The sequence below is a fragment of the Ornithorhynchus anatinus genome, chromosome X5 (genome assembly GCF_004115215.2).
Source record: "Ornithorhynchus anatinus isolate Pmale09 chromosome X5, mOrnAna1.pri.v4, whole genome shotgun sequence".
NCBI lineage: Eukaryota > Metazoa > Chordata > Mammalia > Monotremata > Ornithorhynchidae > Ornithorhynchus > Ornithorhynchus anatinus.
This window is the reverse complement of record NC_041753.1, coordinates 50,462,506-50,534,594: the sequence shown is the minus strand read 5'-3', so window position 1 is coordinate 50,534,594 and position 72,089 is coordinate 50,462,506. Positions and strand designations below refer to the sequence as shown.

At 43.2% G+C, this 72,089-nt stretch overlaps 1 long non-coding RNA gene across 3 annotated transcripts; it reads right to left on the bottom strand.

The window, feature by feature from the left end:
- Nucleotides 1-42,825: 42,825 nt before the first annotated feature.
- Nucleotides 42,826-65,190, bottom strand: LOC114807895. 3 transcript variants are annotated; one of them, XR_003755909.1, is made up of 5 exons: nucleotides 65,121-65,190; nucleotides 55,874-56,005; nucleotides 47,865-47,984; nucleotides 46,965-47,078; nucleotides 42,826-43,420 (listed from the first exon to the last, which is right to left on the bottom strand). It is a non-coding gene; the product is annotated as an uncharacterized LOC114807895 (long non-coding RNA). The 3 variants fall into 3 exon arrangements; XR_003755910.1 differs by lacking the exon at nucleotides 47,865-47,984; XR_005659693.1 differs by lacking the exons at nucleotides 42,826-43,420; nucleotides 46,965-47,078; nucleotides 47,865-47,984 and having other exon boundaries at nucleotides 54,641-56,005.
- Between the last annotated feature and the right edge of the window lie 6,899 nt (nucleotides 65,191-72,089).

Below are 72,089 nucleotides of genomic sequence, written 5' to 3'. Positions count from 1 at the left end.
TTATTATTATTATCTCTGGAACATGATTGCAGTGAGTGATAGGCAACCGGGGGGCAGCACACTGGAAAGTGAAAGACAAGGGTTTTTAGGGTTTTTTTGTTTATTTTTTTTTCATTCGTTCACTTGATCATATTTATTCATTCAATTCATTCATTCAATAGTATTTATTGAGCTCTTACTATGTGCAGAGCACTGTACTAAGCGCTTGGGATGAACAGGTCGGCAACAGATAGAGACAGTCCCTGCCGTTTGACGGGCTCACAGTCTAATCGGGGGAGACGGGCAGACAAGAACAATGGCACTAAACAGCGTCAAGGGGAAGAACATCTCGTAAAAACAATGGCAACTAAATAGAATCAAGGCGATGTACAATTCATTAACAAAATAAATAGGGTAACGAACAAAATAAATAGGGTAACGACCAAAATAAATAGGGCTTACTGTGAGCAGAACACTGTACTAAGCGCTTGGGAAGTACAGTTCAGCAACAAATAGTGGCAATCTCTGCCCACAATGGGCTCACAGTCTAGAAGGCTCCACATACGGTCAGAGTGACCGCGGCATAATGCCCGTGCTGTGCCGCCATCCCATAACTCAGAAGGCAGTTGCCTGGGTAGTGGCCGTGCTCTTCACCACCCGCGTTAGCCAGCTATTTTTGCGGGATTTCGGTTGGGCCTGTCCATTGCATGGAAAGTCCTAGGCTGCTCTCTTTATCGCAGGAGGCCTTCCCCTACGTGCGGAACTGGATCTCCAACCTTGGATTCCCAGAATCGTGCTCTTTCCCCTGGGCCAATGGCAAACCTAAAATCAGTGATAAAGTAAATGAAGAGAGTTTTCTAAAATGAAAAATGGTATCTCAATCATGTGCCCCCAGTTTTATCTTGTCAACCTGCACAGAACAGCTGGCCACAGTGGGGAAGAGTGTCATTCTTCACCATCATCATCATCGTTCATATTTATTGAGCGCTTACTGTGTGCGGAGCACTGTACTAAGCACTTGGGAGAGTACAATACAATAATAAATAGACGCATTCCCTGCCTACAATGAGCTTACAGTCTAGAGCGTATATTTTGCTGCTGCTGTCACAAACTGCTCTCCAAAGTTTTCCTGCTCTGCAAAATGTGCCGGAAACTCCAGAGAGCGAGCTGTCTGCAATAGCAGCGGCAGCAAGCAGTGCGTAGAGCAGGATTCATTCAATTTCATTTTTAAATTTGTTTATGGTATTTGTTAAGCTCTTACTGTGTGCCAGTCACTGTTCTAAGTGGTGGGGTAGATATCAGGTTGGATACAGTCCATGCTCCATATGGGGCTCACAGCCTTAATCCCCATTTTACAGATGAGGGAATTCAGGCACAGAGAAGTGAAGTGACTTGACCGAGGTCACGCAGCAGACAAGTGGCAGAGCGGGGATTAGACCCCAGGTCCTTCTGCATCCCAGGCCCATGCTCTATCCACTAGGCCATGTTAGATTCCCTAAAGACATATCGGAGGAAAGGAAGGTCTAACTGCTCCTTTCTCCTGTTGCTGCAGCCAACAAACTGTCTGAAAGGATCAACTGGATGAATGTGTGTGTGTATTTTTGAAAAGATGTGTAAGTGTGAGATGGTGTATGCTTTTCTTTTTGCCTTTCTTCTTTTTGTCTTTCTTCTCGTTCCTCCTCTTTTCTCTTTGCGTCTTTCCCTTTGTCTCACCCATTTCCCACTCTCCTCTTCCCACAGTCTTAGCCACAGCCATGTCGCTACATAAATTCACTTACACAATAGCCCACTAACACTTTATCTGCAACAAGGTCCTATAATGCAGTCAGTTCACAGGTATAGGTGGAACAGGTGAGGAGAGTGAATCAGGGCAGCATGCCCAAAGAGCTGCAGTATGTGCAGCCCATATACAAATGTATAATGTGTAAGTGGCCCATTCTTAGGAATTGAATTTAGTGGCTGACTTATGGCCTGATATGTACTCACCACTTATTTCTTTGAGGAAGTCATGCTTTGAAAGCCTGTAGGAATGAGTTGAAATGGGCTCCCAAAGTTTCCTGACTCCCAAATTTAAACTCTTTCATTTTGTTTTCTTGGGCAAATCATTTAAACCCCTTTCTGCATAGTTTTCTTTATTTATAAAGTAAGGATCATATTGTTTTCCTTGTAGGGGCATATTCAGGATCAGTTAATTAAGGTTTGTAGAGAACTGTGTAAATTCCAACTCTTCACTGTTTACCAAGGAATTAACAGTTAATTTGCAGTTTTGCATGAGCTTCATTTGATACTCCAAATGTCTAACCTTTACTTCATTCTCTTTCACAATATTTAATATTGTGGTGCCAACATTTCAGACCACAGGATTAAAGCAAGAAATGGGGACAGAAATTATGGACACAGTGAAATAGTGGTAGAACTAGAATTAGATCATGGAGATTCAGGGACTTTTTGCTCATTCTCAGACTTTCCAGTCTCACTTAGCCCACAAGATCAACTCTCTTTATCCACGTGGCTTCATGACTTCCATACAAGAAATAGAAAAATGGGAAGGGGGGTTAGAATACTGATGACTTTAGGGTATAAAGCCCTAGGTGCTTTAGATCCAGTTCATTTTTTTAATTCAAACTTCTCCCAGAGTTCCCTCAACATGGTTAAGATCAATGAGATGCAGCCCTGCTAATATTTTCCTAAAGGAAGAGAGAGAGAGAGATAGGGAGAGATAGAGATAGAAAGAGGGAGAGAGAGAGAAATGCAGCTGTTTTCTAAGAGGAATCCAAAACTTTGAAACACCCTACTGACCATGGCACAGTGAAGAGCTGGCATCTTTGATTTTATGGCAATGACATTTTGAGGCTTTTCAAGTGAAGGGGCAGGAGGATGACTTTATTCACTGCGTCAAAGGGGGGGTAACTGTCCCTCACTCAACTTCCCCAGCAGGGCCCCCCTCCCGGACCATACTGGCATCACCTCTACTTATCTCTGCTGGGGCTCCAGTGGACTAAATACTCTGACCGTGAGAGGACAACTTGCAAACTTCGGAAAATACAAAATAAATTCCTAAAACCAGGTTCAAGCCTGATGGAAAATAAGGACTGTAAGCTCATTGTGTGCAGGGAATGTGTCTACCAACATTGTACTCTCCAGAGTGCTTAGTACAGTGCTCTGCACACAGCGCTCAATAAATACAATTGATTGACATGCCCGTGAATTAGAGAAGTGTTCTTTTTTCTTTGAGACTCTTCATGTACCCTATGCAACTGCTTTTCTTAAATCATTAAGGCGATCATTTTGTTTAGGCTTTCTTGAGGTTTTTTCCCCTTTGCTGGGGAAACCAGGATAGGATTGTGAGATCAAATCAAGCAAAGAGTTCAACCAAATTCTACAGTGTAGTATGCCTTGGTGAAAGAAACGGCATGACAAGTGGTCCTTTTGTTATTGCTTTTGATTCTGCCCTTGGAGCCCAGTGGAAGCTGCTATATCCCAACAGGTGCCAATTTCTACATTTACACTCCTACTCCCCCACTCCCCACCCACCCTACACAAGGAATCCCTATCTAGGTGAATAAGTTGCATGTATTATGGCCTTCAAAACAGGCTCCAAATTGAGTGAACAGTTGGTGAAAATGGGTGGCCAGTGGCTTTCCTATACCAATCAAGATGAGAAGTAGGTGGGTTCTCCTAGCTTTGAGTTAACTGAGTGAAACAAAGAAGCAACTTCCAAGTTTATAGGGTCAATAAAACTTCCTGGGGAGAGGCAGCCTCTGAACAGGAATGGAGAGTCTTATTTATGACAGAAAAAGGAAAACATCAGTAGAGAGATTAAATCTAGCAAGGTAGCATGTAAGTAACCAGAAAATAGCACACCAAATATGATTGAATCCTTCTTCCAGAGGAGATAACATTGTCTCCTCTCCTATTGAACCTTCCATTTCATTTTTTGAAGCAACAAGGGCTGTTTTTCTTCAGCATCGGCAAATACACACACACACACACACACAAAAATTGTTCTGAGTCAGTTGCTTCAATGATTCATCTAGGTGGCTGCTATCTGGAGGTAGAGCCCATTTTTCTCTTTCTTATCAATTACCTTAAATTTCTCTTAGAATTGGAATCAGAAAGTTCACCTGAGTTATTTGCTGGGCTGCTGAAATCCTGTCAGGTTTGTAAAACTAGTGAGAGAAAGCCCCCAGTTCTGCTATCAGCAGAGTCTAGAGCCTTCTCCCAGGCTTTGTTATGATTTCTTGGAGAAGTGAAGGGCAGAACTGGAATGTATCAAATTTTGTTGTCTCGCTGACATCATTTATAGATTCTATGTCATCCCAGAATTTTCTCTATTATAATGAGCAGTGTAATAAGTCTCTAATTAGAAGTTAATCACAAATCTATAAAGACATTCAGAATATTGACAGTGTTGCACTTCTTTGAAGTTTTTGAAATTGGCTCACTGTAAATGTATTCTTCCAACCTATGGGCATTTCTACATCAGAAAGAAATCCTTTTCTGTTCTCATTTTTGAGAGCTGTACATGGACCTGCACCATGCCGTTTAGGAGGAACAAACCACGTGGTCATCGTGTTAACTTTGCTACTAATACACTGCTTCTATGACAGCTTGACCAGTGAATCCCTTCTTCATGTAAAATTGGCCTCAAATGTGGTTGACCCCCTACCTTGAGAATAATTTAACAGATCCATAGAGGAAACCTTCTGAATGTTTGATACAGGGAATCTTTTGACCATAAGCTCCTCCCCTAGACTGTAAGCTGCTTGTGGACAGGGAATTTGTCTACTGTCATATTGTACTCTCCCAAGAGCTTAGTGTAGTGCTCTGCACACAGTAAATGCTCAATAAATACCACTGATTAATTGAGTCATTTCAAAGGGACTGTCAGCACGATAAATGGAAGTATCTAATTCACACCTGTGTATTCTTTCCCAGCATTTAATGATGTGCACACAGTAGGTGCTTAATAAATTCTACTACTACTGAGGAGTTATACACATTATGATGTACACTAATATTAAAAGACATCAGTCATGGTTAATGTTATTACAATTACTGGACCCTGGTAATAACAATAATTAATACTTATGGTACTTGTTAAGTTTTTATGACGTGCCAAGCAGTGGAAGCTTTATGGAAACTTGCTATTGATAGAAAATGAGAAGTAAATAAAAAAAATCCCTACAGCCCAACTAGTTCGTAAAAATAATTTTTCTAGTTTATAAAGTAGTCCTTGGGACCTGAGAGCTTTCCCCATCATATGCTGGTTCTAGGCTCCAAACCACTGGCAAACCTGTTTGTGGACTCATTTAGCAGTTTAAATAGTAAAAAATGAACTTCTGTCTGGTTTCTGGGCCCTTGACTTTAAGGAGAGAGAGAGTTGGGAGAGAGAGAGAAAGAAAGAGAGAGAACTTTCTTTTTCCATTTGCAGAAATTAGCAAAAAATGTCTCCTGAAACCACTGACGAAGGTCAGAGAATTCCATTTTTCTTTGAAAAAATAAATGTTTTTGTCCTTTTGGGAAAGGTGATAGGCCACAGAGGTCATCTATAAATTCAGCCAAATGAGACCTAAGTCAAATAATCAGAAGAAGAATAAAACATTATTTGCTGAGGCTGCATATTGTTCCTCTCGTTGCTGAGAATTTTTAAATCCTGGGACAGCTTTTCTCTTATTCTGACTGTCACGTCTTGATTGGAAACAAGACTATCCTGCCTCCTAGCCACAAATTTAGACTTTGAATTGCAAAGGGCAGTAAACAGAATCCACATTACTTCCAAACTAGGTGTTCTCAAACCTGTCATTTAGGGCCAACATCTTTTCTGCCCTGAGTCAGATCTGCCTCTCAAGAAAGATGTCTTGAAAAATAAGCCTGAATGCCATTCAGCCTCTGACTGATCAGTAGGGCTAACAACCAACGACCCCTCAGAATAGAGGACAAAGGTCATTGGCCAGCAAAGTATCCCTGGAGTCTTTAAATACCATTTGGTTCTAGGCAGATCTGAGCAAAATCAAGGTTTCAGCACAACAGCTAACATCAAGGGAGAAGCATTTGTTATATAAATGACTTTCCATAAAATGTCAGTGGTTGAACCCACTGGTCAGATATACTGATACTGTCCAAACGGAAACTGACTTGAACATTGGTCAGAATAAATTTTGATGTGAATAATTATGTGAAAGAAGTGCTATCTCTAATTCTGTCACACTGTTTTGTGTTTCTGTACTACTAATAATAATGATGGCATTTGTTAAGCACTTAGTATGTGCCGAACACTGTTCTAAGCCCTGGGGTAGACACAAGGTAATCAGGTTGTCCCATGTGGGCCTCACAGTCTTATTCCCCATTTACAGATGAGATAACTGAGGCACAGAGAAGTGAAGTGACTTGCCCAAAGTCGCACAGCTGACAAGTGGTGGAGCCGGGATTAGAACCCATGACCTCTGACTCCCAAGCCCGGGCTCTTGCCACTAAGGTGCTTCTCTGTACCTTTATACACCTTAAATTGAGGTGTCACTGGGAATAGAAAAAAAGGAATTTAGTTGAAAGCCAAGGATTTCCCATAGTATTTCTACTGTGACCCCAGCTATTACAGCCTGTTCTTTTAAAAAAGGATGATGATGATGATTGATGACACCGTTGGACATTAGAAGATTGAGAGCATCTCCTTTGTGGGCTACTCCTCTGCCTCCCGCCCTCCACCTATGGGGGTCCCTCATGGTTCAGTTCTGGGTCCCCTTTTAGTCTCCATCTACACTCACTCCCTTGGAGATTTCATTCCCTCCCTCGACTTCAAATACCATCTTTACGCAGAAGATACCAAATCTACATCTCCTCCCCTGTTCTCTCCCCCTCTTTCCAGGCTCGCATCTCCTTCCACCTTCAAGACATCTCTATTTGGATGTCCTCTCGTCACCTCAAACTAAGCATGTCCAAAACAGAGCTCCTTATCTTCCCACCCAAACCCTGTCCTCTCCCTCACTTTCCCACCACTGTAGACAGCACCACCATCCTTCCTGTCTCATTAGCCTGTAACCTTGGCACTATCCTTGACTCCTCTTCCTCATTCAACCCACATATTCAGTCCGTCACCAGATCCTGTCAGTCCCACCTTCACAACATCGCTAAAACCCGCCCTTTCCTCTCCATCCAAACTGCTAACACTTTCATACAATCACTCAGCCTATCCTGCTTAGATTACTGCATTAGCCTCCTTGCTGACCTCCCAACCTCCTGTCTCTCCCCACTCCAGTCTGTACTTCAGTCCTCTGTCCGGATCTTCCTACAGAAATGTTCAGGACATGTCACCCCCCTCCTAAAAAATCTCCAGTGGTTGCCTATCCATCTCTGTATCAGACAAAAACTCCTCACCATTGGCTTTGAAGCAGTCTATCACTTTGCCCCTTTCTACCTCACTTCCCTTCTCTCCTTCTATAAGCCAGCCCACATTCTTAGCTTCTCTAGTGCTAACCTTCTCAGTCCGCCTCGATCTCGCCTGCCTCGCCGCCGACCCCTAGGCCATGTCCTGCTTCTGGCCTGGAACATCCTGTCTCTCCAAATCTGACAGACAATTACTCTCCCCCTCTTCTTCCCCCTTATTGAAGGCACATCTCCTTCAAGAGGCCTTCCCAGACTAAATTCCACTTTTCCTTATCTCTCACTCCCTTTTGTATCACCCTGACTTCCTCCCTTTGCTCCCTACCCCCCGCATCCCAGCCTCACAGCACTTATGTATATATCTTTAATTTCATTTATTTTTATTGATGTCTGTCTCCACCCCTCCCACCCCGTCCCTAGATTGTGGGCTCGTTGTGGGCACAAAATTTCATTGTTTATTGTTATATTGTACTTTCTCAAGTGCTTAGAACAGTGCTCTGCACACAGTAAGCACTTAATAAATAAGCTTGAATGAATGAGAGTGGAGCTGCTATAATTATGTCAAAATTCATCTCAACTCTCCAATGAGTGTGTTTTTATATGTGTTGATTTTCGGCCTTTGTTTTTCTGCTAAGCAGCCAAGAGCCCAGATGTGATGGTGGCTAAGAGAGTTTCTAGGAATTGATGATATAAACCCACTCTCCATCTAAGAATCCAGGTGGGAGATGGAGGGAGGTTTCTTTTTTCCTCTCCATGTCTCAGGAAGGGTTTCTTTAGGTTAAGCTGAACCCATAGGGGGAGAATTGAGTTGAGGAGATCTTTTCTGGTAAATTGTAGAAGAAATCCCTTTTCATGAAACTGAGTCAAAAAAACCAATGACCCATCAGAATAGAAGACAAAGGTCATTGGCCAGCAAAGTATCCCTGGAGTCTTTAAATAACATTTGGTTCTAGGCAGATCTGAGCAAAATCAAGGTTTCAGCGCAGCAGCTAACATCAATAGAGAAGCATTTGGTATATAAATGACTTCCCACAAAATGTCAGTGGTTGAACCCGCTGGTTGGATATACTGATACTACCAGTATCAGTATATTCTGATGTATACTGGCAACTCTCAAAAGCTCAGAATGGTGACATTTCTGTGGATGATCTATCCCCGATTCATCTATTCTTGAGACCAAATTTGATATTCCTCTAGACCTCTACTTCCTTCCAGGCAAGCATCAGTTTTCCAGCTGAGAGGGTTGGCTCATTGGCTATGACTCTGTCCCTTGTGTCAAGAGTTAGGCTGTCCTGCTCCTTGCCTTGAATTACCCTCTTCCTCAGCACCACCCATGGCCCGGTGGCCCAGAAAATAAAGTACTTGGAGGTTTTTCTTGTTAGTTGTTTTAATCAGCCAGGTAAGAGTTTTGCATCTTGAAGAATTACATAATATATTCAGAATGGATGATGTTATTCATAACCAAAAATGAAGGGTGGTGAACTTGTTTGGATGATCAGTCAAAATGGTAGCAGGGGGTGGGAGTGGGGGCTGACCTTCAGGGGAGGCAAGGTGATTCTTTTTCAGTAAGAGCAACATGCAATCTGGAAAAGAAGGACAGGTTGTATCACAGAGGTTGTCGAGAGCAAAAGATTAAAAAAAAAGTGGCTATAGTAGCTCGACAATCTTCACATGAATGCAGTGTGTCTTATGTAATTATCTTGTATTTACCCCAGCACTTAATTCAGTGATTGGCACATAGTAAGCACTTACCAAATACCACAATATCATTAATGCTATTATTATTATTACCTGTGTTGGCTTTATCATCAACCAGTCCATCCATGGTTAACACATTCATCTTTGACCATGAAGGAGAATGTTACATATTATGAAACATACACATGTACACACACCTACCTATAACTTTGCACTAAGGTGACTGAATTACACAGTTGTGACTTTGCTATTTTATCCTTCTCCTCAGCCCAGGTTAAAGAAATAAAGTTCAACACAAATTAGCAGTAGACCCTGATATAGCAAAAAGTTGCCATTTTCCTTTTCCCTATGCTTCTTTGCATCTTAGTATCTCACCATTTTTTCTTCTTTAAATCATCTCCCTCACTGGTTTTCCCTCTGAACCATGTGGGGTATTTCCATCTCTCACTTTGATAACCTCATTTAAATGTTTATTACCCTTTTGAGGGTCTTTTTTGTTCCCTCTCATTTTTAGATCAGAATCCTAGAGCTATTATAATGATTTTTGCTTCAGAACATTTGCTTGAATTTATATCGGCAGGGTCTCTGGGCCAATTAAACGAAGTCATCCCAAGGTTTCAGAGAACATAAGATCAACCTTATTGATGACTTCAATCCTTAAGAGCTGATGTTACTAGCATTACTGTTCAGAGAACCGCTCAGTGACAAGTTCTTATTTCAATGAGAGGGAATGAAGTGGTCCTTACAATGGATATCCTTGTGATAGGTTATTGTTATCTCCAGTGAGAGCAGAGTGGGTAGATGGTTTTCTGCCTCTGCTCATCTGCCACAAAAAAGCAGTAGGTCACAGCCCCAAGGAATGTACAAATTTGTAAGCTCAAGGATCTTGGCTGTTTAATTTGCTTTGAAAACTGCCTAGCACAGCACCATATAGAGATAGGAGCTTAAAATGATTTTTGATAATAATGATAATTGGGATATTTGTCAAGTGCTTACTATGTGCCAAACATTGCATTAAGTAGACACAAGATAATCAGGTCCTACATGAGGCTCACAGTTTAAGTAGGTCTATTTATTATTATATTGTACTCTCCCAAGTGCTCAGTACAGTGCTCTGCACACAGTAGGCGCTCAATAAATATGATTGACTGACCTACTGAATTCCCATTTTGCAAATAAAGGAACTGAGATACAGAGGAGAGTCACCATAGTGACTCCCCCAAGGTCACCCAGAAGCTATGTGGCACAGCCGGGAGTAGAACACAAGTCCAGTTTCCACTAGGTCATGATGTTGACTGTAGACACAAATTGTCATAAAATTTGGTAGGAAGTGGAAGAGGTGCAGCCTTAACTCCATTGCTTTGAGGGTTATCTTTCCTTCACTTGGCTTTGGCACACAAAAGAGCAGTGTAGCCATTTAAAATCCCATGATTACCAGTTCTTCAGGACATCTGCCATTTACAGCTATAGATCAGAGTTTATTTCACACCGTTTCCAAAGCCCTCAGTTTCCCTCCTTCCATGGTGAATTGACTTCTGGAGAGCGATAGTCATGTGAGACCCAATTGGAGAAGACCAGTGGTAGCCAATTGCATTGTAGCAAAATGATGGACAGATTGTCAATTGAAGAGAGCAGAGGAAAAACTCCAAACTGCAGTTATGATAACTATTACTAGAAAAGAGGTGGGAGGCAAAGGCGAAGCAGGAAAACAGGAGAGTTGAGTTAGTGCTTTATTCCTGTCTTTTTCCAGAAAATCTTCAGAATATGCCCTCACTTTGATCTCCAACAATACGACATAACCTTCTCTTTTCCTTGTCACTCTCTGTAGCTAAACGTGATGCCAAAAAGACACGGGGGACATTTCTACCATACTTTTTTTATGGTACTTGTTAAGCACTTACTATGGGCCTGGCACTCTTCTAATCGCCGGGATAGATAGAAGGTATTCAAATTGGACACAGTCCATGTCCCAAACGGGAATCACAGATGAAGTGACTGAGGCATGGAGAAGTTAAGGTATTGGCCCAAGGTCACACAGCAGATAGAGCCGGGACTAGAACCTAGGTTCTTCTGACTCTCAGGCCCGTGCTCTATCCATTAGGCCATGCTGCTTCACTACGAAACAATTTCCTAATCAGTATGTGGCATTTCATTTCCATTCATCAAATATTTCCTCTTTTTATTTTTCACCTTGAGACACAGTGCACTCTTTATCAGCATTCAGCATGGCTTGCCACCTAACTTTTTCTGTGTCTGACTCCATTCTTCTTCGTGGTTCCAAGAGCAGTAATCAAGTGTCTCCATTTTCCAATACTTTGTCTTGCTGTCTGTTTGTGGGAAGGACTGGTTGTTTGTAGGAAAAGGGATCAGGACCCAATGTGAGACATAATCTTTTGCAATTCCACCTCCAACTTTGAATTTCCTTTGTTGTTTTTTTGGCAAGTAAAGAATTAATTCTCCCTGCTGCTCTTTTATATGACCTAAAACCATGAAAGCAACAGAGCGCAGCAAGACTGAAGCATACAGACTACTAAGAAACAAAATCCAGTTTCTAATGGTCCCAGACTGTCTCTAATGCCTTAAATGGAAGTGAAGTGAAGTAGCAAGAGAGAGCACATAACAAAGCAAAGCACTAGAGGAATTGAAACTCTTCCCCTTCTCAGAAAGTTTAATGTTCTGAGATCTGTTTCTAAATGTTTCCCCATTTCATTCTTCAATATAATTCAGGAAATCCCAGACCTATTACATGTAACTTCTCCAACCTCAAACGACTCCCATTAGGGCTCTGTGGTCTAAACGAAGTAGGTGAAGCCAACCCTCAAAATGAGCTCTGCTCTACAAAGCTCCAAATTTATGTCTTATCAAGCCGCACCGCCCCCCCCCAAATAATATTTTCCAAAATGGCATAACCACTATTCATTTTCACTGGGAGAAAGAGGCAGATCTCGTGCCAGTTTCCAATCCTAGAAGGTCCCTTTTTCTGTCTAGTGTTTTCCTGTTTTGATTTCCTTTCAGCTGGCCAGAAAAAAAATGTGGTATAGATCTCACTGCTCCAAGTACCATGGTCAAAAATGACCACTTCGGGGTGGTGGGGCTTGACCATCCCTACATCAGAACATAAGCTCTGCCATTACTGGGACAGATCATTGATCCATCCAGCCCAAAAGTCTGTCTCCAACAGTGACAAGAAAATTTGTCGGTGAAAAGTTCATATGCTGAACTTTACCTGTAATAACCCATTGTGAACTTGACCCCCTTGTATTGACCTAAAACATTTGTCCCTTCAGCCTGCCATTCTTGTGAGTAAAAGTGATAATGCTATAAATGCTTTAGCCATAGAAATCGTAGGCCATGTCTACCCAAGGAAATGTTTTCCAACACTATTGTGGTGTTTGCCCCACAACACTTTCCCCTCTTCTTGGTAGTATCTATGCAGCTCTAGAGGAGGATTAAAAGATAAAAATCAGATGTCGTCCATTCTGAGCCAATCAAGAGAGTTTTATATAAAAATTTTGCTTTGCTGAAAGGAACCCTACTGGTTGGAAAAAACATTTTGCAGATCCAGCTTATGAAATGAATTCTAAAGCCTGTAGACCGTTTCCCACAATGTATATTTTTTGTCATGCGGACTCAGCTTTAGCACCTGAAAATGGTCCAATTGGAGAGCAGAAGGAGCCACCCTTAGAGGTCATGATGACCTTACCATCTTCCCTGGATTTCCTGTCCCTTTGGACATTCACTTTGGCATTCAAAGCTGTCTGAGCTCTTTTCAAGCATGCTTTCCCTCTAGACTGTAAGCTCTATGTGGGTCAAGGAATGTGCCTGCCAGCTCTGTTATATTGTACTCTCCCAAGTGCTTAGTATAGTGCTCTGCACACGCAGTAAGTCCCCAGTAAATGTCATTGATTGATTAACCACTCTTGTGCTCTTCTTAGCAGGCAAATCAGGAGCCTCCTAATCCCTCTTTGGTGCTAAAGGATCAGAAGCCACAAGGCTTTACCCAGAGGCCCATCCTCAGCTCATGGAACTCAGGATGGGAATAGGATTCCAAATTTCTGACTCCCAAGGAGCTGCTGCAAATACTAGGAGTTTAAGCCAGATGTTCTCACTGTCAAGGGAGATTTGAACATGCATGAACACTGCTGGAAACAGCAGACTTTTTCTAAAGTATGTGACCATTTTAATTCTCTCCCTCAACCCTTTCTGAATTTAGTCTAAATCAAATTCCATCAGGGAATAATACTGGGGAGTCATATACTAATCATTCCAGCCTGTTGACTGGCAATATTTTTGCAGTACCCTGCTGGGGGATAGGACAGTGAGCGAGGGAGGTGTGAAAATGTAATATCAGGTACCCTTCTAGCTTTGGTATCCAATCTGGTGTTTATGGGCTAATTTATTATTAGGTCTGCATACAAGTTTGGATCCCACAGTATCATACCTTAATTAGTTTCAAAATTAATAAACTAAATGTGATATTTATGTACTTAAGTTCCAAACTATTCTGAGGACTTGCCAGCACTGCCTGTGGATTAGAACGCCTGTTGTGTTAAGAGAAATGGAACCAGATTGGTGCAAAATGCAGACATTTCACAAACATAGTCATGTTCCTATCTGAGGTTCCTTTATTCATTGGAAATGAACTCCTTAGTAGTCAGAGGATATAAACTCTTTCAGAGTACTAGGATGTCCTCTTTAGTTCCCTTACAGTTATTAGAAGAGTGTTATCTCTGAGACCCTGATGATACCAGAAAAAAGATTGTATAGATTTTAAAAGCGATTTAGTAGCAAGAAAAGCAACTTGAGGGCAGGGGTCATGTCTTCCAACTGCATTGTTTTCTGCCAAGTGTAAAGTGCAGTGTTTCGCACAAAGTAAGTGTGCAATAAATACCACTGATAAGATGCATCCACCTATTTGCTCCTGGCTTAGAAGTGTACAGTAGATAACCCCACCGAAGGATTGAGGTTTACCATCAGTGTAATGACCAAGTCAATTTGTAGCTTTTGATTCAGGTATGTGTTTTACTGCTTCAATATCAGGGACCCAGGAAAAATAGCTTTTGGATAAGGATTTGCCTTAATTGTGCACTGTTACTTATAATCACTCTTTCCCCAGGAGCTCAGAAAGTTTTCATTCTCCCATCTCATTCACCCTCACACACCAATCCTGTGAGGAACTAACTCATCACTTTTTTACCACAGAGGAAGGCAAAGCCCACAGAAAATGAAATGGATTTTCCAGAGTCACTGACAGGGCTGCACCCTGAACTTGGAGTTTGGCCTCCCAAGTCCTCCGTCAGTATGTCCAACCCAATTTGCTTGTATCCACTCCAATGCTTATTACAGTGCCTGGCAGAGAATAAGCACTTACCTAATACCAAAATTAGAGAAGCAGCATGGCTCAGTGGAAAGAGCCCCGGCTTGGGAGTCAGAGGTCATGGGTTCGAATCCCGGATCTGCCACTTGTCAGCTGTATGACTGTGGGCAAGTCACTTCTCTGTGCCTCAGTTACCTCATCTGTAAAATAGAGATTAAGACTGTGAGCCCCCCGTGGGACAACCTGATTACCCTGTATCTACCCCAGCGCTTAGAACAGTGCCTCTGCACATAGTAAGCGCTTAACAAATACCAACATCATTATTATACCCCTTTCCTATCCAGTGGTCCAAAAAGTATCCCAGATTTCAGAATCAAGAGAGGTTGGGGGCTGGAGAGATAGACATGGGAGCCATCGGAGTAGAGATGGTACTTGAAGCTGTGGGAACAGATGAGCCTCCAAGAAAGTGGGTGTAGATGGATAATAGGGGACCCTGAACATAGCCTTGAGATACCCCCCCTCCCAATCAGTGAGAGGGTGGGAGACAGAGGAGGAGCTGGCAAATTAGAAAAAAAAAGGAATGGCTAAGGAGATAAGGGGGTCGTCTCCAGTATCAAAGGTAGCTAAGAGGTCAAGGGGAATTAAGGTGGAGTAGAGAGCACTAGTTTTTAGCAAGGAGGAGGCTTTTGGTGACTTTGGAAAGAACAGTTTTGTTGCAGTGGAGGGGGCAGAAGCCAGTTGGCAAAGGTAGTCTAGAAGGGAATTGGAGGAAAGGAAGTGAAGGCAGCAGGAGTAAACAACTTGTTCAAGGAGTTTGGATAGGAATAGTGGGAGGATGATGGGGAGATAAATGGAAAGGGCAGTGGAGTCAAAGGAGAGTTTTTAAGTATAGGTGATACATGGGTGAGTTAGAAAGTGGAGGGGAGAGTGAGTGGTTAAAGAGCAATGAGGGAGGGGAAAGGGATGGTATAAGTGTTTTCATAAGCTGCAGAGGGGATGGGGTCAGAGTCGCTGATGGAGGGAATACATTTTAAAAGAAGATGGGAGATGGTCTCCTGGGCGACGACTGGAAAGGACAAGAGCGTGGATGTGGGAGTTGGTGTGGTCATGGTCTGGGATAGGAGAGAGGAGTTATTTGTGGGTTGTTCACACCTGATGGTTTGAATTCCAGTGGTGAAGTAGATAGCAAGAACATCAGGGATGAGAGATGGAGGAGGCGGAGGTACTGAGAGTTTGAGAGGGAGTTGAAAGTCAGAAGTAGCTGGTGTGGACAGTGGGCATGGGATTCAATAAGGGAGGAGAAGTATTATGGTTGGGTGGAGAAGAGGGAAGTGCTTAAGCAGGGGAGGATGACTTTGAAATGGACGAGGTCGACCTGATGTCTGGATTTCCGCCAGTAGCACTCTGTGGCCTGAGCACATGAGCAGAGGAAGCGTACTGTAGAGGTCATCCAGGGTGATCCATTAGACCTCACCCTTCACTTTGTGTTTCTCTTTTTCAATTTTTTCATCCCTTTTTTACTTACATGTTTCCCCTTTCTTTCCCTTCTAGTATATTCATGTAGAGCTGGTTCCATCTCCTGAGAGGCTGTCATTTATCATCTCTCAGCAATCTGTCTGCCTCCTTATCTGAATTTAATTATTAATTATTTCACTTGCCAAAATGCCTCTATCCTTGCTTCAACTTGCAGGAGATTAAACTGAGCTAGCTCCTACACTTCTTCCTTTCCGGCCTCATCTCACCACCAGCTCCGACACCCTTGTTCAAATCCAAATGAAAGCCTCTTGAACTCCATGATTTGTAACTCACCAAGTTTCTTATACTCTTATACTCTGTTGTTTTCCTGCTGAAGCCCCTTCGCAGATTTGCATTAAACCAAAAGTGAGAGACTAGTATGATACCTGGAAATCAGGGAAAATCAGAAAGCTAAGGGCTATTTTTAGGGCTCCTTGAACTTCTAATTCAGGATCCTCAAGTCCACTTTAGAAACATGCACCCATTAGGGCTTAGGTTATCTGATGTGATTGAATCCATTGTGCCGATGGGAAAACAGAGGCTCAGGGAGATTATGGAGGACTGACCCTCACGTGCCACCATGTAAGTGGAATTGGGTGACGTAGTAATATTTGGCTACCATTTCCCTCCAAGTGGAGGTGGTGGGGAATTGTCCTGATCCAACTGGGCACTGTTGGGGTGCTCTGTGAATCAAAGTATCTTCACTCTAGAAGAATGAAGCATGGACTGGAGTGGGAAGAGACAGGGAGGTCAGTAAGGAAGCAGATGCAGGGATCAAGGAGGGATAAAATAAGTGCTTGGATCAGCATAGTAGCAGTTTGGATAGAGAGGAATTGGGTAGATTTTAGCAATGTTGTGAAGGTGGAACTGAGAGGGAAGGTCAGAGGGAAGACAGGGGTGGGGTGGGGAGATGAGAGGTACTCCAGCCAAATTGCTACTATGTTGATCAAACAAAAACTCCTTTCTATTGATTTTAAAATACTTAGTCACCCCGCCCCCTCCAATCATGCCACACTGATTTCCTTCTACAACCCAGCCCACACACTTGACTCCTCTAACGCCAACCTACTCACTGTTCCTTGATCTCATCTATCTCGCTGCCAACTCCTTGCCCATGTCTCTGCCTCTGGCCTGGAGCTTCGTCCTCCTTCATATCCAACAGACCACCACTCTTCCCACTTGTGATGCCTTGTTAAAATCACATCTCCTCCAAGAGGCCTTCCCTGATTAAGCCCTCATTTCCCCTATTCCCTCTCCCTTCCGCGTCACCTTTGTGCTTGGCTTTGTACCCTTCATTCATCCTATCTTCAGCCCCACAGCAGTTATGAATTAGGGATTCATAACTCATTCATTTTCATTTTAATGTCTGTTTCCTCCTCTAAACTATAAGCTCCTTGTGGCCAGGGAACATGTCTACCATCTGTGTTGTAGTGTCCCAAGTGCTCAGTACAGTGCTCTTCACACAGTAAGTGCTAAGCACTCAATAAATACTATTGATTGATGTATTAAGTATCCAGCTCTAGTTCCAAGAGCCATACAGGGTTGAAGAGCTGCCAAAAGTTTTGGACAGCTGGCCAATGCTCTGTAGAGTCAGCGAGAGGAATGGCTCTCCTGGCCTTTCCCCAGCCTTTTGCATAGTAGAAAACTCTCACTTCCAGAACCGCCCCCCCCCCCGGCCCTCCACACAACCACCCCTCCTCCCCCCAACTTAGCGTGGCCTACTGGGTGAAAGAAGTCTGATTTTAGGTTCTGGGAGATCCCACTAGCCCTAGGCAGCTGTGCAAGAGATGTTCTCTCAAGGACGCTTACGCTTCTGGAAGCAGCATGCCGTAGTGGATAGAGCACGGACTTGGGAGTCAGGAGGTCATGGGTTCCAGTCTGGTTCTGCCAGTTGTCTGCTGTGTGACCGTGGGCAAGTCACTTTACTTCTCTGGGCCTCAGTTACCTCATCCATAAAATGAGGATTGAGACAGTGAGCCCCACGTGGGACAGGGACTGTGTCCAAACCAATTTGCTTGTACCCACCCCAATGCTTAGTACAGTGCCTGGAACATAATAAGCGCTTAACAAATACCATAGTTATTATTATTATATTTATCTCACCATTGACAACATCCTCCAAATTGAAGGGCAACTCCTCTACTACTATTTGTAGCAGTGTGGCCTAGTGGAAAGACCACTGACGTGGGAGTCAGAGGTCCTGGGCTCTAATTCTGACTCTTCCAGTTGACTGCTGTGTGACCTTGTGCAAGTCACTTCACTTCTATGGGCTTCAGGTTCTTCAACTATAAAATGAGGATTAAAACCTAAACTCTCCTACCTAAAGTGTGAGCCCGATGAGGGATAGGGAGTGTGTCCCATTTGATTACCTTGAGAAGCAGCAGGGCGTAGTGAATAGAGACTCAGCCTGGGAGTCAGAAGGTCATGGATTCTAATCCCAGCTATGCACTCATCTGCTATGTGACCTTGGGCAAGTCACCTCACTTCTCCTGTGCCTCAGTTACCTCATCTGTCAAATGGGGATTGAGACTGTGAACTTCAGGTGGGACAGGGACTGTATCCAACCCGATTTGCTCGTATCCACCCCAGTTCCTAGTACAGTACCTGGCACATAGTGAGTGCTTAATAAATATCACAATTATTATTATTATTATTTATCCCAGAGCTTAGAACAGTGCTCAGCACTTAATGGCTTAACAAATACCATAATTATTCTACAGCTCTGGGCCTACTCATAAAAAAAGAATCTATGTTTGAAAGAGGCTTCTTCACAGATACAATCACTGGTGAAGGGTTTCGTTTGAGCAAAATGTGAGTACAGGGAACATGTCTACCAACTCTGTGGTATTGTACTATCCCAAGTGCTTAGTTTACTGCTTTGCATACAGTAAGTGCTCAGTAAATGCCACTGATTGACTGATTCATCCTGTTGACTTTCCTGCCCAGTGAGAATCCTAACCCTGTGTTGATTATATGGAGGCAGGGTAAGGAGGGCAGTATTACCTCATATATCAACACATAGGCAAAAGCTGGATTTCCTGGCTTGTAAACACCTCAGCATTCAATTTACCAATCACTCGATCATTGGTATATATTGAACACTTACTGTGTGCAGAGCACCTTACTAAGCGCTGGAGGGAGTACAATACAACAGAGTTGGTGGACATGCTCCCTTCCCACGAGCTAGCCCTTTAAACCTAGATGGTTGAGGGATACTTCAATTTGTGAATCAAATCCACTCCTTGTCATGATACTCAAGAAATACTTGTTAGTGATAAGAGTGATTATGGAATTTATGAAGCACTTACTATGTTTCAAGATAATCAGATCACTCATGATCCCTGTCTAACTTGGGACTCAATCTCTGAAATGGCATTTTAGAGATGAAGAAACTGAGCCCCAGAAAGATCAAATGACTTGACCAACATCACACAGCACGGCTTCGAGTAGCAAAGCTGGGATTTCAGCCTCAGGCTCTTTCCCCTAGGCCATGCTGCCTCCAAGGTGTTACTAAAGGAGAATCAGTCTTCGTGATTTGCTACAGGTCTCATGGTATGGGATCGCAACTGCTGTAAAGCCTCCTGTTCTAACCTTTATCCAACTCTATTATAAACAAAATATGTGAGGAACAAATGTAAATATCAGAATTGCATTCACTCCATTTAAAGAGCTCCACATTTATCTCCTTGGGCAGAATTTACATGCTGCTTTTTTTTCAACATATAAATATATATGCCATTTCAGTAAGTATATGCTGCCTAAGAGTACATTCACAGCAATCAAAATAGCAAACAGACTGTGAACTGCCTTAACACCTCTCACTGTTGTCCTCACTTTGGTAAAAATGGTATGATCACAGTATTTTTAACCACTTATGGTTTTCTTTCCTCCTCTACATCTTTCTTCCCTCAGCCTCACAGCACTTATGTACCTATCCATAAATAATTTATATTAATATCTGTCTCCCCTTCTCTACTGTAAGCTTATAGTGGGCAGGGAACATGTCTAGCAACTCAGTTGTACTCTCCCAAGTGCTTAATACAGTGCTTTGCAGGCAGAAAGTGCTCAATAAATACACTGGTTGTTTATTGATTGATTCTCCACTTCCCCTGGCAAGTTGGTTACCTGGTCTTTTTTTCCCAGTAACAGCTATTTTTAGTTTGGCAAGCAAGTTGTCGCAATCTTTGTTTGAAAACTGCATTATAAATAGGCCGTTTCTGTTGAGAAAGAAAAAGTACTTTTTGAAAATGAAAATAATATGCTGTGGCACTAGACTGATGATATCTGGGTAATTTAGCAAATAGTGATTGCATCATCCACAGCTACACTAACGTTCCGTGGTATGTACAAGATTGGGATGGGTCTCTTCTGCAGAGTTTCTCTGTTGGGTGTTGGTGATGGCCGGAGGGGATCAGAGACCCCTCCTCCTGATGTGTCTGTCTCCAGTCCTACCCCACCTGCTATATTTAGAGACAGGGTCCATGTCTAATTCCCCCCTCTATACTCTTTCCCAATGTTTGGTATAGTACTCGAATCCCAGCTCTGCCACTTGTCAGCTGTGTGACTGTGGGCAAGTCATTAACTTCTCTGTGCCTCAGTTACCTCATCTGTAAAATGGGGATTAACTGTGAGCCTCACGTGGGACAACCTGATTGCCCTGTATCTACCCCAGCGCTTAGAACAGTGCTCGGCACATAGTAAGCGCTTAACAAATACCAACATTATTATTATTATTACTCTGCCAACAAAGCACTTAATAAATGCTACTCCTACTATTTTTGCCTGGCCCTTTTCCGTTCGTCATTTCCCCAGGTTGACGATTGATACATTACCCTATCTTAGCTATGGCAGAGCTCTTTCAAATGGCAAGAAGGGCAAATAAACTGCTTTATAATAATGTCATTATCCTCTCTGTCAAAGACTTCCAACAGTTCCTACTCTCTGTATTCTGCACGAGTGGCTCTCTGGAGAATCACTCCTCAGGATACTGTGCCACTTTCTCTGGGTCTATAGTCAAACTCATGTTCTGACATGTTTGGGGGCCATGGGTACCGACTTTTCATTTTAAGTGCCGGGGTGAACTTGGAGCAGAGTTTTGAGGGGCTGGGTCATCGAAGGAGTGTACTATCTACTGGACAGGTCTTCTGGAGGCTGGAGCTTCCTGGGGTGGAAGCTTCTCTGCCGGCTTCAGTAGCGGGGCACATGAAGCCCCTGATCTAGCACCTCACAGGGGTGCAAAATGGCTTCCACTAGTATCAGAACCGATTGGGGTGCGCAAACAGTTCCCACAAGGAATCTGGAGCCTGGCCAAAGCCAGACGACTCACTTCCCCCAGCTTACCTCCAGATTCCCTGGCAGGTTGGCAATGAGAAGAGCTTGGTGTTGGGCAAGAGAAGCCCTCAGTTGACCCTCAGAATTCTTCCTGTCTCCAGGACTCAGGGTAGTCTCCAGCCCAGGACTTAAAAGCCCAATAGTTACAAGAGGAATCTCTGGGATCAGACAGTTGAGGCCTGTCAGGAGGGGGCAACTAGGAAAGTAGAATGGCCTTCTTAGCAGCTCCACTGCCAGCGGCTTTCTCTGAACTCCAAAGGGCAGGGTTAAGGCTTCCCATCTTTTCCCAAAGTTGTAAGGGCAAAGAAATTCCCCTGTGGGGTGAGGATCCTCAAGTTAAACTTGCCGACTGCTTATTAGCCTGAGGACTTGAGGTCTTATTTGCAATCCAACAAGCCACGGAATATTTGTCAGGGTGAAGTATCAAACGTTGGTCTGAAAAACCATAGGTTCATGGAGGCAGGGCAGCTAATTTGTGGTATTTCTTCCTGGAATTGGGGTCTCCTAATAGACCTGTCTGCCACAGAACTTAGTACAGTGCTTGGCACATAGTAAATACACATACACCAGCAATAATTATTATTATTATAATTAGTAGTCAGCAGGATTGTGAGACTCCAGTTTGGAGAATTTCAGAAAACTTCAAATGTCTCTCTGATTCCCTGAAATATTCCCACTCCAAAGACCCTTTGCCAATTGGTGCTTGTTCTGGTATTTTAGCTAGAGAAGGAACATGGCCTAGTGGATAGAGCACGGGCCTGGGAGTCAGAAGGACCAGGATTCTAATCCTGGCTCTGCCGCATGTCTGCTGTGTGACCTTGGGCAAGTCACTTTGTTTCTCTGTGCCTCAGTTACCTCATCTGTAAAATGGGGATTAAGCATGTGAGTCCCATGTGGGACATGGACTGTGTCCAACTTGATTATCTTGTACCTATCCCAACACTTAATATAGTGTCTGGCACATAGATAGTAAGTGCTTAACAAATACCATGAAAAAAAACAAGCCAGATCTGGGACTAATGTGCATCGTTCTCTTGCCTCCAAAAAGAATACGTAAATACTCTAATGGATTTCCTTTACCTTGAGTTAGAATTTTATTGTAGTTTTAAGATCCAAAACCTGAGTTCCTAGATCTCTAGAGAAAGTTCAATGTAATTATTTATAATGAGTAATGAAAATGACAGGACTCTTACTTCAACTAGGTAAAAACCAGATTAACAAGATCTTGTGCTGTGCCCTGAAGGTCAATATTTATGGCCGTAGATTATTTATAAATAATGTGAGGATTATTGTAGCAATAAAAGTTGCTGTTCCAAAGAATGGGCAAATTAAGAATGGTGAAATTATTGTGACATTGAGATCATAGGTCAAATCAGAAGCTTCATTGCAAAACCGTGGAAAATTACTACTGGCTTAATTGCAGTGCTACACAAAAATCTTGATAGATATAAGGTGCAATCTGAAGCTCTTACATGTGGGTCATCTGAGTAGAGTCAAGCTTGGACAAGTAGCCATTTGCTAATGGTGACCATGTTTCCAGGACCCCAAAGTGTGACAGGGTGAGGCCTCCAGGAGATGGGACAGAAAAGGCCCCAAAACTAAAAAAAAGAGAAATGGAAAGAGAGACAGAGAGATAATACCTGAAAGACAAAATCCGAATGGACAGGTGAGCCAGAGACATGGACAGGAGGGTAGGGGGACCATGAATAACAGAGAAACGGCATTGTCTCTTGGGAAGAGCACAGGCCTGGGAGTCAGAGGAGCTGTGTTCTAATTGCCTCCTCGGTTATGTCTGTTGTGGGACCTTGGTTAAGTCACTTAACTTCTCTCTGCCTCAGTTTTCTCATCTGGACAATGGGGATTCAGTACCTGTTCTCCCTCTCACTTAGATCGTGAGCCTCCTGTGGGACAAGGACTGTGTCCAACCTGATTATCTTGTATCTAACCCAGTGCCTAATACAGTGCTTGGCACCTAGTATGTGCTTAACAAGTATTATTTTTTAGGGTATTTGTTAAGCGCTTACTAGGTGTCAGGCACCGTATTAAGCTCTGGGGTAGATTAAACAAACATGCACACACTCATATATACACGCATCCACAGTTGTGCACTCCCTGCTGCTACAACTGCTTCTGAGGCCACTAAGGCTACCTGTGCAGTGGCCGCAGTTGACCGATGCAGTCGCCACTGATGACGGGGCTGAACCCACTAAAAGCTGCCCCGTGGACAGTTTCCTGGATGTTTCCAGTGCTGCTGTGCTGACATAGTTCCATCTGCTCCAAAAGGTCCAGGAAGTGGCTTGTTGGAAGCAGGGAGTTGAGTCAGTACTGCGGCGGCCTTAGCAGCATCCCAGGTAACAATAGCGATGGCAGAGGAAGAGCAGATCTTCAGTCTTTCGTTAGCCTGCTGTGATGGTGCTGCTACCTTACTGCTGCATAGAGCCTTTTCCTCAAGTGTCACTCCACACACATCTCTTCATGCCTCCCAACCGCTTCCCAACCCTTCGTACCTCCCTGTGTCCCTCCGCCTCAAACCGAAAGCTCCTCATGATTAGCAACACCTATGCATTTCACATATATGTTTATTCGATTGCGCATTCATATACTTCTTTTAATTTGCCGTCTGTAAATATTTTTGTGACTTTCTCACCGTTAGAGTGTGGGCCTATCGCTATTACTCCTAGAAACACGACTACCATTTTGCCACTCGCTCTGACATGGACTAGCGGAAAGAGTAGGGGCTTGGGAATCAGAGCACCTGGGTTCTAACTCTGGTTCCACTATTTGCATGCTGGGTGACTTTGGGTAAATCACTTAACTTCTTTGGCCCTTAGATTTCTCATATGGAAAATGAGGATTCAATGCCTGTTGTCCCTCCTACATAGACTGTGAGCCCCGGAGGGACAGGGACTGTGTCTAACCTGATGATCTCACATCTACTCCACTTAACAATGTTAACAAGGGGTTAACAGTGACTCTTATTGTTTTTTTATTATTCCCTCTTTACATCTTTGCCAAAGCAGGTCTTAAGAAGTGCCGTTGGCCGATTTTTTGCGTGGCAGGATAGGGCCTCCAAATTCGTGATGATTTCACCTAATGCTACACAGATGGTCATTTTACATTTGCTCGGCGGGTTGAGGGAGCTCCTCTCAATGATGGAGTCATTTTGCAGCTTGGGGGATTTTTCCGAGCGTCCGTGTGTTCCTCTGTGGTCATATCGCTGCCAGGGATTTCCGCTTGGTCCATCTAAATGTGTTATACTGTAGACTGTGTCATATGTGGCAAGTAGAATTGAATAATAATACCTTGATTGGATATTGTGCTATTGATTTTTCAAAGCTCTTTCGCATCAGTTATCTCATGTGGCCTTCCAGTACCTATTTGAGGCAGGGCAGGGAGATACACCAATGTTATTCCAAAGAACCAGGGATAGTGATGGGGCATCCATGTCTCCTAAAAAGAATGGGGATGTTTTGAATTCCTGGAAATGATAGTATTTTGGGAGCCCTAGAGATCTGCCCCACTAGTCAGGCACTCCTCAGGACTTTCATTTACCCATGCTATCTCTGTGAGGCAGGCGTATAAGGAGAGATATGGTGGGAATGCCAGGATTGGAAGCAAGTTTACCTAATGCATCAGATTCCTCTCAGATCTCTGCCTCAGGTCTATCCCCGCTCCTCTCCATCCTTCAGTCAGCACCCCAGATTGTTTAATTTAGAATGTCCTTCTGCGTGTCTCCCCAGTCTTCAAAAACCACTGTTGGTTGTCACATCAGGAATAATTTTCTACCACTGGCTTTAAAACACCCAGTCGTGTCTCTCCCTCTGACTTATCCATGCTCTTTCCCATTATACCCCTGCTCACCCTCTCAAGTTAACCTTCTCATTGTGCCTTGTTCTCATCTCTCCCACTGCCAATCTCATGCTCGCTCTCTCTCCCCACCACCACTGCCTGGAACTCACCTTTTCTTCCAAAAAGCCCTTCTGAAATCATATCTCCTCCAGGAGGCCTTTCCCAACTAATCTCTAATTTCCCTGCTTTATAGCCCCCCTACTGCCATCTAAGCGCTTAAGAACTCATAACTCCCATAGATAGCACTTATGTAAATATATTTTATATAATCCATAACTTCCGATTTGTACTTTATTGAAGTGTCCATCTCCCCCCTAGATTGTCAGCTCATTGTTGGCAGGGATTATACTGCACTCTCTCAAGTACTTAATACAGTTTCCTGTGGACACAAAGTGCTTAATAAATGCTACCAATTGATTGCTTGATTGATTAAATGATAGATTGACTATGAAAAGAGTGGATTATTAGAAAGGAGAGAATTGATTGACCTTTGGGCCAATAGTTAGAATTTCTGTTTTATGTGAGATGGAACAGGTAACCACTGAAGGATTTTCATTTTTCAAATGAGCAAACAGACATACAGTGATTAGATGCTCTGCCTGTGATCAAAGAGTAGGTCCAAGGAAGAACCAAGATTGAATTCCAGTGTTCCTTAGCCTAGATGTTGCCACAGTTCCTGCTGAAGTTGAGAGTTGGCTAGTATAGCTTGGATCTTCTTTTCTGGGTCATTTGAGCAAGCTTTCAAACAGTGCTTTTAGGGCTTTCCTTTCTTTCCCCTTAATGCAGAAGCACCTTTGGAGGTTGCATTTCATAAAGGTTTTGCGTTTTTTTTTTCCCAAATGAATCGAATGAGCAGAAACAAATCATGGGATGGTCCTTGAAAGGGTAAAATTTTCATTAGGTTGTGAAAAGTGGGGTGATAAGCCTGTGTATACCGTGTTGCACGAGAAGTCATTCCAGTCAGAGAGTTCGCTTCAAACTCTCCCTGAACCTGAAATTTGTGAGATGCGGCAGAGCCTGGCCTTTTTTCAAAACAACCTTTTAATGGTCCTGATCCGCAACAAGGCAGGAATCCTGACTTAAACCAACAGAGCCATTCTTGTGGTGTTTGCAACCAAGGAATAATCATGACGTCTCAAATTCTGGAAGATTCACAGTCCAATTTCTTGACCAGAGAGCATCAGATAAGCATATAAACTTTGGAATGTTTCTTTGAACCAATGAACTGCCAGTCTTTTGGTCATTTGCCCATAACCATGTTTTATTTTCTTATGTTTTTTAGTCACTGGGTGCTTATTCTTTTGGTGAGCCTTTGTAAGGGAGTCATTCCACCCAGATAAATTTCTGTAACTATTTCTCTGTAAGGAAAATTAGTTCTGCTAAAGTTTGTAGCTAACCTTCAAACTACCAATTACATAGAGATTATACTGGGGAGCGGGTAGACAATGTTCAAGGATGATTACCATGTAATCTAAAGAACATAAATAATAATGTATTTGGTATAGAATTGTTTGCCAAATGCAGAGCGATTACATGGCCCTGTGTGCTGGGAGAAAGAGACAGTATTGACTGTTGGTGATTTATGAATGCCTATGCTTCATCGGGCACTGCTTGACATGTCCTTTTGGCCTACCCAATATAGAAAAAAACAGGGTTTAGTTCAGCATGGATTCTCTCTTTTTTAAACGTTCATGGCCTTGTGGATCCTTGAGAATCATGCTGCTCCCACCCGAAGCCATAGGAACATTGGCAATGCCATTCAGGGACAGACTGGGATCCTTTCATGCTACTATTTTGACTCTAAAGGAGGCACCAAAGGATGCTTGGAAGAAGAGTATGGTGATAAGCTCCCCCACTAGAGTGTAAACTCCCTGAGGGCAGGGATAGTGTCTACCAACTCTCTTGTGCTGTACTCTCCCAAGGGTTTAATACAATGCCCAGCAGACAGCCAGTGCTCAATAAATACCATTGACTGATTGATCGATGCCCTCTTTCCTGCCAATCTTCGTGGTTGGAGATGTTCGTCATAACATCTCTAACTTTTCCCCATAATAACCAGCCAAGTGTATATCACCAAGGAATCTATTCCTATCTTCCTGACTCTCTTAAATGTTACCTTTCCACTCCAACATATGTAACGTTTTATTCCAAAAACCCTAACATTTCTCTGTAATAACACACAGAGGACCCATTGTCCAAGAGTTTACCCAAACCCTTCTCAATGTATTGATGTTTTCTGCCTGCATCAACTTCCTGTGGTAATGATTTCCATATGCTAACAACCCATTCTATAAAAAAAGTATTTCATTTTATTTGTCTTGAATTTAATTTCTTTAAACTTCAAAAGATGACCACTAATCCCGGTACTGTAGGTTTTGGTGAACAAAAATTCCCACATTTGTAATTATTTTTAAAACTTAAATCATGCCCTCTCATCATTCATCTTTCTAAATAGAAGAATCTTAATCTTTTCAGTCTGTTCTCATACAGAAGCTTTCTCATCTCCCCCATCATTTTGGTTGCCCTTCTCTTTTCCCTTTCCAGCTCTGTTATGTTCCTCCCAAGATGCTCTGGCCAAAACAGCACGTAGTGTTTCTGTTGTGGAGAGAATATATTCTTTTATGTGGCAAAATGATGCTTTTTTGCTTTTCTCTCTCCTTTGATGTCCAGGAGTTTGTCAGCCTTCGTATCTACTGCTGCAAATCTTACTGCTGCAAGATTTAAGGGAACAGTAGACAATAATTGCCAAGATTATTTTCCAGAGTCGTGAGTCCATTATCACATGTTGGTAATTTAGATCATTTTTCCCTTGATCAAGTTGAAGTTGATAGGACCTCCCTTGACATCATCCTCATCAGCACAATTGGGAGAGGTTAATGTCATCTACAAACTTGGATATTTTACTGTGCTGTCCCCCTTTTAAATCATTTATGAAAATGTTAAATGTTAACACCAATCTGAGGATCGTCATTATTTTCACTTCAACCCCAAATGTGGCCATTTATCCCTACCTGATCTTTCAGCTATTTTTCCAACCATGAAAGAGCATTCACTTGAATCCCATGAGTGCAAACACACTCATACACATATGCACACATATACACACTTTTGTGTGTATGAATATTCATTGGCTGTGATGTCCTGTAACTGTAAGCTAACTGTGGGCAAGGAATGTGTATGTTTATTGTACTATGTTCTCCCAAGAGATTAGTAGAGTGCTCCAAACACAGTAACCACTCAATAAATGTGATTGAATGAAATACAATTAAATGAATACAGAGAGAGAAAGAGAGAAAGAGGGAGAGAGAGGGAAAAAAAGAGAGATTTGCCTTCATTTTTAAGATGACCCAGCCAGACCCTTTGGTGCATCTGAATGTGGCTTAAAAAAAAAAAAATCAATGAATAACCAACATTTCCTTCCATACTGTATTTTTGTCTAAAACAGTGCCCGTCTCTGCTTTCAAGCTTGGCTTGGACTTTGCATTTGGACTTTGGGGATTTGATATTTGCTCCACCCTCAGCCCCACAGCACTTATGTATGTAACTATAAATTATACATTATAAATCAATTATTTATATTAATGTCTGTCTCCCCTTCTAGATGGTGTGCTTGTCGTGAGCAGGGAATGTGTCTACCAACTCTGTTGCATTGTACTCTCTCAAGTGCTAGTACAGAGTTCTGCAAACAATAAGCACTCCATAAATACCATTGATGATGATTTTTATTATGCTTATCATGATGCCTTTGTTCAAGAACCACAAATCTTTAATTGTTGCCCACCATGTGAATTTGTTGGCTGTGGAGGTCTCCCCACAGTCCACTGCTCTATCATATTGTTTGAGATTGTATTTCACTCTGTCTTTGAATCATTTATTGTTATTATAATAATAATTACGGTATTTGTTAAGCGCGTACTATGTGCCAAGCACTGTTCTCAGTGTTGGGGTAGAAACAAGGTAATCAGGTTGTCCCACATGGGGCTCATAGTCTTAATCCCCATTTTACAGATGAAGTAACTGAGGCACAGAGAAATAAAGTGACTTGCCCAAAGTCACACAGCTGACAAGCGGCGGAGCTGGGATTAGAACCCATGACCTTTGACTCCCAAGCCCGGGCTCTTTCCACTGAGCCACGCTGCTTCTCTATTCTCTGTTTGTTCATTCATTCGATTGATCATATTTATCTAGCAGTTACTGTATGCAAAGCAGTGTACTAAGGTCTTGGGAGAGTGCAATACAGCTATAAACAGACACATTCCCTGCCCACACCAAGCTTACGATATAGAGGGGGAGACAGATATTGATATAAATAAATAACATGTAAGTACATATATATATTTATTCTATTTTCCTGGCTTGTATATGCTCCCTTTCATTTCACCATAGAGTAGCTGTTAGGGCATCTTGTTATCATCCATTTTCCTCACCTGTGCCACTCAGAGAAGCTGTGTTGTTACAACTATTATGATAATTATGGTACTTGTTAAGTGCCAAGCACTGTTGTAAGCACTGAGGTAGATACAAGTTAATCAGATTGGACACAGTCCCTATCCCCCATGGGACTAACACTCTTAATTCTCATTTAGCATATGAAATAACTGAGGCCCAGAGAAGTGAAGTGACTTACCCAAGGTCACACAGCAGACACGTGGCGGAGCCATTATTAGAACCCAGGTCCTTCTGACTATCAGGTCCATGCTGTATCCACTAAGCCAGCACTGCTTCACAGCTGATGAGGAGACTTCATGCCAGGACCTTTTTGTGTAGTCATACCCTGCCTTGCATTGTTGTGTATTGCTTTGTAGGTGACACCACTCAGGTTTTTAAGAAGCCTTTTTGAATTTTTAGTTTAGTATATTATCCCTCCCTCCAAATCAGTATGCTTGTTTCCGCCTGCAAAATTCCAGCTTCCCCTTACAGAAACCATGTTGCCTTTCAACCAAGAGCAAGGCCAGATAAATCATTTCCAAAGCCTTGGGCTAATCAATTTGGCCGTGACTCCCCATACGATAAGCCACTTTTTCCGTTAAACTCTCCGCTTTTCCCAACTCATCTAGTTCAGCCACCTATGCCTAACCTGGGATATGATTAAATGAATCAGCTGCTGCAAAGTGGCTTGTATATTTCATGTGTCTCATACCCTTAACCCTATGTTAGGCCATTGTAGTAGATTGCAGTGACCTGGTTGGTCGACTTTATTTTGCACATTTGAAGTTAGGAATTTGTGACATCAACGTGCATGTTTATCCAATATAAGATGCAAATTGACATTTTGAGTCATGAGTCCTTTCACCTTTGTATTTCAATAGGACTGTACTACTGAATATACAGGTACTGAATATGCATTTAAGAGTGTTTTTTGTTATTTGTTTGCTGCTCCTAAAATTGACATAGTTTAAGATTTGTATTGTTAAAACTATATAGCTACGTCAATTGTGTAAGCAGTAAACAAAGTTGAAGTAACTTTAAAAACATTGACTCTTTAGTGCCATTTTTAGTCTCAACTGGAAACTGACTCCAAAAGCAAGAAGTGGAGTTATTCAAAGCACAAAAGCCCTCAAACTCCTAGCTATATGCCATTCGTGAGGCAGGGCACTCTTCTGAACAAAGGGAATAACTAGAAATACACACTGGAATTCAGTTTCACTGATTACTGCTTGTCGTGATCACTTGGCTATGTGGATCAAATAAATCTTAGCTGCCATGTGCCTGTGCCCATGTGGGCTGACATATTTCTCCCTCATTTGTACTGATCACTGGGGATTTTCACTCCAAGGATCAGATTGGTAGTGATTACTTTGATGTTCTAAAAGACAGGAAAGAATTTTGCACTCGACTGCTTGCAAGTTAGCCACAAGGAAAGAAATTTAACAATTTGTAGAGATTCCAATTAGAGTCAATAATAACTGGCTTGACCTGCTGGGGTGCCAAAACTATTAATGGTGTCTGCCCTGTCTTTGATAGGCATAGATTTGGATTTGGGAAGTACATTTTTAAAATCATTTTTCATATTATCTCTGTGCCAAAAGCAAAAAAAAAAAGTTTTACATGCTGATGAGAAGGGGAGAGAAGTGATAGCCATGGGTAGGTAATGAGCACCTAGCTCAGTGCCCTTTGCTTAAATTAGGCATTCAGAAATAATAGTGATTGACAGTTGAAAAGAGAGAAGGGTAGGCAGAGAAGCAGAGAGCAGCAAAAGGGAAAGGAGACAGCCAACCCGAGAGGATGATATTGTTTGGGGGTCGGTGGAAAAGGGCAAGAGTCCAAAGGTCGTCCCTCCAGTGTGCTTCAGGCTGCGTTTTCTAGCTTCTGATTAACCTTGCCCTCATCCAGGATCCATTCAGCACTTTGAGGACTCACCCCAGCCCTACTACACCTATGTAAATATCCTTATACTCTACTACTTCCCCTATCTGTGATTTATTTTAAATGTCTGTCTCCCCCTGTAGACCGTATGCTCCTTGTGAGCAAGAATTTCATCTACCAACTCTATCAGATTGGACTTTCCTAAGTAGTGCTTATTTAATACAGTCCTCTGCACACAGTAAGCCCTCAATAAATACTACTGATTGATTCCTGAGTATATATTACAGAGTGCTGTCTCAGTTCCCAGTCTCCTGATTCTCCATCTGCTCCTGACCTTCCACTTTTGCTCGACTGGAGGCAAAGAATGGATGAGGTTCTGTGGAGAGAGTCTTTTATCCGCTTCCATGGTTTAAGCTTAGCCTAAGAAGATACCCTTAAACTCTCTCAAAGACACAGAGTTTATCAAGTAAATTCTGGGCAAGACTTTGAGAACATCAAAGAAAATATCCTGATTCCCTAAAGAAAAGTTCTACTGTGGACTCCACCCAAACCAATGATTCTCATCCAAAGGTGACTTACAAAATAGCAAACATTTTTTTAACTAGATGCTTGTTCACCTGAAGTTGGTGTTTTGAAAATTCTGAAACAAAAATTTGAGTAAAGCATGAACGTGCTCAAATTTTATGCTTAGAATGTGTCAATATACCAAAAAGGAGGTGGAGGTGCTTAGTATATAACTATCAATCTATCTTATTAATATCATTTTAAAAATGACAGCAATGCATTTTGCAAAATACAGGTAAAAGGTATGTTACTTGTTATCGTAAAATGTTTCAAAGTGATTTGGGGGTTTTTATGGGATAGATAATGAGAGAGGTGTGAAACAATGGAGATTTGTTTGATTGAGAAATCGCTCGTATCAGCATCACCAGTGCTACTTCGTGCATTAAACCTGGGGAAAAGGTTGACTCAGCAATGGGGCTCTATTATACTTTAGTTCAATTTCTTAATTGGTCCACCAATCAGAATGTTTCACGGGCATTTTGATCTTGGCCTCTTTTTCTACCAGGGCATTTCTAGGTCAGGATAAAATTACAGAGTTGGGTGATCAAAGAGGAACTAAAACCATTAGATTTAAATCTGACTACCCCTACGTCACATACTTCCATCTCAGTGGGGAGGATCCAATATCTACCCAGGGAAAAGGATATGCTTTGATAAACAGAAATGAGAAAAAAGTGTGGTCAGTGCAGGGCTGGGATGATCTGCCCAAAGCAGAATTCTCTGTGTTCCCACTCGCTGTAGACTGTATACCATCTTCCTCCCTGCCTCACAAGCTCATAGCTTTGGCATCATCTTCAACCCATCACTCTCATTCAACCTGCATATTCAGTCTGTCACCAAAGCCTGTCAGTTCTACCTTAACAGTGTCTCTAGAATCCACTTCTTCCTCTCCATCCAAACTGCTACCATACTTATTCAAGCACTTTGTCCTGGCCTACTTTGAATATTACATCAACCTCCTTGCTGATGGTCTGGCTTCCAGTCTCTCCCTGCTCCAGTCCATATTACATTCTTCTCCTTAGGTAATTTCTGCATACTTCTCCTTACCCTTCCAAAAAAAAACTTGCAGTGGTTATTCATCTACTTCTGCATCAAACAGAAACTTCTTACGATTGGCTTTGAGGCACTCGATCAGCTCTCCCCCTCCTACTTTACCCTACTAATTTCCTACTACGACTCAGACTGCAGAATTCTCTCCTCTAACACCAACTGACTTACCCTTGATCTCATCTTTCTAACCCTGACCCCTTGCTCACATCCTTCCTCTGACTTGGATTTTCCTCCCTTTCTTATCTGACAGAACACCACTTTCTCCATATTCAACGTGCAGTAAACATGAATCTCCAGCCTCGACTCTCTCCCATGCCACTGCTGCCCAGCACAGGTGAGATTTGGCTTTGAGCAGATGGCCTTCCACTCACTAGTCACAGACCAAGCTAGGAATGGAATGGGGATGCTTCTGCTTGACTCTTCCTCCCGTAGCCGAGATTGGGAGAGTACTGCAGACTCTTCAGTTGCGATCCTGAAAGGGGATGCTGCTATTTCCCCTGTCTATAATTTATTTTATTGACTCTCTCCCCAAGTAGATTCTAAACTATTTAAAGGCAAGAATCCTGTCTACCCATTCTATTATATTTTATACTCCTAAGCAGTTAGTACAGTGTTCTGCCCACAGTAAACCCTCAGTAAATGCCATTGATTGATTGACTGTTATTTACGTTGTCTGATCAAGTGCCTAACTGCTCTGAAACCACCCAGTATCTTCCCCCTGCATGTAGGGCAGTCCCAAAATAAAATGGATAGAGTACCATGCTAAATCGCTCTAACTACTCCAGAATTAAATACCAGATTAATTAAATTAATTAAAGCATTTAGTACAGTGCAAGTGCTTGGTGCAGTGCTTTGCACACAGTAAGTGCTCAATAAATAAGATTGAATGAATGAATTAGCCAGGAAATATGTCAGGTCCTCCATCTTTGTGACCCAAATGCCTTTGAGATAATGGAATGTGCAGCGTGGCTCAGTGGAAAGAGCACGGGCTTGGGAGTCAGAGGTCATGGGTTCTAATCTCAGCTCTGCCGCTTGTCAGCTGTGTGACCTTGGGCAAGTCACTTAACTTCTCTGTGCCTCAGTTACCTCATCTGTAGAATGGGGATTAAGACTGTGAGCCTCACGTGGGGCAACCTGATCACCTTGTATCCTCCCCAGTTCTTAGAACAGTGCTTTGCACAGAGTCAGCGCTTAACAAATATCAGCACTATTATTATTAGAGAAGCAGTGTGGCTCAGTGAAAAGGGAACAGGGTTTAGGAGTCAGAGGTTGTGGGTTCTAATCCTGGCTCCGCTACCTGTCAGCTGTGTGACTGTGGGCAAGTCACTTAACTTCTCAGTGCCTCAGTTATCTCATCTATAAAATGGGGATTAAGACTGTGAGCCTTACGTGGGACAACCTGATTACCCTATATCTACCCCAGCGCTTAGAACAGTGCTCGGGAATATAGTAAGTGCTTAACAAATACCAACATTACTAATGGAATGGAAGAGCTTTTTGGGATCTGTAAATGATCTCCCTTGTCGCCTGTGATAGCCAGTTCTACTGACTCCCACACTTAAGAGAGGGAGGAGGAAGCCAGGAGATTAACTGAGCTAATCAGAGAGAAAGATTAGGGAGGAAGTAGGGAGGCCAGGATGTGGGGAAAGAAAACCCTCTGCCATTTTGGAGGAGAGAGGGTGGTGAGCTGCATGCCTGGGAGAGCAGGACACAGGGAAAGCTAATGCTAGGGACCCCGGATAGACATAAGGAACAGGGAGGGATTAGGAGGGGTCCTGGATTAGGGTTAGTATACCCTGGAGGTCCACAGTTAGGATTCCAGAGGGGCAAGACCCACTGCAGGTAAGAGTGGGGAGAGTTTTGTCCGTGAGCTTCCTGCAGCCAGGAAGGGGGTGGTAGTCTAGTCCCCGCTAAGTTGCATGCCTTCAGGGAGTGGTCTGGGCCCTCTGCTGTAGAATGGTAGCAGCGAAAGGGTGCAGGGACCTGACGAGCCTTGAGTAGGGTGGACCAAACCTGCCTTAGAAGAAAAAGAAGAACTGGGAGGGCTTTAGGATCCAGCAATAGGTGACTGGGGACCTGGAGTTCCTAAAGTGAGTCCTGGGGCTCTTTCCGACCAGGTAGTGTCACAATGCCCATCGTGCTTTCAATTCATGCTCATTGTTCATTCAGCAATCAACTAGGCCTTGATTGTGGGACTAGAATAGCCATGACCCAGCAGCCAGCAGTCATTGTCAGTCGGTCTGTCAATCCTCTTTACGGAGAGCTTATTATGTGCAGAGCACTGTATCGAGCGCTTGGGAGAGTACAATACAACAATATAACAGACAATCCCTTGCCCATGGTGAGCCACTGCTATTGGATGTTAACTTCCTTGATTCCGGTTTCCGATAATTATCTCTAAATGAGGTGTTTAAATGCTATAGTGAACAACCCCCGGAAATTTGCAAATAGGCTGATAGCTAATGGAACTATATGCTTTATTTTTTCTATTAAGAGCACATTTTAAATTGCTTTTTTGTTATTTAAATTTTTCTTTTTTAAAAAAAAATCATAGTTCATAATTTAAACCATAAGGTTCTTTAAGGCTTTAGACAATGTTTTAACCATCTGGAGGAAAATCCAGACATGTAAAAATTATAATTAAAATGAAACATTTGTTCCTTAACTATGAAGAAAGACTTCACAGCTCATAAACATTACAAACATTTGGTATCCCTATCTTTTTTAGGCCACAAATAACCACGTAACCATCGTTCTGAGTTTTACATGCAATTCTCTAGTTAAGTACATCATTATTTAGACTCTGCAGATTATATGGTAATCTTAGATTTACTGTAAACCCAATATAATTTCTATGAATTAGTAATTTTAAGGTTGGGAAACAGCTTTGTTGATATGACAATTCATCATTCCTTATAGACAAACACGGATTAAGGGATCAGAGTTATTTAGAATACTCAGCTTCCATACACTGAACCAAATATTTATTGTAATCAATTCAGTAAGTGGATACCTGATAATGATATTAACCTGCTGTAATAGATATACATATGTATATTAGCAACTGCAAAATAAAATGAAGTCAACAAAATAGATATGAACAATACAGGCCCTTTCCCTACTGAACCAAAGCATAGTTCATACAACTCAGCTATTGAATCAGGGAATTCACACTTGGTTTGTTGTGTGTCCATTGGTCTTTTTGGTGCTTGAATACTGGTTCATGAATTTAAATACCATCTCAGAGACTTTGGATGATGCTTATAGCCTGTTGAGCTGGAAGTTTTCTGGAAGCTCAGAAATCTATTCTGACACTAGCTTCTAGATCCCTTGTGGCATCCCCAAGCAGGACAGACTACAATATATTGAACTAGGCTGGAGCAAGCATACAGCCCTGCTTCATTCCTGGGAAAGGGTGAGGTAGGGCACCTTCAACCCTGACTCTACCAAACACGTGGCATTCAGTAGCCCACGGTACATTTCCTCAGAACGACTGAATTTTCTTAGCAATTGCCAGAGCCCCAGCCTGTTTGTTGATGGTGTTTGATGCTTTTGCAAGATCCATGAAAACAGTAAGAGTAGTCTAGCTCTGGATAGAATCTTGCCACCCTGGAGAGTGGAGTTTCACTGGCAGTTTTCAAGGTCAGCTCTTTCCCCTTTCAATCAATCAATCAGTGGTATTTATTGAGTGCTTAGAATGTGCAGAGCACCATACTAAGTATACTTGGGGGAATATAATCCAACAGAGTTGGTAGGCATTTTCCTTGCCCACAAGGAGCATACAGTCTAGCGGGGAGATAGTAATATAAATAAGTAAATTACAGCTGTGTATATAAGTGCTGTGGGACTGAGGGTGGGGTGAATATCAAGTGCTTAAAAGACAGAGAGCCAAGCTCCTAGGCGACCCTCTCGACTCTTCTCCTCTGGCTCAAGAGTCTCATTTGATTTCAAGATAAGCCAGATATAGCTTGTGAGCTATAGTTTGCCCACTCTTGCCCTTAAAGGATAGCAGAGTCAATCAATCAAAATGGTATTTATTGAGCTCTGACTGTTTTTAGATCACTGTATTAAGCACTTGGCAGTTTACAGTAGAGTAGGTAGACAGGGTCCCTGCCCTCAAGGACCTTACAATCCAGAGAGACAGACATTAAAATAAATTGGGAAGCAACATAGGTGCTATGGGGGTGGCAGTGGGGTATCAAAGTGCTTAGGGGGGGCATAGGCAAGTGCTTAGGCAAGTTTTAAAGGTAACACAGAAGGAAGGAAGAATAGTGTAGGGAGATGAAAGATTAGTCAGGGAAGGCTTCCTGGAGTGGTGATGTGATTTTAATAGGGCTTTGAAGGTGGGGAGAGTGGTGGTCTGCCAAACATGAAAGGGGGAAGGAGTTCCAGTTAGGAAGGAGGGCTTAATCAAGGGGTCGATGGTGAGAGAGATTCATTCATTCAATAGTATTTATTGAGCGCTTACTATGTGCAGAGCTCTGAACTAAGCGCTTGGAATGTACAAATCGGTAACAGATAAAATGAAATTGAGGCACAGGAAACAGGCTGGTGTTGGGGGAGCAATAGGTGAGGACTGGGTTGTAGCGGAGAAGGAGTGAGGATAAGTAGGGAGGAGAGAGAGGATGGAGTGCTCTAAGCCAATGGTCACGAGTTTCTGCTTGACGCAGAGGTGGATGGGCAGCCATTTGGAGGTTTTGGAGGAGCGGGAAGGAGTGAGCAGAACGATTTTTATAGAAAAATGATCTGGCCAGCAGAATGAAATATGGACTGGAGAGGGGAGAGACACGAGGCAGATGAGAGAGGAGGCTATAGTTCAGAAGGGATATAAGTACTTGTACCAGCATGGTAGCAGTTTGGATGGAGACAGAGGAGCAGATTTTAGAGATGTCAAGAAGATAGAGCTGACAGGATCAGATGACTGACCAAATAGTACCTTCACATAGCTGTTTATGCTGTTGCATCCTCCAAAATGAATCACAAGTGCTATGCCCTACTTGGGACTAACCAACAAGTTTCTGAATTAACTTTAGGTAGCATAAAAAGCAGTGAAAAACAGCTTCCAAGTGCAGGTTATCCTGAGGCTCCCAAGGGCATGAGATACCATTGCTTCAAAGGCTCCCCTGGGTTATCATCTGCTACAGAGATGTAAAGATGTCACCCTTAAGCTTTGTGGTTCACAGCTAACTCAAATATTATTTCCTTTCCATCCTAACTGAATTTTGCATTAGGTAAAATATGACTGCTAACATAGACTTGCAAATATATTTTTTAATTATTCTCTCATTTCCACAAAGTTTGAATTGGCAGTGAATGCACCCCTTCCCTCTCCCAGCCCTCCCCAACATTGTCCTACATTCCAACAGCATGAGGTGAAGAAAACACGTCACTTCCTGTAGCTAATAAAACTCAGCTCTCCCACAAACACAGATTCTTATGAAAATCAAACAGAAAGGGAACTGAAGGGAGACTGTAGGTCTGGAAACCTCCTGCCTGATTCTCATTAGGCCTGTCTGGCTGGGCTTAAGGGAGTGATTACATTCACATTCGGCTCCAAGGTTTGCTCTTCCCAGAAATGTGATGGGGGTATTTTCTTGGAGAACCCCAACTAGTAGGAGGAAGAGGAAGTAAAGAATAGGATGGGGACTGTGTCCAACCTGATTATCTTGTATCTACCCCAGTGCTTAGTACAGTGCCTGGCACATAGCAAGTGTTTAACGAGTACCATAATTTTTCTCATTATTAGCAGTGCTAGTAATATAAACACTCCAGGATGGAATAACCATCAGTGGAGGGCTATTAATAGGAAAGTGCTAAGGATAGATGTTGAGATTATGTGATTGTGGTGTTGAGAATTAATAGGAGAAGGCTTTTTCGGGAAGGTAGACTTTGAGGAGGGCTTTGGAGATGGGAGAGCTGGCAGATTTGATGGGGTGGGGAGTGGTTCCAAGTACAGGAAGCAGCGTGAGCAGGGAGTTGGAGGTAGGGGCATTTAGTGTGAGGTCCAGTTAGAAGGCGAGCCCAGGGATAATGAAGAGTGCAAGCTGGGGAGAAGTGGGTGAAGAAGGCTGATAACGTAAGATAGAGAAAAATGGGGTGAACACAAAATAGTTATTCTACACCAAATGCCCAAACAAGGGGATGCTGGTTGAAGCTTGAAAGGCGTAGGTTCTAAAGGAAGCATTTCTTTACACAGTGATAAGCATATGGACGAGTTACTACTCTAGGAAGCTGTGCAGATTGAAAATATCAGTAGGTTAAAGAGGGGTTTGGGATAAATTACTGTACTTGAGGCCCCCAAAGTAGGGCTAAACCCGAAAAAGTTAAGATTATTAGATGGTATATTCCTAACCATTAGTATGATGTCAAGAGGACAAACCATCATACCGTCCCTCTAAAGCATAATAATAATAACGGTATTTGTTAAGCACTTACTGTGTGTCAAGCACTGTTCTAAGTGCTGGGATAGATGCAAGGTTATCAGGTTGTCCCACGTGGAGCTCACAGTCTTAATCCCCATTTTACAGATGAGGTAACAGAGGCACAGAGAAGTGAAATGACTTGCCCAAAGTCACACAGCTGATAAGTGGCAGAGCAGGGATTAGACCCCACGACCTCTGACTCCCAAGCTCGTGCTCTTTCCACTGAGCCATGCTGCTTCCCCATCCTATACTACTGCTAGAGATAATTGGGCTGGACTACTTGTCTGACAAAAGTAATGGCCCTTTTTTGAATTTTTGATTGCTTCTTTTCACTGATTTCTCGACCTCTTGTCTGTCTGCCTGTTTCTCCTCCCTTGGCTCTGAAATGTCACTGTTCAGATGTTTCTTTCCTGTCACTTTAGCCACATTACCTGCCTCTTTGAAACCTTCTGCCATTTCCCTATTGCTCTCTGTACTCAATTCCAATTACACTTGGCCCAATTACTTATAACCTTTCCCTTCCCACCTTCGCATTCACAGCTCCTCCTTACTCCCCTGTGCTTGGCTGGTAGCTTCCACCAAGAAAACCTCCTCCCAGGGTCTTCAGTTCCTATTTTCTGCCTGAGTTAAGATATTAAGCTCCTTGAGGGCAGGGGCTAATGGGCTTTAACATGCTTTGCACAGCACCAGTACAATACCTTAGTGTATTGGTGCTTTCATTAATGCATCTAATTTGAAGTTGATAATGATGCCTCTTGGCCCTAGTGGCTAGAGCACGGGCCTGGGAGTCAGAAGACCTGGGTTCTAATACTGGCTTTACCACTGGTCTACTGTTTGACCTTGGGCAAATCACTTCTCTGTGCCTCAGTTATCTCTTAAGACTTTGAACCCCATGTGGGATAGGGACTTTGACCAACCCCATTATCTAGTATCGACTCCAATGCTTATTAGAGTGCCTAGCACATAGTAAGCGCTTAATAAATAGCAAAATTATTCTTAAAACCTATTCCCCAGGCCTGGGAAAGCTTTCGTTCATTCATTCATTCATTCGATTATATTTATTGAGCACTTACTGTGGGCAGAGCACTGTACTAACTGCTTGGGAGAGTACAATATAACACTAAACAAACACATTCCCTGTCCACAAGCTTTCCCATTTCACTGTCTCCTCCCTTTCATCATTAACTTTCAAACTCAAATCCTACCCCATCTAGGAAGCCTGCCATGATTAGGAGAGTAGAGCACAGTTACCCAGCCCCAACATCTGACTGGCAGAGTCATCAGGCTTAATGGCCAATTGTTGGGCCTTAGCCCCAGCCTAAAGTTGCCTCCAAACTTTTCTGTCTTGCTATTACTTTGGATCCTGGGGGAGGTTTTTTTTTAGGGTAGCCAGAATTTGCTTATGTCATGTCAAACAGAAAAACAGTTTTGCTACCTTACCTTGCGTGTTTTTCTGACCTTCTTTTTATTTGTCCTTTTATCAAATACCAAACCTGCATATCAAAAGGAAGTGATATATTTAACATGGATATTCAAATGCAAAGAGAAGCCAAGGTGGCTTGAAAGAATGTGACTGCAGGTTTGCAATTATCCAGAGAGAGGTCAGCAGCAAGGGTGGGGTTAAGGCAAAGCCCTTTCTCTGGTTCGTGATGATTGCTGACTAGGGCCATTGACATGGCTCACATGTCAGACCTAAAATGGTCTGTACGTTTCTGTTAAGTAAAGAGGAAAAGATAAGGATAGTCTTTCATAATATGCAACTATTGTTTCCCATTAACTATAATTTCACAGTTTCTCTTCAATTATTCCCTGAATACGTGTGGTCAAGGGTACACAGATGCACATCCTCTCTCTTTCTCTCCCTCACCCACAGAGTTGTCCTTCAGTTTTGAAAATGACACTTCTGACAGTGAGATCCTCTACATCTGTATGAATGTGAGAAAAGATGATTGTGCCCCCTATACTTCCTCCCTCATGGTTTGCACTTAAAGATAGGTCTTTGCTGTGCTTATGGGTTTGTCCTTTAAGGGGCCTTTCTCTATTCTAATCAATCAATCAATCATTGGTATCTATTGAGTGCTTACTGTGTGCAGAGCACTGTACTAAGAGTTTGAGAGAGTGCAATGCAGTAGGGTTGGTAGATATAAAATAATAATAATTGTGGTATTTGTTAAGTGCTTACTATGTTCCAGGCACTGTACTAAGCGCTGGGGTGGGTACAAGCACCCCATGTGGATCTCTCAGTCTCAATCCTCATTTTACAGATGAGGTAACTGAGGCCCAGAGAAGTTAAATGACTTGTCCAAGGTCACACAGCAGACAAGTGGCAGAGTCTGACCCCCAGGCCCATGGTCTATCCAGTACACCATGCTGCTTTTCCATGTTCCCTGTCCCCAAGGAGCTCACTCTCTTGGAGCTTTAGATCTGCTTCAGGTATTTTTAGTTTAGTAATGCCTTTACTAAAGAAGGCTAACCCATTTTCCTCATTGCTGTCTAGCAGGCTGGTCTGTTTGCTTCATTGGTCCAACGGTCTACAGTTCCGTTGGCAATGCAGCAGCTCTCTGAGTAGCCGGTGAGACTTTCTCCTCACTTATTCCACCTCGGTGGAGCTGTGTGGGACAATGCTGTAAGTAATGCCTCAAAGTTGCCGAGCTGAAGACTTTCTGGGACTTCATTATTGAAAAATCTCGTCCTGCAATTTGATGTTAGATATGGTTCATGGGTGACTAGGTGAAAATGGTTGCCAAGTGGAATGGGTCTTGGGTAGTAGTTCCAGGTTTTACAGCCACAGAGACGGTTGGAAACTACAACTAGAGAAGCAGCATGGTTTAAGGGCAAGACGACTGGCTTGGGAGTCGGAGGATGTGGGTTCTAATCCCCGTTCCTCCACTTATCTGCTGAGTGGAATTGGGCAAGCCGCTTAACTTCTGTGTGACTCAGTTACCTCATCTGTAAATTGGAGTTAAGAGTGTGAACCCAACATCGGACAACCTGATGACCTTGTATCTCTCCCAACATTTAGAACAGTGCTTGGCACATAGTAAGCGCTTAACAAATACCAACATTATTATTACAACCATCTTAAAATTGACCTTCACATTGCTCTGCAGCTTGATGCCCTATGTTTCCATACTCTGCCTAGCAGTGTGTCCTAATGGAAAGGGAATAGGCCTAGAAGTCAGAAGACTTGGGTTCTAATCCTGGCTCTGCCACTTCAGTCATATTTACTGAGTGCTTACTGTGTGCTGAGCACCATACTAAGTGCTTGGAAAGTGTCTGCTCTGTGACCTGGGGCAAGTCACTTAACTTGTCTGTGCCTCAGTTACCTCATCTGTAAAATGAGGATTAAGGCTGGGAGCCCCATGTGGGACTTGCATTGTGTCTAACCTGATTGTCTTATATCTACCCCAGTGCTTAATACAGTGCCTGTCGCACAGTAAATTCTTAACAAATGTCATTTTTAAAAAAATTGCCAAAAGCTTTACTGACCTATTTGATTCAGTTTTTCACCACTTTGTTTTTCTGTGCATGGTTGGCTAGTCTGCCACCTGGATAGTAGAATTCTCTGACAGCGTTAAGTTCTGGGTAAAAGTAGAAATTTCTTGTGTACAGGGTACATGCCGCTTCTTCGTATTGTACTTCCTAAGAGCTTACTGTAGCACAGTGCAACCAATGGGTGCTCAACAAAATGCTATTACTTCTGTGTTGCCAATGAAATTGTTGTGTTTGTATGGTTTCAGTGTAGGATGGTTTATAACATCCATTTTCTTCAGATTTGTCCATCCAGAGCATTGGGCTGCATTTAGAAAGTGATTCACAATCCCTTGAACATCTTTCGAATATAATTCTGTTGAGCACAATTGTGGACATATAACAGTTCCTGAATCACAACGTCAACAAGTCTTGATGACATTCAAAGGCTGTTGAGTTGGGAAGTTTCCTGGCAGCATGAAAGTATATTCTGACTCCAGATTCCGGGGCACTTTGTGGCATCTTCAAACATGGCAACCTAAAATAAAGCACATGGCCCTGCTTGGTCCAACCCTTCCTTGACCCCATCCAGTTATCGACCCAAGTCCCTCCTACCATTCCTCTCCAAACTCTTTGAGAGAGTTGTCTGTACCCGCTGCCTCCACTTCATCACCCAATTCTCTCCTTGATGCCCTCCAATCAGGCTTCCTCCCACTTTGCTCCACTAAAACAGCCCTAAGTCATCAATGATCTTCCTCTTGCCAAATCCAATGGCTTCTACTCCATCCTAAACTTCCTTGACTTCTCAGCTTCCTTCTGACACTGTGGACCATCCCTTCCAACATCTAACCTTGGCTTCACTGACACTGTCCACTCCTGGTTCTCCTCCTAGCTCTCTGACCACTCATTCTCAGTCTTTTTAGGGGACTCCTCCTCTGTCTCCCACTCTTCAACTGTGAGGATCCCTCAAAGCTCAGTTCTGGGTCCTTTTTATTCTTCATCTACCCCTACTCCCTTAGGGAGCTCATCTCCTTCCAAGGTTCCAACTACGACCTCTACGTGGATGATTCACAAATCTACCCTCCATCTCTGATCTCCCTTTTTCTCAACAATCTCACATATCCTCCTGCTTTCAGGACATGACTATTTGGCTGTTCCACTGACATGGTGTACTTAATATGTCCAAAACTGAACTCCTCTTCCCACCCAAACCCTCTCCTCTCCATAACTTTCCAACCACTGCTGACACCACCACATCCTCCCTGTCTCTCAGACCCACAACTTAGACATTGTCCTCTACTCATCTCTTTCATTAAACCCGTATATTCAGTTTGTCATGAAATCTTGTCCGTTTTTTTCTCCACTACATTTCTAAAATCGTCTTCTTTTATGCATTTAAAGGCTCAAAAAGGGTCACACAGCCAAGAACATTTCCTTACAGACAATTCCTGCCTTTACATACACACCTTTTTCATTTTCTCAGCTCTTTTCTTCATTCAGTAGTATTTATGAAGACTACTGTGAGTAGACCACTGTACTAGAAAATTGAGAGAGTCCAAGAATGTAAAAAATAGGATCCTTGCCCTCAAGGAGCTTACAGTTTAATGTGGGGAACAGGCAGACATAGTTCTATTTATTCTGTTTCAATTCCTTGGCTGTTTCTTTACTCACCTTATCATGGAAATGTGCACAGGGGAATCCCCTCAAGATTAGTTTTCACCTAGACTGAATTTGGATTTTAAATGCTTTCTTTCTTCTCTCTCTCTCTCTTTTTTTTTTGAATGAACTCCTTGGGAGTAGGGCCTGTGCCTTTTATTTTTATTGTATTCTCCCAAGCATCTAAGCCACAGTAGGCTCTCATTCACTACCATGGCATGAATGAATGGAAATGCTCTTTGCTCCAGGCCTGTTTTTGAGCCTGAAAACGCATAGCTCCTTAGTTATTTCCTGGGTTGGAGGAAGCACTGTTGTACCATCTTCTATTTCTAACTCCATTATGCAGTGACAGCCGATCTCCTTTCTAGGGATCAGCAACCAGAAACTGGTCACTTTCCCTGTCGAGGTTTACCTTGTAAGTTGTCATGTAAAATGCTCTCACAGTACTTCCCCTAGGACCTTACTCACTATGGTTTGTACAAGCCAAGCTGTGATAGGAGCTTAATACAAGTACACCCTTGTGTTATGTTTCAAATCAAAGAGGTTTCAATTCACACTCCCAAAGGAGCAGAAATGTGATTTGCATGTAAATTGAAATCATGGTAGACTGTGGGAAAAGTACATCTAGGACTTGCAAGTTTGCAGAAACTTTGGACCCTCAGACCAAGTTTTTTTTTTTTTCTTTGGACTCTGCAGGCTTGGAACTGAAAGAGACAGGCTTGGCCAGAGGGGGCCGTGACCTACATGAAGCTCAGGAAAGAGCTCAGTTCAGCCACTCTGACTTTAGGTTTTGGGAACAAAAGTTCACGTTGAAAAGTCTTTTGAAGTGGAGTAAATCCTTGTTGGAATTCCTGTCTTCAAATGTTCAGGCAGAGAAGAGAGACTCAAGCTGTTGGGCACAAAACTATTCCCACTAGGGGTCCTCATCTCCCCAACTAAAGCCACAATCAATCAGTCAGTAAATCAGTGCTATTTTGGGGGCACGTATGGTGTGCAGAGCACTGTACTAAGCACTTGGGAGAGTACAATATAATAGAGTTGATAGCCATGATCCCTGCCCATAAGGAGTTTACAGTTTTGCTATAAGCGAGACAGATGTTAAAATAAATGACAGAGAAGGGAAATGGAGAAGTGTAACTGGGGGTGGGATGTGTAGCAAAGTGTTTAGGGGGTGCAGAACCAAGTGAATAGGCATCACAGAAGGAAGGGGGAGTAGGGGAAATGACACATCAGGGGAGCCCTCTTGGAGGATGTATGATTTTAGTAGGGCTTTGAAGATGGGTGGTGATGGTGGTGGTGGGGGCGTCTAATCGGCGAGGAAGGAGTTCCAGGATGGAGGGAGAACATGACGAAGAGGTTGACGGCAATGCAGAATAGATTGAGGTATAGTGAGTAGACTGGTCATGTAGAAGGGGGAGAGCTGATTGAGTGCCTTAAAGCCAATGTAAAGGAATTTTTGTTTGAAGTGGAGAGAGATAGGCAACCACTGGAGGTTTTTGAGGAGTGGGGAGATGTGGACTGAATTTTTTTTTGGAGAAACTATCTGGGCAGCAGAGTGAAATATGGACTTTGAGAGAGGAGAGACAGGAAGCAGGGAGGTCAGAGAGGAGGTGATGCAGGGGACAAGGTGGGATACAATAAGTGCTCGGACCAGAGTGGAAGCAGTTTGTTAGAGACTTAGGGGTAGATTCTAGAGGTGGTTTTGAAAGTAGAAAGATAGGATTTGGTGTCACAGAAGCAGGATGCCAAGCCAACCAGTCAATCAATAGCATTTGTTATGTGCCAACTGGGTGCAAGGCATTATAGTAAATTTCAATCAAGTCAGAGCCACAGACACGATGAATAAATTACAGATCGGAGGAAGTAAGAGAATATAAATTATGTATATATGTACAACAGAGAATTCTGAGAACTTAAGTACTTGGTGAAGCTTAGAGATTAACTGGAAAAGGCCTCCAGGAGATCATTTAAGAAGTGTTTGAAGATGGGGAGAGCAATGGTCTGTTGGGATATGGAGAGGGAGGGATTTCCAAGCCGGGGGTAGGGTATGAGCAAGAATTTGGAAATGGGGGAGATAAGAATGAGGTACAGTGAATGGATTAGCTTGAGAGAAACAAAGCATCTAAGTTGAGGTGTACTGAGGTTTTCAGTCTCTGCCTTCTTCTGGAAGAAGAGAGTACATTAAGTAGGAGGGCAGGAGCTGATGGATGACTATAAAATCAATGGTCAGGAGTTTCTGCTTCATGCAGAGAGGAATGAGAAACCACTGGAGATTTCTGAGGAGATTTTTAAGGAGTAGGGAGATGTGGACAGAACAACAAGGGCAGGAATGTGTCCACTAATCCTGTTATAATGTACTCACAAATACTATGTACAGTGCTCTGCAAATAGTAAGCACTCCATAAATACCATTGATTGATCCATACCTGGTCCATCTCCTTCATCAAACTGGCCAAAATGGGATTCCATGACTCTCAGCAGGACGGTGATACTAGCTAATCATCCTTGTCATTGATGTTCAGGCCTCAATTTCTGTGTTTCTAAAGGTAGAGAAAGTATAGTTTTATTAGTAAATTTATCTCCAACAGGTAACAGAGACTCAGCCTGCTGAGAACGGCTGCAGGGTTGGTGCCATAAACTCTGATCATGAGATCTGGATTTCTGAACCAGTGAACTGACTGGCGATCCCAGCCATTGCTAGTACAAATATAATGGGAGTGAAATGCAATTGGCCACATTCAGGGTCTTTTGAAGAAAATTCAGTTTTAGTGTAAAATAATTTTTAGGACCATTCCCCTCTACAGATTCCTAAAAAATAGGCAGCAGGCCTAGGACAGCTTCACCTTCCAACAGTACCTCACTGGCAATTCTCCCACTTCATACCTTCACTGACACTCTTTCCCCAGCTCGGAATTCCCTCCCTTCCAACATCAGACAGACCGTAGACATGCCCATATTCAAAGCACTTCTGAAAGGCCACTTCCTTCAACAAAGCTTTCTTGATTAATTTCCACCAATTTCCAACTTGCCAAATGGTCTAAACCTATCAGCCATTTCTAGCACTTTGTTTACCTTTATTCAATTGCACATTTAATTATTTATTTTGATTTCTGTGTTGGCAAATACCTCTATGTCTGTCTTCCCTGTTAGATTGTGAGACCCTTTTCCAAGCACAGTTCTAAGTGCTGAGGTAGATACAAGTTCGTCAGATTAGGCATAGTCCTTGTCCCACATGGGGCTCACAGTCTAAATAGGAGGGAGAACAGGCATTTGATCCCCATTGTGCAGTTGAGGAAACTCAGATGCAAAGAAGTAAAGCAACTTACCCACAGACACACAGCAGGCAAGTGCTGGAGCCAGAATCAGAACCCAGGTCTTCTGACTTCTAGGCTGGTGCTCTTTCCACTAGGCTGCTTCTTGTTGGAAGAGAATGTTTCACTTCTTGGCTGTACTTCCCAAGTGTCCAGAACAGTCCATCGCAATCAGTGGGCATGCAATCAGAATTTTTATGAGTAGATTTTGCTCGGCCCTTCTTGGTATTACGATATCACCACCCAGACAAATTTATAGGTTGCGATTAGGCACAATGTGCTGTATTAGGTGCTGAATAAATGCAATGAAAAACAGTCCCTGCCTATTAAGTGTTTATAGAGTAAATCAATTTATGTGACAAAACAAGAATAGTCAACCAAAATAAATAAAACCAGTGAGTTATTTCCATGTTTCACATGGGGGTATTCTGGGATTTTATTGATTTGTTGGGCGGGAAAAGGGGAAAAAGTCAGGTTGGGTAGTCTAGTGAAAAGAGCACGGGTCTGGGAGTCAGGACACCTGAATTCCAGTACCAACTGTTCCATTACCATCTTGTGTGACCTTGGACAAGTCACTTACCCTCTCTGTTTCCTCATCTGTAAAATGGCGATAAAATGCCTGCTTGGTCTCCCTCCCTCTTAGACTATGACCCTTGTGTGGCCAGACTTTGTCTGATGTGATTACCTTGTATCTACCCCAGTGCTTGGCACATAGAAAGCACTTAATAAATACCATAATGAAGTTGGGTCCAGATGACAGGGAAGCTGAGGTATGGCATGAGGTAATTTGATGGCAATTCTCTGTGGTCTTGTTTCTGTTTTCTGAGAATTGGCCAAACACACGATGTTATATCAGGGGACGTCACCACAGCTGAGCTGAGCAACTGGTATCTGCTGCCTCCCCTTCGACCAACAAAGGCCCCTGCTCCTGACACATTCTATGCATGCTGGGTCATGGGAATAAAATCTGCAGATCTCTCAGATCCTACGTACCACAGCTGAACAAAGAAACCAGTAGCTGCAGCCTCTTCCCCACTACTGAACTGTGCATTGTGTGTTCCAGGCCATGGCAATAAGAGCTCCACCAGGCAGCCAGCCACACTGCCTTTCTGGGAATCTGTACCGGCTTTCCTCCATGCCACTGAGGAGACTCCATCCCATCCTGCCTTCCTCCACCTCAGTGGGATAGAAAACAGTACCTGTAGCAAGGGGCCTCCATGAAACCTCGGGAAGACTGGCAGCTGGGGCAGCAGTCACTGTAGCTGTGGAGGCCCCTTGGGCTCTGAGCCATGAGGACCCTGAAATTCTGCTTCTCTAACCACTGTACCCTGTGATTTGCATTTGTCCTTGCCTTTTATACTCTTTCAGTGTTTTATTGTTTCACTATTCCTGATGTGTCCCTCTCTAGTCCCCCACTTCCACTTATACTCTTATACACTTATACTCTTAGATTATGAGCCCCTTGAGGGCCTGGAGTCCGTGTCTAATTCCCACCTGTGAATACTTTCCCAGTGCTTAGTTCAGTGCTCTGCACATATCCAGTGCTTAGTAAGTCCTACTGCTACTGCTTCTCTTACAGCAGAGGCAACTTAACTATTTTCTTTGAGACACCTTCGGATTGAGCCAGCCAGAATTGGACTGGACCACATCAGAAGTGGAGCAGTACCTACCTTGCTTACCTTAGGATAGACTTAACCTCTGAAGCAGACCCAAGAATCCTTGTAACAGTCCAGCCTCGGGGGGCAGGTCTGATGGCCCGAGAACACCACCATCCTACCCTAACATCCACCCCAAACTTGCTCTCATCTGTTGCAGTTGGACCCTTGCTCACATCCTCTCTCCTGCCTGGAACTCCCTTCTCCTTGCACATTCAGAAGACCACCACTCTCCCCATCTTCAAAGCTCTTCTAAAATCCTATCTCCTCCACTCCTCAAGAAACTCCAGTGGTTGCCCATCCACCTCCGCATCACACAAAAACTCCTCACCATTGGCTTTAAAGCACTCAATCACCTTGACCCCTCCTACCTCACCTCACTACTCTCCTACTACAACCCAGCCCACACATTTTGTCCCTCTGATGCTCACCTTCTCACAGTACCTCAATCTCATTTATCTCACAGCCAACCTCTTGCCCACCTCCTACCTCTGGGCTTGAATGTCCTCCCTCCTCATATCAGACAGATAATTGTTCTCCCCCACTTCAAAGCCTTATTGAAGGCACATCTCCTCCAAGGAGCCTTCCCTAAGCCCTCCTCTCTTCTCCCACTCCCTTCTGTGCCACTCTTACTTGATCCTTCATTCATCCTCCCTCCCATCCCCACAGCACATATGTATATATCTGTAATGTATCTATTTAGTTATTTATATTAATGTCTGTCTTCCCCCTCTAGACTGTGAGCTCATTGTGAGCAGGAAAGTGTCTGTTATATTGTACTTTCCCAAGCACGTAATAAAGTGGTTTGCACACACTAAATGCTAAAGAAATACGATTGAGTGAATGAAATCTTCCCTTACTCATCTCTCATCTCCCCACCCTATTCTTCCACCCTGCTGCATTCCTAAGCACATAAACCCATACCCCCTAGAGCACTTTGATACTCTCTCATGCCCAACAGTACCTATGTACTTATTCTTAAGCTCTGTTGCTTTCCTTACCTGTAATTTACTTTGATGTTTGTCTCCCCTACTACACCGTAAGCTCCTTGAGGGTAGCCATGGTGTTTGCTGACTCTGCTGTAGTGTACACTTCCAAGTGCTTAGTAAAGTGCTCTGGAAACAGTAAGGGATCAACAAATACCACTGATTCATTAGGATAACATGTGCACCAAGGCTATTCTGGCCCTTCTGCTTGAGAGATTCTAAGATTTAAACCACAGTGTTTCAGGTCTCTGTGGGTACCCGGAATGGCAGAGGGCCAAGCACAGAGTAAGACATGGAGGAGAAAATGGAATTCAATCTTGTTTTTTTTTAAAAAAAAAAACACAACAAAATCCCCCACCATTTTGCTCAAGACAGGAACAGCAACACTTTGCTATGGAAAATTTATGAAATATATTTTCTAGGACAGTAATTTCAAGTTAATTTTTAAATTAATAGCATGACTGATGTAGCTATTATCTATGAATAAATATACTCTAGAGAAATGCAGGTAAACTAAATTTTTGAGTGCCAGTGATTTTTAAATGCTTCTTTCTGATAGGTTCACTCATTCATTCAATCGTATTTATTGAGCACTTAACTGTGTGCAAAGCACTGCACTAAGCGTTTGGGAGAGTACAATACAACAACAAATGTAGAGGGGCAGATAATAAGCAAGTATTTTGATTGGATAAAATTAGACTACTAAAAACCTTTAAATAATAATTTTGGTATTTGTTAAGTGCTTACTATGGGCCAAGCACTGTTCTAAGCCTTTGGTAGATACAAGGTAATCAGGTTGTCCCACGTGGGGCTCACAGTCTTCATCCCCATTTTACAGATGAGGTAACTGAGGCACAGAGAAGTTAAGTGACTTGCCCAAAGTTACACAGCTAAGTGGCAGAGCTAGGATTAGAACCCATGACCTCTGACTCCCAAGTCCATGCTCTTTCCACTGAACCACGCTGCTCCTCTAATAATGATATATCTAATAATGATATATTAAGAATACAGCATACAACTAGGAGTAGCTGAAGAGTTGTTTGGAAAGACTAACTAGAGAAGCAGCGTGGCTTAGTGGAAAGAGCCCGGGCTTGGGAGTCAGAGATCATGGGTTCAAATGCCAGCTCTGCCACTTGTCAGCTGTGTGACTTTGGGTAAGTTACTTAACTTCTCTGTGCCTCAGTTACCTCATCTGTAAAATGGAGATTAAGACTGTGCTGTGAGCCCCACGTGGGACAACCTGATTACCTTGTATCCTCCCCAGCGCTTAGAACAATGTCTTGCACATAGTAAGCGCTTAACAAATGCCATTATTATTTCAGCGCTTAGAATAGTGCTTGGCAAATATTAAGCGCTTAACAAATGCCATCATTATTATTATTATAATAGTTTACATTTTTGGATGAAAACAGAATCCTTGCATTTTACACAATAAAGAGTAGCAGCATGGCCTAGTGGATAGAGCATGGGCCTGGGAGTCATAAGGACCTGAGTCCTAATTCCGATTCCCCCACTTGTTTCTGTGTGACCTTAGGCAAGTCACTTAACTTTTCTGTGCCTCAGTTACCTCATCTGTAAAATGGGCATTAAGACTGTGACCGCCCCCCCCCCCATGTGGGACATGGACTGTGCTCATCCTGATTAGCTTGTATGTACCCCAGCATTTAGTATATTAGAGAGTAAGTGCTTAACGAATACCATAAAAAAAGACCTATCTACAGTCTTTAGAAACCGGTGAAAGCCACAAGTGCTGACTTCTTTTTGTGTGCAGGTGCTGTGGTTAAAGGAGAAGAATTTCAGGCTCCTAGTCACTCAGAGCAGGTGGCGGGAGGGGAGGATAAGCGCTTAGTACAGTGCTCTGTCCATAATAAGCGCTCAGTAAGTACAATTGAATGAATGGAGTCACGGACACTGGGGTGGGGCTTCAAGGTAATGTGGCTTCCAGGGCCATATGCCTGGGGAACCCCCGCTCCATCATGTGGAAGCTTTGATTCATCTTTGAACTGTTCCTAATCCAGTCTCACTGCTCCTCCTCGCCATCACTCTCCAGATGACACAGTGTCTCCTGGCTGCTCTCTCCAGAGAGGACTTCATCTTCTTCTACTCCCCTAAGACACACGGGGAAAAGGGAAGGAGCTCCTCAAGATTAAAATGCAGCAAGAAAAGCCAGCAAATTAGACTAAGAAGCAGTAGTAATAATATTAGGTAGTAATAGTATTTAAGGGCTTATAATAATAATTATTATTATGGTATTTGTGTATTTGTTAAGCACTTACTGTGTGCGAAGTACTGTACTAAATGCTGGTGTGGGTACAAGCAAATCGGGTTGGACACAGTCCCTGACCCATGTGGGGCTCACAGTCTCAATCCCCATTTTCCAGTTGAGGTAATTGAGGCCCAGGGAAGTGAAGTGACTTGTCCAAGGTCACACAGCAGAAAAATCCACCCTTTCCTCTCCACCCAAACGGCTACCTTACTTCTACGGGCTCTCATTATATCCCGGCTAGACTACTGTGTCAGCCTTCTCTCTGACCTCCCTTCCTCCTCTCTCGCCCCGCTCCAGTCTATTCTTCACTCTGCTGCCCGGCTCATCTTCCTGCAGAAACGATCTGGGCATGTCACTCCCCTTCTTAAACAACTCCAGTGGTTGCCTATCAACCTCCGCTCCCAACAAAAACTCCTCACTCTAGGCTTCAAGGCTCTACATCACCTTGCCCCTTCCTACCTCTCCTCCCTTCTCTCTTTCTACCGCCCACCCCGCACGCTCCGCCGCCCACCTCCTCACCGTCCCTCGGTCTCGCCTATCCCGCCGTCGACCCCTGGGCCACGTCCTCCCGCGGTCCTGGAACGCCCTCCCTCCTCACCTCCGCCAAACTGATTCGCTTTCCCTCTTCAAAACCCTACTTAAAACTCACCTCCTCCAAGAGGCCTTCCCAGACTGAGCTCCCCTTCTCCCTCTACTCCCTCTACCACCCCCCCTTTACCTCTCCGCAGCTAAACCCTCTTTTCTCCCTTTCCTCTGCTCCTCCCCCCTCCCTTCCCATCTCCTCAGCACTGTACTCGTCCGCTCAACTGTATATATTTTCATTACCCTATTTATTTTGTTAATGAAATGTACATCGCCTTGATTCTATTTAGTTGCCATTGTTTTTACGAGATGTTCTTCCCCTTGACTCTATTTATTGCCATCGTTCTTGTCTGTCCGTCTCCCCCGATTAGACCGTAAGCCTGTCAAACGGCAGGGACTGTCTCTATCTGTTGCCGACTTGTTCATTCCAAGCGCTTAGTACAGTGCTCTGCACATAGTAAGCGCTCAATAAATACTATTGAATGAATGAATGAAAAATCGCAGAGCCGGGATTAGAACCCAGGACCTTCTGACTCCCAGATCTATGCTCTATCCACTACTCCGTGCTGCTTCTCCTGTTCTAAGCATCTGGGAGAGAATACACAGGTGGGAATTAGAGAAATGATGTTTCCAGGAATGGTGCATGGTTACCTGTGTCAAAGACAGCTGAGTTCTTTCTTGATGTATTTTTTTTTTTTTTACAGTATTTGTCAGGCTCTTACTACATGTCAGACACTGTTCTAAGCGCTGGGGTTGTTCCAAGTTAATCATGTTGTACACAGCCGTGTCCCACGTGGGACTCACAGTCTTAATCCCCATTTTACAGATGAGGGAATCAAGGCACAGAGAAGTTAAGTGACTTGCCAAAGGTCACACAGCAGACAAATGGTGGAACGGGATTAGAACACAGGTCCTTCTGACTCCCAGGCCTGAGCTCTATCCACTAGGCCATGTTGCTTCTCGATCTACCCTTAGGTTTGATCTACCCTAAGCGGTTTTAGGTCCTTTTTCCTAGGGAAGCAGAATGGCCTAGCAGAAAAAGCACGGGCCCGGAAGCCGGAGAATGTGGGCTCTAATCCCAGTTTTGCCTCTTCCCTGCTGCCTTTTGCCTGATCTTGGGCAAGTCGCTTAACTTCTCTGGGCCTCAGTCTCCTCTCCTTTAAAATGGGGATTCAATACCTGTTCTCCCTCCTAGTCAGACTTTGAATTCCAGATGGACCAGGGACTGTGTCTGATTTGATTAACTTTTTTATCTACTCCAGTGCTGACTAGAGTTTGACACAGAATAAAGCACTTAATGGATACCATAATTATTTTTATTTTCTTGGTCTCCCCTCAGTGAAATCCACCGTAAACAATCTTCATCCCCGAAAACCCATTACTTGATCTTTCTTTTATCATCTCTTCTAGCAGCTAAACAATAACCCCGAATCCTTTAACCTTAACTCCCAGGACCCACTTTCTGATCATCATGTATGCGGTAATGCCTCCAAGCCCTCTCAAAGTTTTCTATGTCTTTGTTTAACTCGGGGAAGCCGGAACTGGAAAGAAAATATTTCTTTCAAAATATTCTCTTCTGAACAAACGCTTGCTAACTTTCTCAACTCAAAATATCTATCCTGGATTCTTGGAGGTTATTTTTGAGGCAATGAATTCCACTGTTGCTTGCCAACATGAACCACAGTGCCCTAGCACCTCTCTCCTGTTTGCCTTCTCTCTCATGCTGGTTCAGTGTTGATCTCAGCCTTGAGTTTCATAGAACTCATACAGCTCTGCACGTAGCCAGCAGGGTTCTGCTTTCAACTCACTGCAGATAAGCATAATGCAGACCTAATCTTATTTTTTTTAAAGGCACATTAGTACAGTGAAGTGAACTGCAACTGCTTTAAAACACCGGCACTTGGAGAGAGTGGAGTCAAGAGCCACGGAAATCTCAGGATCTTCCTTTCTTTCCTGCCTTCTTTCCCCTTTCCCTCTTTCTCGCCCACATGTGCACCATTTTATGGCCACTCAAAGATGGTGGCATTTTCCTGAAGCCAGTGCTGCTGCATGGACAGGTGACAATTGGAATAGTTAGAATGAATGTGGATAGAATGAATGATGAGAACGCAGCAAGGGGGCAGGGAGAGGAAGGAAGAGGGGAAAGAGGAGGGAGAGGCATCTCTGGTGTGAAAGGTGCTTAGAAACGATGGTACTGACTGTGGCACAGGCTGTGGGAGTGAAAGGAGGAAACATAAGATTCAGCAGAAGCCGTTTGGCCAGGGGACATTAGACCAGGTGCTGTAATAACAAGTACTAGATAGTCACAGGAATGGTTTTCTCTATTTTAATCTTTCTCCCATCTTTCACATTCGTGCCTAGTGCTGGTCGCCTTTACCCTCTCCATTTTAAATGGATGCTTACTTATTTATAGCTTTACTGCAGAGAGTGCTTTCAGTTCAAGGAACTGTAAAGGCTTTAAAAGATATCTCCGGGCAGGAACGCTGCTGTCAACTCCCTGCTTCCCGCAGATCAGGGGCCCCGGGCTCTTCATACCTATTGCAGGGTTTGTGGCAGGTGAGGAAAGCAAAGGGACACATTCCATTCTTTTGTCACAGTCTTGTCTCCGGATTATCAAACAGGGAGCTCTCCCGTCACGTGAGGGTTGTGCTCTTGAAGATCCTTGTGCTAGGGGTTTAAAAAAGAAAAAAAGCACATTAATTCCCATCGAATCCAATGATTATTAAAATGGATTGGGGCTACCTAAGCAGTGTGGTTGAGATGGAAGCTGGGAAGAGAAACAACATGCCTTGAGGAATGTTATGTGTACGTACATGTGTGTTCTTTCCTACACCAAATTTTCTAACGCCAACTTGTGAATCGTGTGCTACCGGAAAAGAGTAGAGTTGTGGGAAGAACGTTCCCTAACTCTTCCAACATGAAATATCCAAATCATATACGGTACGTCCATGTTATAAGAATTCCTTTCTTGTGGGGAAAATCAACACCATGTCAAAAAAAAAAAAAAGAATTCTCATTCTCAGATCACAATAGGTCAAGAACGCCTCAGCAGCCGCTTGTGCAGCCTGGGAAGAATATTCCACTATCTGATTCAAAATTGCAATCGACCGGTAGGATTTATTGAGGGTCTGATGTGTGCAGGGCCCTCTACTGAGCACCTGGGAGATGATAATAATAGAAATATTTTGCATTTGTTAGTCATCTCTCCCACACCCATTTCCCTCCAAATCTGTCCTGTTTCCCTGCAAAGACCTCTGATCTTTTGACTCCCTCCAGTTCTCTAAAATCATCATGCCTAATTTGCTCTCCATACAAACAATCTTCTCAATGCAAACAGACAGCTTCACCACCTCCTTCTCCATTGAACTCAACTGCCTTGCTTTCCTGTCCCTCCACCAATCTCATACCACTGAACTGCAGACCAGGATCTCATCAATCAATCAATCCATTGAATGCATTGATCGCTTTTTGTGTGCTGAGCAGTGTACTAAGTACTTGGGAGTACCATCTAACAGAGTGGTAGATATGTTACCTGCCCACAGTGAGCGTACAGACCAGAGGGAGAACAGGTATTGAATCTTCATTGTACAGTTGAGGAAACTGAGGCACAGAGATGTTGTGACTTGCCTGAGGTCACACAGCAGGCAAGAGGCATAGAATTAGAACTCAGGTCCTCTGACTCCCAGGCCCGTGCTATTTCCACTAGGCCACACTGTTTTTCTGCAGCATGTATCTTGTAGCTACCCTAGTGCTTAGTACAGTGCTCGGCACATAGTAAACACTTATGAAATATCACAATCATTATTATCCTTATTAACTCCTATACCCATTGCCCGTGCCTTATGTTTCAGACATTTAACTCCCTCCTCAAACCCCTTCCCTTCCCCGTGGCCCATCCCTTGCCCCTCATATCCAGGCCACGTATTTTAATAGTAAAATTAACACCATCAGGTGTGATCTCCCTAAAATCTCCCTACGGCTCCTCTCCAACCCTTCTTTCCTCTTGCCCCTTCTTCACCTTTTCCATTGTTCCCAGCAGTATCTCAAGGGAAGATCTCCTGTCTGCTCTCAGAAGCAACCCCCTTCACCTGCACCACTGACCCCATCCCTTCATACTATATTTAAACACTAGGCTCCTCACTTCTTCCCTCCTTGACCTCCATCTTCAACCACTCACTTTCCAATGGCTTCTTCTCCATTGCTTACAAACATGTTCATGCATCCCCCCTCCTGAATAAACCCTCCCTTGAGCCCATGTCTCCTTCCAGTTATCATCTAATCTCCCTTCTACCATTCCTTTCCAAACTCTTCCAGTGAGTTGGCTACAACCTTTGCCTCCACTTCCTCTCTTCCGATTCCATCCTCGAGCCCCTCCAACCTAGTTTCCATCCCCTTCATTCCAAAGAAACTGCCCTATTTAAGATCATTAGTAACCTTCTTTTTACCAAATCCAACGGCCTCTACTCCATCCTAATAGTCCTTGACCTCTCAGCTGCCTTTGACACTGTAGCTTATCCCTTTCTCCTTGAAACACTATCCAACACTGTCCTCTCCTGGTTCTCCTCCTATCTGTCTGACTTCTTCTTAGTCTCTTTTTCAGGCTCTTCCTCTGCCTCCTTCCCTCTGACAGTGGGAGTCCCTCAGGGCTCAGTTCTAGGTGTTAATTTTACTCCCCATTTACATCCAGTGCCCTGGAGAGTGCATTCACTTCTGTGGCTTTAACCACCATCTTTATGCAGATGATTTCCAAATCTAAATCTCTTCCTCACTGCATTCTAGCATTTCTTCCTACTTTCAGGACACTTTTGTCTGGTTGTCCCGCCTACACCTCAAACTAAACTGTTCCAAAGCAGAACTCATCATCCCACCCAAACCCTGAATGAACTCCTGCTGACTTTTCCATTGTTGTAGATAATATCACTATCTTCCCTATCTTACAAGTCTGGTAACTTTGGCTTTATCCTCAACTCATCTCTCTTGTACAACTTCCATATTCAATCTGTTGCCAAATCCCATTGATTCTCCCTTAACAACATCTCTAAAATCCACCCTTTACTCTCCATCCAAATTGCTACTATGGTGATCCAAGCACTTATCCTATCCCAGATTCATTACTGCACCTACCTCCTCACTGACCTCCTTGCCTCATGTCTCTCCTAGCTCCAGTCCAAGCTTCACTCTGCTGCCCAGACTGTTTTTCTAAAAAAAACAACCCCAAAACCCCAAAATTCAGCCCACATCTCCCCACTCAAGAACCTCCATTATTTGCCCATTCACCTCCAAATCAAACAAACTCCTTACCATCGGCTTTAAAGCACTCAATCAGTTCACCCCCTCCTACCTTATGCCCTCAGCCCTGCAGCACTTATTTTTAAATTTTTTATGGCATTTGTTAAGCACTAGGTGGCAGGCACTGTACTAAGGGCTGAGGTAGATACAAGCTAATCAGGTTGGACACAGTCCATGACCTACATGGGGTTCACAGTCTTAACCCCCATTTTACAAATAAGGTAACTGAGGCACAGAGAAATGAACTTACCTGCCCAGGGTCACACAGCAGGCAAGTGGAAGAGCCGGAATTAGAACTCAGCCCCTTCTGACTCTCAGGCTATGCTCTATCCATTAGGCCACACTGCTTCTCATAAGTACTAAACACTTATGTACATATCCATTATAATTCAATTTACTCTCTCCTTCTAGACTGTGAGGTTCTTGTGAGCGGGAAATGTGTCTACCAACTCTATTGTATTATCTCAAGCACTTAGTACAGTTCTCTGCACACAGTACATGTATACATAAATTGATGTGTAAAGTGCTTCAATCAATCATGTTCACTGAGCACTTACTGTGTGCAGAGCCATGTACTAAGTGCTCGGGGGCATACAATATAACAGAGTTGGTGGACACATTCCCTGGCCACAACGAGTTTACAGTCTAGGGGGAGCTTACAGTCTATGCTTACTTTGTGTCAAGCACTGTACAAAGCACTGGGGTAGATACAAGACCATCAGGTTGGACACGGTCCCTTGTCCCACATGGGGCTCACAGTCTAAGCTGGAGGGAGAACAGGAATTGAATTCCCATTTTACAAGTGAGGAAACTGAGGACAAAGAATTTAAGTGACTTAAGGCCACACAGCAGGCAGGTGGTGGAGCTGGGATTAGAACTCAGGTCCTCTGACTTGCCAGCCAGTGCTCTTTCTATTAGGTCACACACTCAAAGATGTTACAATCTAATGGAATTGTTTTTAAAAAGAGAGAGGTGAATCACCATCTACTTTGCAGGTGAATTATGGGTAGTTATTATATGTATTTATAATACCTGCACTTTAACCCAGGGTTGTTGGAAGTTTAAGACATCAATTAGAGGCTGGCTCCCTAGAATAAGCACGGTTTGTAATAAACTCACTGTGTGCCATTTATTGAGGTTTCAGGTGGGCTGCCTTAATGAGCACCCTGCTTCCCTTCGAAAATGCAGGGCTATTAAACAGTTGTCCTCTTTTTGACCTTGCAGCTACTGGAAAATTTCTCTCCTCACACCATTTTTCTGTTCTCACCAAGAACACTCCAACCGAGTTGCTGTTTGGTTTGGAGCTGTAATGTACTATGGGTGGTGGGTCCAATCTTATACGGAGTCCAAAGACATGGGTTTGGGTGTGCCTGTAAGGGGGAAGGACTAAGGTTAATCCACCAGGTACTGTTAATTAGGACTGGCTTCTGACATTTGGAAAATACCCAAGTTACCTGACAGTAGATTTTTCCATATCCTTCTGGGGGCCTCTTTGGTTTAAAAAAAAACAAAACTCAAAAACATTCATCTGCTTTTTAGGAGGATCCATTTGAAAGGGTTAATAATGAGATCATCAAGATTGAAAAGGCAGAAACAACGAGACTTAGCGAACCGATGAATTCTGCTGAATTAGAGCCATGTTAGCTTCTGCACCTTCAACATAAACCAGTCCCTAGTTTGGAAATGGAAATTGCGAAAAGAACAGTCTCTCACCCAATCCTCAGGGGAATTAGTGGCAAAACAGCCCCAGCACATCTCAGAAAAACGACAAACCATTAAACTTAATTAGAACAAATGAAGTGTCAAAAATGAAACTTTAGAAAACATCATTGATGTTTGCTCTTAAATTCTCTTTCCCCAACGTCCTCAGGTGGTTCTCTGTATGGTTTTCTTTGCAGGCTTTTTTGTTCACAGCAGCAGATGTGGAAGCAAAAATGAAATCAGAAAGACTACAGTATTTTGGAGTAAATTGTTCTCCACTGCATTAGCGCCAGAGAACAGATTGTAGTTGAGATTAGAGCAGTGTAAATAATTTTAAGTGTGCAACCACACACAGCATCGATTTAAATGACCTGAGTGACTCGGCACCCACCCAGACAATTATCCCCGAAGCAGGATTATGTCAAGAGTCGTCAAAGTGTAGCCAAAGCCTCACATACAGATATGTTTAGAAATCATCTCTTCTGAACTGATATAGACCATCAGCTTGCTCTGTTATAAAACGAATTACACGCAATATTAAAAAAAAATAAAAAACAACACCTCAGGAGTCTTAGAGAAAAATGTGTACTTTCCTAGCCATTTACATTTTCCTGAGTAGAACATGCAAATATATTTGAAAGTGTCTAAAAAGGATGGGATTATAAATACAATCAATGAAACAAGCAATTTTACGTTTGATTTCTCCCATTTCAATATTAAACAGGATCCACAGAATTCTTAATGGAATTGCACTGAAGGATTCCAATTTTTTTATTATTATTATTATTATTATTTCTGGTGCAGCAGCCAGGCTCGGATACCAAGAAAGAACTATGCACTAATGTCACTGCTTCAGATCTTCAGATTGTCTGGGTAAAAAGCAAATAGTGCACCCAATTTTGCAATGAATCTTTCCTTTAATGGTAATAATAATGATAATAATAATGTTAGTATTTGTTAAGCGCTTACTATGTGCCGAGCACTGTTCTAAGCGCTGGGGTAGACACAGGGGAATCAGGATGTCCCACGTGGGGCTCACAGTCTTAATCCCCATTTTACAGATGAGGTAACTGAGGCACAGAGAAATTAAGTGACTCGCCCACGGTCACACAGCTGACAAGTGGCAGAGCTGGGATTCGAACTCATGACCTCTGATTCCAAAGCCCGGGCTCTTTCCACTGAGCCACGCTGCTTCTCATAATGGTACTCATAATGGTACTTATCAAGTGCTTACTATGTGACAGGCACTGTACTAAGTGTTAGGCTAGAGAGAAGAAAATTGGGTTGGACACAGTCCCCATTCCACATGGGGCTTACAGTCTAAGTAGGAGGAAGAACAGGTATTTAAACCCCATTTTGCAGATGAGGACACAGGCACAGAGAAGTGAAGCAACTTGCTCAAGGTCACACAGCAGGCAAGTGGCGGAGCCAGGATTAGAAGCCAGGGCCTCTGACTCCCAGGCCGGTGCTCTTTCCAGTAGGCCACGCTGCTTCCCAACCTCCCACTGCTATCTCCGCAAGCCTTTTGACTTCCCACGTCATGGTTCCCCGCTCAATATAGCAAGTCTCAGAATTCCATTCAGAATGCTGGCTTACACGTTTAATCTTAAATACACGGAAGTATCAGTTTTCAGATTTTATTCTGCAGCCTCCCGCACCCAACATTGACTATTTTGCCATTATCAGGCAATAGAGGAGCCAGGCATATGCCTGCTTATTCATTCAGTTGTATTTATGGAACACTTACTGGGTGCAGAGCACTGTACTGCTTTCTTACTTGTGTACTCCACCTTGGATGTGAAGACAAACCATCTGTTCACTTACTGCTCTCCCCTATATTTAGAATGCGAACCTTGGTTGGGACAGGAACCTTGTCTAACCTGAATACCTTGCATCTGCCCCAGCACTTAGTACAGTGCTTGGTACATAGTAAGGATTTAAATGACACGATTATTATCATCATTATCTTGGCTTGCTGATAAAACTACCAAAATGCTCCACTTTTTTTTTATGGTATCTGTTGAGCGCTTATCATGTGCCAGGCACTGTACTAAGTGACAAGTTAATCAGTTTGGACACAGTCCATGTCCCACCTAGGCAGTCTTAATCCCCATCTTAACAGATGAGGTAACTGAGGCACAGAGAATAATAATAAGTAGGGTATTTGTTAAGCATGTATAGTAAGTGCCAGGCACTGTTCTAAGCCCTGGAGTAGATATGAGATAATCGGGTTGGACACAGTCCCTGTCCCATTAAGGGCTCACAGTCTTAATCCCCATTTTACAGATGAGGGAAACTGAGGCATGGAGAAGCGAAGTGACTTGCCCTAGGTTGCACAGCAGACAAGTGGGCAAGTGGCAGAGCCGGGATTAGAACCCATGACCTCCTGACTCCCAGGCCCATGTAATGTGACTCAACAATCCCAGCTGGATGTATAAGACATGGGCTTCAGTCAAACAGCCCGTGCTGCATTTGATTACATTTCCAGGTTTGGAAGATTAGTTACCCTACTGATCCTGATCAGAACATGATCTTTCTGCCACTGTCGGAAATTCTTTATTCGTTGGGAGAAAATCAGAGAGAAGCAGCGTGGCTCAGTGGAAAGGGAACGAGCTTTGGAGTCAGAGGTCATGGGTTCGAATCCCAGATCTGCCACTTGTCAGCTGTGTGACTGTGGGCAAGTCACTTCACTTCTCTGTGCCTCAGCTACCTCATCTGTAAAATGGGGATTAAGACTGTGAGCCCCACGTGGGACAACCTGATTCCCTTGTGTGTACCCCAGCGCTTAGAACAGTGCTCTGCACATAGTAAGTGCTTAACAAATGCCAACACTATTATTATTATTATTATTAATCCCTCTACTTTGCACCTTGCCAAACTTTCAGATGAGGACTTGCCCCTCCTGCCATTTCCAGCGAGGAGTGAAGTAGACCGAAGCACCACCACGTCTTTACACCTACTTCGGATACCATTCTGAGACAGTGGACAGAGCTGGGATCAGAGTCAGGACTACTGAGTTCTTTTTCTGCATATTTGACTCTGCCTCAACCCATTTCATGTACTTTTAGAACACTCCCTTCGTCTCTTACTGCAGCTCATTCATCTGGAAGAAGAAATCATCAATAGTCACCACCTACTTCCCTTAAGGATGCTTTCAAAATGAATCAGTGCTTTGAGATCTCCTGACAAAATAGTTCCACCAACACCGGTGGCTTGAATTTATAGAAGACTGTCCTCGCAGGAACGTAATGTTCTGTAACCTAATTAAATCTCCTGAAGTATGCTGACAGTACCTTAATAGTCTTGACAATATTAATATGGAATTGAATGATTTTTCTTAACTACTGATAGAATCGAGAGATGTAAGCAACGGCAAATATAATTAAACTTTTTGTCACTGGAAAAATCAGGAACCAGATATAGAACTACTTGGGTGTGGATCACCCGATCCATTTATTAAAGGACAGCAGATCTACTGGTTGGCTTGATGGAGCCAGCTGCTTTGAACTGCATCCTCCTCCAAATAAAGCAGAGGGCATTAATATGATTTTACTGCTCATGTATTATTGTTCACTGGGATGAGAGCGAAGCTTCTCTAGGTTGCCTACGACCACCTTAATAACGATAATAATAATTGTGGTATTTGTTAAGCGCTTACTATGGGCCAGGCACTGCACTAAGTGCTGGGGTGGATACAAACAAATCGAGTGGGACTCAATAAGCAACTGGTCAAAATTCAAGATGGGTTGAATGTGGCAGGAAAGGGCTCAAAATGCTTTCGCTGTGGATCCGTCTAATTTTCTCATTTTGTGGATCCGCCTCATTTTCACGCTTAGGGAAGCAGTGTGGCTCAGTGGAAAGAGCCCAGGCTTGGGAGTCAGAGGTCATGGGTTGGAATCCCCACTCTGCCACTTAGCTGTGTGACTGTGGGCAAGTCACTTACCTTCTCTGTGCCTCAGTTACCTCATCTGTAAAATGGGGATTACCACTGTGAGCCTCACATGGGACAACTTGATTACCCCATATCTACCCCAGCGCTTAGAACAGTGCTCTGCGCTTAACAAATACCAACATTATTATTATTATTTCTCCCATAACATCCCTGTGGGGAAGGGTTAGGTGGATACCATCTCCCATTGTTCAGTTAGAGAAACAAAGGTCCAGCATCTTTTCAAATTCAAACAGTGGGTTAATTGTTGGGTTATGACTTCTGACTGACAGAGCCATACTCATTTACTCAGGCCATAGGTACTTAAGCCAATCTCCACTAGCCTTGGAGGTAAGATGAACCTAAGACACAGGATTTCCTGTGATATAGCCAGTGAAATAAACACGACTCCTGATTTTAATGAGTCCCATGTGGGACAGGGACGGTGTCTGATTTGATCATATTGTAGTTTCCTCTGTAGCAGTGTAGCACAGTGCTTGGCCTATAGTAAGTGCTTCATAAATACTATAAGAAGGCCCTATTCTTGAGCCACCTTATACACACCACACACTCACAATAATAATAATGGTGTTTCTTACTATGTGCCAGGCACTGGGGTGGAAACAAGCAAATCGTGTTGGAAACAGTCCCTGTCCCATGTGGGGCTCACAGCCTCACACCCCATTTTCTAGATGAGGTAACTGAGGTCCAGAGAAGTAAAGCAACTTGCCCTAGGTCACACAGCAGACAAGTGATGGAGCCGGGATTAGAACCCATGACCTGCACGACATACCCTCTGCTGTTGATCATCTCTCTCTCTCTCTCCCTCCCTCCCTCTCTGCCCTAAATCATCTCTAGGCTTACCTGGCTGAAACAAAGGCTGCTCCCCGAAGTCTTCAAGATGGAAGGGGCATGGAGCTTGTGTTACCAGCTCTGTTTGGGAAGAAATAGAAAGAGTCAGAGGGGAGGGTTGGACAAAAAGTGTGCTGTTGCTCATGGAGATAAAGCCAGAGAGGTTTGGGTGGGCCATGGCTGGCTGTAGGATTGTATGAAGAAATTTATAGCAGGACTTTAGAGCAGTGGATATAAGAATGATCATTGGGGTATTTGTTAAACGCTGTGTGCCAAGCACACACTAAGCACTGGGATAGACACAAGATAATCAGGTCAGTCCCTGCTCCATGTAGGACTCACGGTTTAAGTGGGAGAGCGCATATTGCATCCCCATTTTACAGATGAGGAAACTGAGGCCCAGAAAAGTCAAGTGACTTGCCTGAAGTCACACAGCAGACAAGTGGCAGAGCTGGAATTAGGACTCCCAGGCCCATGTTCTTTCCCCAGTCCATGCTACTTCTCTGATATGGCAGCTACAGTGGGTTATGGAGATTGGAAACCTTCTCAAAGACCTATTTTATCCAACCCAGGAACTCGGATCGACTTTGGCCCCAGATATGAATATTTACCATTTCAATTTTTGCCTTAATTTAAGACTAAAGCCAGGAAGGGGAATCTGACAAATCCTCAAAATGGGAAACTAGTAGTAATCGATCACACCAAGAACCATTAACATGATTCAAGCACATCTAACAGAGACTGCTATTTAGTCCTCATTGTCGGTGTAATACTGTTCCTTTCAAAAGCATAATTTCAAAATATATGAAAGATAGTAAAGCAAGCAATAAAGAGGTGTTTTATTGTAGCAAGAGAAAGGCTGGTAGTTTTCATTAATCACTTATTGTTGTAGGACAAAAATGTACATCTACAATTCTAGTCAATAAAATTAGCATTTCAGTAAATAAGCAAAAGCTAGACTAATTAGGGGGAAAGCCCAACTATGAAGGTGGATCAATCCATCAATGGTACTTACTGAGTGTTCACTTTGTGCAGAACACTGTACTACACACTTAGGAGAGTATAATCCAACAGAGTTGGTAGACATGTTCCCTGACCAAAAGAATCTTACAATCTAGAGGGGGCGATCATTCTAAAATAAAGAAATGAGCCTTTTAGGAGAAAGAATTTTTTTATTTCTTTTCATTCTGTTAACTATGCTATCGAGCTGTTTGGTTTTGGTTGGTGAGTCCTTTCTCTCATTCCCCGATTTTGGGGTGTATTTACTTGGTGCCATTTGTTAAGCTACTGGGAGTCTAGGTAAGGTAAATGGATGGAGGCTTCTTTATCTTTCAGGTTCTGCAGTTGCTTCATATAATAATAATAATGATCTGCATTTATTAAGTACTTACTATGTACCAGGCACTGTACTAAGCACTGGGGCTCCCAGTCTAAGTAGGAGGGAGAACAGGTATCGAACCCCCATTTTGCAGATGAGGGAACTGAGCTACAGAGGAATTAAGCGACTCGCCCCAGGTTACACAACAGACATGTGGGATTAGAACCCAGATCCTTTGATTCCCAGGCCTGTGCTCTTTCCTCCTGAGAGAGAGGCAGGTTTTATTTCAACCAGATCCACTTGCCACCCATTTCCCCACTGTATCTTTATGTATAATTCAGACCTCTCGGTTCTCTGAATCCAGGATTGAGCCAATCAGCTCTATGAGCCTGATGAATTCCAATTCTTTCTTGGGAGGAATTCAGGAATAGTTGCATAATTAACGACCCCATATTCATCCTGCACAAGCAGCCGTAAGCAATGGCAAGTACTATCAACCTGCTCCAGCCAAGGTCCCTCATCGAATTTACCAGTCAAGTTGCTTTATCCGATCACTGGACAGTTGAGTGAGAAGCACTGTCAACTCTACTGAATACCTGAATTACATATGGCTTTTCAGATTAAGTCAATGCCACAACACGGCTCCCAGGAAGCTAAGGGAAAACCGGGCCTGCCGATCTTACGTAAAATAGCATCTGCTGGTTCAGGGAGCGCTCTATTGGAGCCCGCCATCCACTTCAAGTGGGGGGTCTGAGAGAAAAAGTAAGGAGAAAGCAAAGCAGGCCATCAAAACGAGAGATGTGACAAGGGAAAGGGAGAGCCTTTCCGTGGCACATTACTAAACCAACCACGAGACCGTAAGCGCCTTCACTCGCTTGTAAGCTTCACCAGGGCAGGGATCGCGTCTACCACCTCTATCGTACTTTCCCAAGTGTTGAGTATAATAATGTTGGTATTTGTTTAGCTCTTACTACGTGCCGTGCACTGTTCTAAGCACTGGGGTAGATACAGGGTAATCAGGTTGTCCCACATGAGGCTCACAGTTAATCCCCATTTTACAGATGAGGTAACTGAGGCACAGAGAAGTGAAGTGACTTGCCCACAGTCACACAGCTGACAAGTGGCAGAGCCGAGATTCGAACCCATGACCTCTGACTCCGAAGCCCAGGCTCTTTCCACTAAGCCACGCTGCTTCCCCATGTTTCTAAAACCAAATATTAATAAAGCTGAGCTCTCTCACTCCTTTGTCTCCCCACTACAGGCCATACTCCACTCTGCAGCCCAGATCATTTTCCTAAAAAAAAGAAAAAAATTCAGCCCATCTCCCCACTCCTCAAAAACCTCCAGGAGTTGCCCATCCACCTCTACATCAAAGAGAAACTCCTTACCGTCAGCTTTAAAGCCTTCAATCAGCTCACCCACTCCTACCTTACCTCACTGAGTTTCTACCACAACCCAGTCCACACGACTGGCACCTCCTATGCCACTTGACTGTACTTTGATCTTGGTCGCCTCGCCACCAACCCCTTGCCCATGTCATTCCTCTGGCTTAAGGTCCCTTCCCCTTCATATATGACAGACCACCATTCTCCCCAAAGCCCTACTCAAATCACATCTCCAAGAGACCTTCCTCGACTAAGTCCTCATTCCCCGTTCTCCCTCTCCTTTCTGCAACACCTACACACATGGATCTTTACCTTTTGAACACTTGAGTGTCACCCACTCTCTGCCCCACAGCACTTGTGTTCACCTCCTTGTACCCTGCCCTTTCCCCTATCTGAATTTGATTTCGATCTCCATCTTCCCCTCTACACTGCAAGCTTCTTGTGGGCAGGGATCGCGTCGACCAACGCTATTGTATTGTACTCTTCCAAGGGCTTAGTACAGTGCTCGGCACCCAGTACGCACTCAGTAAATACCATTGACCGATCGAGTCAAGTGAATGGGAAGCTAGCTCTTCTTCAGTGAGATGCTGCCTTGTTCTGATGCTTACGTGAGAGAAAACCTTTATGTGGCTGTGATTTTTTTTCTCCCTTTCCCCAGTTATTTCTTAGTTATATTTTCAAGTAAGTGAACCATTTCAAGCAAAACACTGTGGTGAACTGAGTGGAACAGGAATTCATGCCTCGGGCAACACTCGAGTTTTTAATTTTTTCTAACTTCCATCTCTCTAGTATCTGTCTGTGATGGATGATGTGACAAAATAGTCACACACTATTCCTCACAGATCTAAGCTCTGAATCTTAAAGCAGTTGGTAATAGCAAATACGTCACTAAAACCGTCTTTGCCAGAGTACTGGTTTCTGCAGTGTCTCTCTCTTTCTTTCCTTTTGATACCTCTAAGGCTGAGGCTTGCTGCAGTTGGGAAGAAAGTCAGATAAAGAGATTACTCACAAACACCCAAGAGAATTTAGGCCAACTGTCATCCTTTCCCTTCAGAGAACTGACATGGATCAATTGAATTTCAACTTGCTTTCATTTCTTCCTGCAACTTCCTTTCCCTTTGGACTTTCAAGGGGGCTCTGGGAAAGTTTCAGAGTCCCAAATTGGTATCAGTGCTAATTTACCTTGGGGCCTATGCCACCTCACATTCTCTTTGACTGATTCACAGGCCAGCCCCCCCAGTCAACTTCCCACAAGCAAAGCAAAACATAAAGAGCAGCAGTCCTAGAAGGAGGATACCATCTTAATGAGACTATTGGAGGAGGCTGATTTTGGTGGTGTTGGTGGTGTGTGACAACTACATCTCTCATCTACACTACCAGTAACAAGGGCTTAGAGGCTTTCACTTGTTCCAGTTCTGACAGTGATTGCACATTTCTGTTTTATAGTGCTAAACAACGGGATCCGTTAAAACATTCCACTTCTAGGAATTCCATCTACATTTGACATTTGATGATTCTAGCAGCTCTTGCAGATGTTATAGGTGGGCAGGGACTGTGTCTGTCATATTGTTATACTGTATTCTCCCAAGCACTCAGAACACTGCTCTGCATACAGTCTGCTCAATAAATATAATTGAATGACTGATCACAGCCAATGATCTACTCTGGTTGTTTGGCATATAGCACGTTAGCTGCAGGAATGAACCATCTGGTTTGTTTTACTCAGATGTATTTAGTAGTACATTTTCCTGCTGTGTGACCTTGTGGGACCTTGGACAAGTCACTTAATATCTCTTCGCTTCAGTTTCCTCACCTGTAAAATGGGCATTCAAAGTCTATTCTCCCTCCCTCTTTGACTGTGAGCCCCACGTGGGATAGGGACTGTGTCTGACCTGATTACCCTGCATCTACCCAAGGGCGTAGTACAGTACTTAAAACATAGTAAATGTTTAGCAGAAACCACACTTATTATTAGTAAGCAGTAGTTGTAACTGCATTTCCTGCGCCAACCACTTGTAGTAATGCACTGTACCAGACCCTTGGGAAGTACAGAATAAAGTGACACCTCCTTGCTCACAAAGAGCTTACGCTCTGATGAAGGAAGCAAACCTAGTTAGTACATGTACATGTGTTGTGAAGATATCACATTTTCCCTTCTTTGCCATGACTGTGTCATCTTAACAAGGTTGCTTTGCCCTCTGATCTTTTTCCCCTTAACATTCAGTGGCATTTAAAAAAAAAAACAAAAAATAATTACCCATCTTAACATAAAATGTTAACTCAAAAGAGTGGACCAAGATTAGAGCAGATGATCTAAAAGAAAATACCTTCCCTGTTAGGAAGTAGAGCAGCTTAAGAGAAAGAGCAGAGGCCTGGGAGGCAGAAGTCCTGCATTCTAATCCCAGCTCTGACAATTGCCTGTTATATGATCTTGGGCAAATCTGCATAATGGGGATCTGCAAAATGGGGATTCGATCCCTGTGCTTCCTTCTACGTCGTGAGCCTCACATGGGACCTGATAATCCTGGGTCTACCCCAGCACTTAGTGGAGTGCTTGGTATATAGTTAGCCCTTACTGAATGCCACTATTATTAGGGTGCTCAGGAAGAGAATGTACCTAGGAAAAAAGCAAACAAAAAAATCTACCCTTCCAGTGCCTTCCCATATTTCTTTTAAATGTTCTAACAGTTGTGCAGACTAGAAAAGGGTAACCACATTTCACGCTTCAGGAAATGACCTGACCGCTATAGAGTGAGGAAGAAACTCTTCCCTCCATGAACGAGGGGGCTTGGTTGGCCAGGTGCACTAAATGGGGTGAGAAGTTAGGGATTTCCTCAGAAGACCCAGATATCTGACGTGGCAAGAAGCTATCTTGGGACTAGATAGAGCAATGGTTTAATCTTATGTGGCAGCCATTTATTACTGTAGATAATACAGTTCAAATCAGTTTTATCTATCATAATTCCACATTTCCAGTTTTGATATTGCAACAGAGACCTAGGCATACAGTTCAGTATGAAATGTAGATAATGTCTTTCCTTGACAAGGCTCAAAGCACTTTTCTTTATAGAGCCAGCTCCTGTCCTAATGCTCTCCTTTTACTGCTCTTGCACAAAAATGTGTATTCAAGATGGTATCAACTGGAAAGCAGTTGGGTAGAGCATGGGTCTGGGAGTCAGAAGGACCTGAGTTCTAATCCTCACTCCACCACTTATCTGACATTTGACCCTAGTCAAGTCATTTCACTTCTCTGTGTCTCAGTTACCTCATCTGTAAAATGGGGATTTAGACTGTGAACCCCATGTGGGACATGGACTGCGTCAACCTGATTAGCTTGTATCTACCCCAACACTCAGTGAAGTGCCCGGCCCATGGTGAGCACAAATACCATAAAAGGAAAAAAAAATGGGGGAACTGGGTCACAATTCTGGCTCCACGACTTGACTGGTTTGTGACTCTGGGCAAGTCACTTAACTCGTCTGGGCCTCAGTTTCCTCATCTGGAAAATGGAGATTAAAATTCCTGTTCTCCCACCCCACTTAGATCATAAGCTCCATGTGGGGTGGGAAATGTGTCTGACAGGATTAACTCGCATCTGGCCCAGCGTGTAGTGCAGTGCTTGGCATACAGTAGGTACTACACAAATATACAGTCACTAGCAGTAATATTCAATGTTAATGTCGCTGTCACTTACAATGCCCTCTGGAGATAATGTTCCAAAATTCACCTTGGCTTAAGCACTTACCTTCCTTTTGAAGTAATTTGACTGTCTTAAAAAAGAGTGACTAAAACTCATTTAAATTTAGCATAAGATGACAACTATTAAGCATAGATAACGGCAGATCTCTAGTCTGTTAGCGCTGATAACATTTTGCTGAATAGGATGGGAAGGAAACATAACACTTTGAAAATGGAGTACTATATTTCCGTAGAAGTACACCCCAAAATCTAATGCAAAAATCTTTCATTATTGGTTCATATTCATATGGCTATTTGATTAGGTAACTCTATTCATTGTAATTTTGAAAACTCACATATTATAGTTTTGGGGTTTTAATCAATTGGTTGGATCTGGGGAACGCATTAATGCACTCCACATCATTTCCTACTGGAAACTAAACTTCCTCTAGTGGACTTTTGCTTAACACTCTATTTACATGGAATGAATTAAAAGCATTAACGGCTATAGAAGTAAACAGCTTCTCTTTACCTGCCCAAACCAAATTTTAACCAGCCCGCCAGCTCTCTGAAAAGAACGAATAAATGAAACTTGCGTTC